This window comes from Thermobia domestica, chromosome 11 (assembly GCF_964235325.1).
Source record: "Thermobia domestica chromosome 11, izTheDome1.hap1.1, whole genome shotgun sequence".
In the NCBI taxonomy this organism is placed as follows: Eukaryota; Metazoa; Arthropoda; class Insecta; order Zygentoma; family Lepismatidae; genus Thermobia; species Thermobia domestica.
The window spans coordinates 209,410,755-209,482,843 of NC_137464.1; positions in this window are offsets into that span (position 1 = coordinate 209,410,755).

Here is a 72,089-nt window from a genome sequence, read left to right on the forward strand (position 1 = left end):
TTCACAATATTTGCAAGATACTTTCCTATCTTTGTAATTTTTTTAATGTAACATTGCCACACACGACCTTTCTTCCTGCCCATTTCTCGAAATTTCATGCTTAAATTCACATCTAAAAGAAGTCCGAGTGCCTCTTCAGAAATTCGATTCAGAGAGAGGATACAGACCGACGTCTATTACTAACAGTGTTTCAGGGTTTATTAATAGAGTTCATCTCTATTTCTACATAATTCTACATTACTTTACAAAATGGATACTTTTCATCATTTGTAAATTAGTACTTTGCTACTTTTGGCTATTGTTTAGCTTTGGGGGGCCAGATTTTGCACCTACTTTTTTTTGCGATATTCTATTCCGATGCGGTTGTTTTATGGTTTCATACGTTAAATTACGTTACCAACATTAAATTACGGAGCGAGCATGAGCGAGTGAAAGCGGGTTAAAGCCCCGTTGTTTTCTCTCTTCGTTACCAACAATTCACTTTCTTTTCCCACATAAATCACTTTCACTTACCTTTACGGTTTGTACAAATCCCCTACTGCCCTAAAAGAATGTCTTCGATACTTTTTTGACTACTTGGAACAATACTATCAACTCATTTCTTCCGTAAATCATCCTACCTTTTGCTAGTTTTGTCCGCCCAATACTAAACAATTACCGTACTTTTTAGTGCAAATGGAAAAGGAACTTAAAAAATATATTATTAGTTATATAAGTACTGTCAAAGAATTTTAACCTCCAAATTCTTTAAAACCTAGAAGTAAATCATAATATATTTAATATTAAAATAAAGTAATTAGTCATATGGTTCTTATAATTTGGAAGATAAAGTAAAGAAATGGAAATAAATTCCTTCCCGGGAATTTATAGGCCAGGGAAAACCCGGGAATAGTCCCATTTTTTAAATTCCTTCCCACCGGGAATATTCCCACTGCCCATCACTAGTTGGCATTAGCCAGACTAAAGCCTGGTTTAGTAGTAACCTCCGTTGGAACGTCGCAAAGCAGTCCGGCAAGGCCGACCTCATGCCTGTGGCTACAGAGAAACTGACCGTAGAGTTAGTTTGTGAAAGCGTTGTTTTGTGCTGTTTCGCGCTGGTTCTTGCTGTTTCTTTGCAAGTGTGTGTTTTAACGCTGTTGTAGTCGTATGGCAACGGCTGGGAAGAGAGTTTTGTGTTACATTACTAGCGTGTTTGGACATTGTGTGGACTCTGCATCCTGTGATTTTGGATCAAGAGTGATTGATTATAGTGGACTCTCCTTTAAGCGTAACATGTTTGACAGATAGACTTGTGCGGGACCCCGAATAAGCAACATGGCTACCCGAGTGACGAATAAAATCAATCCTGCGAACATTGTTTACCTCCTCCACACGGAAATTTGCGTAGACACGACCGAATCAACAAGAAATCGAACTGGCTAATATTATTTGGGACACGGTCTTGGCTGCAAACTGCAGTGATGTTTATGATGTCGAAGTCATGGAAACATTGGACATTGGATCAGTTGGGCCTGACAGTGATGAGAATTTCCAAATTGTGGTTGACGGTTCGCATACCGCAGCAACTTCTGTCGATTTTCCATACAAGTCAAGCCCTACAAAGCGGAGTAGAGCATCTAGTGAAGGTCCTACTGCCAAGCAAAAGTTAAAAGCCATTTCCTTGAGGACGAACAATTTTCACCAACACAAGAAGACGTGGAAAACTGTCAAGTATGTCATGTCAAAATGCTCGTTCCTTGGAATTAATGAAGACTCGGTTCGGAAATCACTAAACCGTTGACTCGAAGCATATCAAAGAGGAGGTAGTCGGGAGGAAAAGCTGCAAGATGTCTACGAGCATGTTTATGACAAGTTCATTAAGGCCAGAGACAATCGCGAAATTATCCATGACACTCGAATCAAGTACTGGGCAAATGCAAGAGCGAAACAACTCGGTGGTATTCCGAATTTCAAAGCAAGCGACTGCTGGATTCAAAGATTCCAAACGCACCTACGACTTGACATCACGCAAAATCACGAAAATCATCACACGTTCAAAATTGGTCAAAGAACCTAAACGAGCCGAGGAATTGGAAGCATTACGAATGCGGGCCAATAGCAAGATCGAAAGGTACGATGTCGATAGCGTTTTCAACATGGATCAGTCTGGTTTTCAACTGGAAATGCACAGAGGGCGTACTTTGGCAATCAAAGGTTCACGGCACATCGAAGTAGGTGTCCAAAACGTTGATTCTAAAAAGCACAGTTACACAATTCAACCGATTCTGTGTGCTAACGGCACTTTACATCCAATGTTATTCATCGTACTCTAGGAAACATCTGACAAAATTCCTGCCAATCCAAGACCATACCTTGCAACATTTGCAAATCTTTACGTTGTCGACTCAAAGTCCGGGAAAATGACCAAGGAGCTCCAGGAAAAGTAGTGCAAAGATGTTTACCCCAACGCAGCACCTCAAGATCGAGTGTCGTGTCTGACCATCGACTCGTGGAAGCCATACGCGGACATTGATAGCATGTTTCCGACTGGAGTGACTGTTCACATCCAACAAGTTCCCGAAGGATGTACGGACGAAGGACAGCCGCTTGATGCTCGCCACTTCAGTCTACGTAAAGTTTTCCAACGATACATCGAGGACCACATCTTGTGCAACGACCCTGAAATTGATTTGAAACAGCGGAATCAAATAATGAAACTACAATCTTTAATACATCATCAACTGTGCTCTCCCAGATTTCGTGAAATGAATCAAACGGCTTGGACAAAGGTTGGCTTCGACGTCGGCGATACTGGGGCATTCATCACTTCCAAAACATTCTGCTTCGATCAAATTACAGGTGAACGTTTCACTTGTGATTTAGCTACTTTTATTGTATGTGCTTGGTGTAAAAAGAACTTGTGTTTCAGACATTGTTATTATGATCATCATAACCATGACAATCTTGAAGATTATGTCGAGTAGAATTACTGGATGAAATCCTGTACTCATTTTCTTTGCAACCGAAAATAAATGGTTTATGTTAGGCCCAGAGTAACCAAAATGATCGTGTTGGTTAGCTATAGTGTACTACATCTTATGACACCTACATTGTTAACTTGAGCCTTCTAGGGGTCGAGAAGGAAGGGTTAGAACTTTTCCGCATTTATTCTTGCTCCACCGGAACCGGAAGACGGACGGGGTCAAATTGGGGGTTACATTACTGTACTCATAGAGTATTATTTGCGGATATGTAGAAATGAACCCTAACCACCCTGGGGAGGTCAGAATTGAACAGTTCTACAAAAGTTCCAACGATGTTTACTACTAAACCAGGCTTTAGTCTGGCGAGTGCCAACCCATTCCGCACATCGGGAGTCAAGGACTACAATGTCCATTAGGTTTGGTCCCAAAAGGGGCGGGGCAACTGTGTCGAGAACCTTGTTAAAAATAATTCCACAATGATGTTTCAGACTAATTTATGATTCATACTAGGCCTGAAGGATGACCCGTTTGTATGGATGAATTGTTTGCGAAACACGCGAAGTTTTTAGGCAGTGGGAATTGAGGTTGTAGACTGTGACGTCATGTTAGCTTTTCCCCTGTGAAAGAAGTCGTTTCAACTCTAACTTGTAAGAGCGAGAGAAATTCACTATTTTTCATGTTATTATACACCAGAAATGTCAACATTCCGAATTATAATATTTTTAATATCCTCGGAGGGAATCGAACGACGGACTCCTAACACACGAAGCGAATGCGCAAGCCACTACTCTAAGACTGCTCTTTTAATTAAGAGTTAAGAAACATCCATCTATGTAGCAAACTGCAAACGTTTACGATTCCAATATTTCATTAACGACGAAACACTGATTTCGATCATGATAAAATGCTATAGTCAAGAGAATTCAAGTTTAAATTTTAAAAAAAGACCGAAAGTATCTCCGTAACTTATCTATATTATATTCGGTTATCTCGTTGTACAGTTATTTATAGTAATCTTGAACGACAGAGACATGAACACAAATACATCTAGGACAATTAAAATTTCAAAGGCTCTCCCACCGGGAATCGAACCTGATATCTCGCCTACTGAACTATCTGATAGGTTGGTTGCCTGGTTCGTTCGCAACGCAAGTAAGCTTGAGATGGAAAACATCGTGCTCGTGGGTTTTTTCGGAACACTCCCACTTTCTCATTCGACCAAGTCGTCCATTATAACTTGCTTTCTTCAATCATAGTCTTCCTCAACCTAACAGGTATCATCGTTGGACATTAAACGTAAAGATTTCTTTTTCAAGCTGTTAACTCAAACCAATAAGAATCGAAAAACAGTTGTATTTTCTATTGCTCATTAACGTGTTTTAACAAAAAATATAGAGAGAAAAATACATGGGGAATCTTAATTCCATTCAAAAGTGAAACAGCAAACTCACAATACCTTAACCTAAAACGTAAAAATTATATATCGTTAATTATATTAATCTTCTACTAGATAATTATTATTTTATTACTATTATTATTCCTGAGGATTTGATAGTGCAAGTGTTGAAACATCCGAGTATTCAAATATCTGAATATAATAAAACGTGTGTAATCAATCACCATCAAAATTCCTTAAGTAAAAAAACGCCCGACGTGTATTCGATCCAAGAACTTCCAGATTACTGGTCAAGCGCCTTGACCACTGAACCAATATCACTACGCTAAAAATGATTCGTCTTTAGTCTGGTTACGTTAGGTTTCTTTGCCTCCGCTTGCAAAGTTGTATGTTATTTTTCTTCCTTTCAAAAAGTCTCTCGTACTTCTTTTATGATGATATAAGTTAATAATCTTTGTATTGATGAGTTTATATTGATAACATTAGTTGTTCTTAAACCTTTGTTTCACAAGTTTGTTTCTTTTCCACACGAAACTACAGATATGACAGATTTAATTCTCATATTCTCCATTTGTTTCAAACAGTCGCCATTACCTAGTCAAAAATTTATGTCCCCCACGATACATTTGCCTTTTTCACTACGAGGTACACTTGCAAACAAAATGAAAACAATATATGTTGTTAGGGACCCTCTCAAGACAAAACTGGCAAAAAATGGGTGTCCCATTTAGTCTTCCACTAAATTTATTGGAAAATTTTTAAAAAATGACTTCAATTTTCAACCCCAAAAAATATCAAACAAATATTTTCCGATTTTTCTCTTGTTGAGAACACTTAACATCTATTTTTCATGAAAATCGATTGAGCCGTTCAGGAGAAAAAACATTCAATTTTCCTCCTCCCCTGTTAACACCCTTCCAAAAGCGCTTGGGGGGCTGAAAATTTTGGAAACTGAGTTTCTCATAAATGTAATCGATACTGTGAATTTGGTGCAGATATGCTTGTGGGCAGTTTTCCTATGCTTATTCCGCTAGGCCCTTTACTACAATGACGGACTGATCAAATTATTTCAAATTATGTGGGTAATATTGTTTACAGCCAACTGTCCAGTAAGTTTTCCACAAAGAAAACACGTACAAATAAATGACGTGAAAGTTCTTTTGTCTCTGCTAATTTTATGTCATTTTCACTATCGTTGTTGAATGGAATATTTCTGAATCCTGCATTGTTATTTTCCTGCATAGAACTGACGGGATTCATTACGTTGCAGCTATTTTCAAGAGTGTTGTCTTTTTGATGAGGAAAAAATTCAAGCTACACTACAGTGGATACGAAACCGACTGCGCCGAACTGGAGTTACGTACTTTACCCACTTCACTACATACATGTTGTGTTATGTTGCGAGAAGCTTCGTTACTATTTTATGAACTTACGAAGCCTTTTTACCGTGATTTGTATATTGTGATTGATGATAATTCTGTTTCTTTACTACTGTTTCGTATTTTCCTCGCGAAGCGGAATTCAGTGATTTAACAGAACGCGTGTATAGTATGACAAAATAGTTAACAAGGTGATTGTATTACATATTATGAATGTAAGTGCGCAATAAACAAAATCATCCCTCGCTGATTGTTAGTGTAATAGATAATTGTGTGGTCGGAAATACTTTCTGGAAATAATTGAATAAGCACGCTACGAAGTAGTTGTTTCGTAGTCGTGTGGTTAGAGTGGCTGTCTTAAGTTCAGAGGGTGGTGCGCTCGATTCTGGGTGTGGGTCTTTCTATTTATTTTCTAATCATTTCTGATTTTGTTCATGTTCATGAGAAAAAAGTATTATACATTTCCACGTGAATTGCAATTTATAGGCAAAAAGTCATGTGATTATGTTTGTGGGAAAGTAGTACGCTATTTTTACAAAATTATAACGAATATAAATTAAATGTGTAGCAGTGTAGTAATGGCGTATTGGAAAACTCCTTGCTTTCCACGCAGCAGTCTCACGTTCGAGTTTCTATTATTTTATTTCATTTAATTAATTCATTACTTAATTAATTAATTTGCAATTGAGTGATGAAATTTCACTTGGTTTTACTGTGATGCACATTTCTCTCTCGTGAAACTTAATGGAGACATGAATTAGGAAGTACGGTCACTGAAAATGCATTTTTGAGAAACGTGACGTAGCCTGCGTTGCGAATACACAGACCTTGAATCACATAATACTTAATCTAAAATTAAATCTTGCAGGTTTACGTCCCACGATTATTCCGAGTAGGCTAAGGGAGACAGTGATGACGAAAATAATGAAATGATCTAATCAAAGGTGTTAGAAGAAACGGGAGAACCCCAAGAAAACCAGCACACCGTGTTTGTCTACTGCAGAGACCACTTGGCACGAGAGAGACCGAACTAAGGACCCCACTTACAAGAGATGATTGCTCTATCATTGTGCCATAGCGGCCCGCAATACTTAATGAAAACAACTATTATTTAAGCACATTGCCCATCTACATTGAATACGTTCAATACTATAGTATCTAAGTAAATCTAACATGTTTTGACACATATCTAGAAAGAACCGAAGTTATTTTGCAAATCCAGTTTTGCAAATCCAACTTTGACCCCGGCTGTGGAAACCCATGGTCCCACTTTTCCCCTTTCTTTATGCTAATTTCGTATGCAAGCCTAAGCTATTCAAGTGTTGTTGCTTCACACATTCTTATTATTAATTATAATATTAACTGCCATAATTTGGTGCCATAATTTTTCTACTGCATATTTTTGATTGAGTACTACATATTTTCTCTTACATAGGATACATATACAAAAGAAAAATAGGTTTTGATTGTATGTACCGGGGTACGCCCGATACAGCTTGTCCTATATATAGGACATTGGCCTTTTGGGGTGACAATTCTAAAAAATAAACACAATTATATTTAATTTTTACTAAGTTTTATTAAACAATGTTTGCAAGATTACATACCCGTACAATGTGTCTTAGCACCATTACACAGCACTGTTACACTAACGGTGGTAATTATCAAAGCACAGAACAGCACACAAGCCAACCTGGCATTCCTGACATGTTATCGGCTTTTTTGGACATCCTTTTTGCCTTCCTTTCACATTTCGTATTAGGGTATGTTTGCTAGTTTTCCATGCTTGTGAACACTTTCTGTACATTCCCGGTGGCCCCGTCGATGCAGACTGTGAGAGCAATGCCATTGTAACACTTGTGTGAAATTCTAGAAGATCCAAATTACCTAAGTCCAAGATCTGATAAAGTTTTCATCCAGCAAATAAAGCAGTTTCAACAACATTCGTAAATACGTTCTAATTCCACTTCTTACCCTTGATATTGATTGGGTACAAGCCCATCAATTTGTCAAATAAATCTACGCCATTCTTGAATTTGTTATATGAAGCAATACATGAAGGCACTTTGATGTTTTCTTTACGCCCTTTGTTATTTCGTGTTACTGTTTCCACACAATCAATGGATTTAAAGACTTACGATCAAACCTTGAGTCCACAATTCTCTTTCCTTTTTTGTTAGATCTTTTGACGACATCAAAGGACATTTTCCGGTTCTATTTTCCCTTACTGTTCTAGTCATGAAAATGTTTCTTTGTCTCAGATTGGAAGCAAGATTGTATGACGAAAAGAAGTTGTCCATATATACCGAATGGCATTCTGGGTTTTCCACAACGGACAACAAAGATTTCACAACATAATCGGATAATCTGGTATCCCCTTGAGATCCAGGTTGGTAGGGAATTATATGCAGTGGATAACCATTGTGTGTGACTAACATCCATAATTTTTACCCAAATTTCACCGATATATCTTTCATATACATTGAACTATTTCTACCATAATATCGCACCGTTCTCTCATCTATAGACAGTTCATGGACAAATACCCGAAATTGTTGAATAGCACCATTTATTAGATTATACAAGTGTCTGACTTTGAAGTAACGGTCAGATTTGTCAATAACTTCGTTATTGTTGAAGTGAATGAACTTTTTTAATTGTCTGAATTTGTTGCGTGACATAGTTTGCACAATTACTGGAAAATTGAAGTTAGCTGATATCTCCCAATACATCGACTGACTTGGAACAAAAACGTAACCACTACACAACAAAATTCCTAAAAATTGCCTGATGTCATTTTCACATACTGAAAAGTCTGTATTATGTTGAGCAGCATATCGGTTTGTCTCAGTGACGGTGTGTGCAATAATCTTTTCAATGAAAAGTTCGAATATCTGAATTGGCGTTCGGTTTGTTAATTCTGTTTTCAAATTTTCCGTAGATAAATGGCAAATCCATTTCAAAGTTATGTGTACATAGAGTTTCGTTTCTATATTACCCGGAAATTGAAATTCCATGAAACCAGTAGGCTAAATGGCCGATGTCCTATATATAGGACACTAAAGAAACAAGATATTTTTATCGCATTATTTTATTTTCTGAGTTTAAACAACTAATGTATCAAAAAGAATTATATTTTAAGAATATAAAACAAATGATTACTTTCGATTTCTCGGCCTTTTGCATTTTCTGTATCGAAGACAAGAGAAACGTTCATCAACAATCCAAATTCCAGATACTTAACGATACCAGATTTCTCTGCAAAATGTACCAATCATCCACACACGACGAACAAAGAAAGCATGTACTTGTCTGAGCATGCGCAGAACTGAACAACATTCGGTTGATTAATCAGTGTTGCAAACCGACGTATTTTGTCACTGTCCTATATATAGGACATTGGCGCCAAATGGGTATCAATTTGCCACATTGAGGTATTTGTTATAAACGTGCCTCCTCAAAATTTGTGGACTTTTGAAATCCATTTGTCTCGGAACTATTCTCAAGACCAGAGCCGTAGCTAAGGGGGGGCCAGCGGGGCGCCCGCCCCGGGCGCTGATAGCAAGGGGGCGCCGAACGAGCGAGGAGAAAGAAAAAGTGGTGTTGGACATGAGTAAAATACGAGTCGCCCCCAGAAAGTATTGGCGCCCTATTAGTTCAATATTGCTGTCGGTTATCAATGAAATACGCAGATTTCTTAAAAATTTTCTTGCTCGCTTCGCTCGCAATCCAAAAGTTTAAATAAATCATAAGTTTTTACTTATTACTTAAAGGGTTTATTATAGATGATTTCTTAATAACATGTGGTATACAAGGTCCCGAATAATGACTTATAGTGTATGCAGGACAGTGGCGTATTTACGATTTTGTTTCGGGGGCTTTGCTAACTTTCGGGTGGGGCTTTGCCTGAAAATGTGAAAATTTTGCAAGATATTTCATATACTTTACTATAATAAGTAAGATTTCGGGAGGGGGGTTAAGCCCGGAAGCCCCTTAAATACGCTACTGATGCAGGAGCATTTTTAAAATCAGAAAGAATCAAAGTCGTGTTCGGCATTTAACAGCGATGAGTTTGCTTAGTTCAAAACGTTTTTTTATCTACCCAATCGGATTAATCATGACGCGCAGTGGGGCCAAAGCACTGAATTTTGGCAAAAATAAGAATTCGCAATATGAAGCAGAAAATTGAAAGAAAACCAATTAGTTCGGTGTGTGCAGTGGCTACAATAATGTTATTTCGACATTATTTCATCAAAAGCATAGTATTTTACATCATAAAATGAAATAGGTCTATTCCTTATATTCGCGCCTAAATTATATAACAGATTATGTGATTGGCATAAAGAAACGCGTGGGCAATATGCTTTCATTTGGCAATTTATGATTGGCTTATATTCTTACGCATAAAAGGAAAAAGTGTACTTATTCATTTTACAACTGAAGAGTAATAAACTTGAAGAAAAGTTCTTGCTTCTCAAAATTATTTCAAAGTTGTGGAGGATTCGTTATGACAATGAAGATGCAAGGACGCTTCAATACATAAAAATTATCTCATCACAAGTTCTCGATATGAATATATTATCAGATATATTAAACATATTATGATTTACAAGCATCAGTAACCTGTCCAGGTTGTTTTATATATTGCATCGTGCATTACGTGAGCTCATTTCAGGGCTTGATTGCAACATTCTCAGCTGGAGCGAGCGGAGGCTCATTACAGTTGATTCCAATGTCACCACCATTAATCTATATATATAAAAGAGAACGCACAAATCCTTTGTTCCCTCATCACGCTAATACGGCTGAACCAATTTCTTTCATTTTTGGGGGGTTATTAGGATTTGGACCCTAGATGGTTTTTATCATATCACTTTAATTTTTAATTACCAGTGTCTTGAGATAATTGACCATTCAAGTGTCCATAACGTACAAATCCTTTGTTAGTTCATCATAGGTAAAAATAAACGTATTTATATGCAACCCGCATGACCGTGTCACTCGGCGGGTTAACATAAATGACAGGCGATATAATGTTAACATTTACTGCAATCTACTATGGTTTTTATCATATCACTTGAAAGCGAAAAAGTAAAAATTATCTAAGTAACAAAGTTTATTGCGTTCCGGGGTGACCGCAGCGAAGCGGGGCGGGTTAACATAAATGACAGGCGATATAATGTTAACATTTACTGCAATCTTCTATGGTTTTTATCATATCACTTGAAAGCGAAAAAGTAAAAATTATCTAAGTAACAACGTTTATTGCGTTCCGGGGTGACCGCAGCGAAGCGGGGTGAACGCTGCTAGTCAAATATATTTGACTAGAGTTTAGTTCTGTTGGTGAATGCCAGAGAAGTATGACTAGATGTTGGAAACAAGATGGGTCCTGGAGGCGAAACTCCCAACGAGGTCTGGGAGCAAAATTCTCAGAATCGACCTATATTCAACTTCGTCACTGCGTGCATGGGAATCACACTTACTCTAACACTTACTCTCACAGTCATCCCAGCTAAATTCAAAAGCAGCATTGCATCCAGAATGCGGTTTTCTTCAAACATTTTCATGTGCTATACTTCCCAAAAGTGCGAATATGTGCAGGTTTTCTCTTTGCATACAGTAAGAACAATGTTTCCGCTACGACATATTAAAAAATCACAGACTTATTATGCCATATTTTCTACTAAAACGCCATTCTATCGTTTGACCATAGTTTATATGCTTTCAGTATCACAGCATTTTCCAAATATGATATTAAGTAGGAGATTATCATAGGGATATGATAATGATATTAGCATCATTGCAAATATGACTATTGACTACACATCACATCAACATTCTAAATATGCAAAACGATACATACATGTCGGTCGTGTCACCATGTTCACCAGCCACTGAATATCTACACGCAATGTAGGAATAGTCCCATTCAAAGTCAATTTCCTATCTTCTGTCGCTAAGCAGCGCGTCTCCGGCTTCGGCGGATAACCACATATACACGTCCCATGAGTTCATTGTAAACTGCTATCACTTCTTTTCCTGCACACTATCTTATGTGTACACTATTAAGCTTTCATTATAACAAATCATATCGAGTCAATCTTTTACTTCATTTTTCGAGTTTTCGCTCAGAATTGCCGCGTTTGGACCCAATTTTGATGCGACGGTGAGAATGAAGGTATGAAAGTGAGAAGAGTGAAGGGACATTCAAGATGCTATTTGCGTAGAGTATTAAAAATAAAGGTAAACAAGGGGAACAATAACATTTTCGAACTTCAAGCAGTTGTAGAATAGGGGCTTCAGGGATCAGAACTTAGCCCAACGAAGTTCGACTTTTTCAGACACTAGTCACTACCTATGATTTATTTTAAAATTCCATTGACATATCAAATGCTTCCAATTTGGAGGAATTTATTGGGGTCATTTTTTCATCAACTTTTTGTATGGCCAGCATATTATTTTCTGCATACGTGTTTAGTTGTGTGATGTTTTTATCTATCTACATACATACACACATTCTTTATATATGTACGTGTTAGTGTATTTTAATATGTCAATTAATAATAAGTACCTTAAATTCGGAACTTTCATTCATTAAGAAATTAAGTACTAAATAATTACTTTAATTTCAGGTATATGTAGTAGTCAAATATATACAGGGTTTTCATAAAGTCTGGACGGATTTAATTTGCTTATAATTTTCTCATATGAATCAAATAAAGTGCTAACGGTAGCGGAAGGATTAAATTTTTACCTGTAATCTGCACCAGCTCAGTTCATTCATCGCCACACCTCCAACTGGGCGCCATTTACGTCCACATATTACAGTACATTTACGTCCGGTACATTTACGTTCATACACATTTACGTCCACACATTGATACGGTAAAAAAATAGTCATCTCAAGGAGTTTTTCATTTATTTATTTCTTTAAAGACACACACACCAATACAACTTACAACTTACTTTTAACAGTCAACATTGAAACAACAATGGATGGAATTTGGTAAGAAACTGACCCTTGCCCTCCCTCTCCCTCTCTCAACGTGTTCAGAGTTGCCGCTTATCTAACAGTGTTGCCAACTAAAAATTTAATCCTTCCGCTACCGTTTGGACTTTATTTGATTTCATTATGAGCATTTTTATGAAAATTATAAGCAAATTAAATCCGTCCAGACTTTATGAAAACCCTGTATTTTGGATTTTAAGTACAAACATTGAACATATTCTTCACCTATATCGATCAATATTTAGAAATTCACAAAGAAGGCTCCTTCTGAATTTCCATTACATTTCACAAAATTTTTTTTACCGTAAAAAGATCGAAATTAAAATGCTATTGATGTCACATACAGAATAAAATTAAATAGTTTACAATTATTACTGGCAATTAATACTGTCACTCATTTCGAACAATTAAAAGAACATAGTCTAAATGTATTGAAATTTCATTTCTTATCGTTAGTACGAAGCGTTGTAAATAGTAGTAACTTTCGATAACTGTTCTCCTAGTGAATTTGTATACAACCAAAGGTAGTTTTAACAAGATTAACAAAAAAGTCCAAAATAACACTTTTGAAAACACCTTTTATTTGAAAAAGGTACATAATGATCGCGTTTGGTTCTTGCAATGGTCTTTCCAAGAAGATTAATAAAAATTCAACATAGCATAACAACAAAAGCTGTTTTGCTTATATATATATATATATATATATTTGTAAGTTGAGTGTAGGGGCGCCGAATTCTGCTTCGCCCCGGGCGCCGAAATCTCTAGCTACGGCTCTGCTCAAGACAGAAAGTGGAACAAAACCTTACCTCAATTCTTATAAATTTTACAAAATTAAATATTTTTAATATTTACAAAGTTTGAGATCCACACACCCCGAACCCTTCCCCTGGTTATACCCTGCTCCCAGAGTTGCTTTTAGTGTCTTACCACTTCAGTAAATTTTTCCTTGGTATCCTAAATTTGTATGAAATTCCTCCAGGGGTCTGTAGTGTAAGATACGAGCTAACAAACTTTTTTCTTAGTTACGTTTCCGCACTATATTTAAACCTATCAGAGTAAGAATCAAATATTATAGTATCACCCGTCTGCCGTCACTGTTCAATATTTCATCATAATCTGACGTAGGACAGTAAGTGAAATTAACGTTGTAAGATTTTAAATCAAATTTGGAATATTGCAAGTAAAAGAAAAACATATAATAAGAAGTGTCATATTTGAAGATAAATTCGGCTCAAACTGTCTGAGACTACATATAAGTCTTACCAGAACTTGTGGAATGCTCAGAATAGAAGTTGCTAAAAAACAATGTGCTTTGCGGTGACCCGAACCCTTGACCCTATATTTAGAAGTTCAGTACGCTACCCACACCACACATCAATGAAACTCAACTTAAAGTGTTAATTTGTGTTAATACCAAGGGGCACTATTAGGTTCAGGTCTAATTCACTCACTTTCTCTCTCTCTCTCTCTCTCTCTCTCTCTCTCTATCTATCTATCTATCTATCTATCTGTCTGTCTATTTATCTATATACCTCTTATGTTTCATAAATATCACATGTTTGGGACATTTTTGAATAATAGCTATGTTTTATGTCTGATTATTTGGTAATAGTTTTTTGCCCACAGTTCTTCCAAATAAAACTTAACTAACGCAGTAGTAACCAACGTTTTGTTTACTGATATTCTGGAGGAGAAAGAACTTAGACTCTTGGCTAGCTAATGGGAACTTAAAAATTGTAGCTCCCCTCCTGGACCAGGAGTGACCATCTCTCTAGATACTTGGGCGAAATTTCTCCCACATTTATCATTCTCCTTTTCCCGATCAGAGAGAGAGGGCCTAAGTTCTTAGCGAGATTTCTCCCCTCCTCTAATGAATTCCACACTGATTTGCATGTCTTCAGGTTTCGGTTTGGAGACGGTATTAACTTTAGCAAATTAAGTTTAGTCACTGCAATTCCATTACCCGACATTTTCTCCCTATGGATATGTGCCTGTATTTACGGGTATTTCTTGACCTTATATCAGTAAGGAATTTAGAAGAAACCCTTTTTTTTTATTAATCTCCGAATTGGGGGAGAGGAGTGGAGTCTTTAAACATAGATATAATTAACAGTAGCATCTTTTTTCTTTAGAAATTCCACAATTTACGGAGTTCAGCCCTTCCTGTAACCGCCACTGGCTTGTATAATAATAAGCTACAGTATAATTCTCAAATAAATATGAATAACGTACCTGACATGCACATTTCAGTTGCTATTTTCTTTCATTCTCTATTTAAAATATATCTATTATTATGTTCTTTGTGTTTCTTATCCAATATTGCTGGAACATTGCTCGCTAGTTCTATTAATATGTCTTTCATTATCAAATTTAACAGTGCAGCAAAACCTCTCAAGTATAGACATACAGAACCCCGGGGACAACAAAAGAGAACATGACTCACAGCGATGCTTCCGCTGAACATCGATGTAAAAACATACTCTCGTGTTTATCATCGCGACCACTAATTCACCCTCACGGCCGACCTCTAGGTCACGATGTAGCGTACATCTTCGGCATGAGCATACTCATTTGAATCCATGTGTTTGTGCCAGCATCGAGGGTGCGACCGCGACTTAACCCTCTACCTCGATCTCGAGGTCTCTTCAGTATCTATGTTTCTACCCTTAGGCCTTATTTTAACAACTTATGCAAATATCGAAGGTTCCAGACCTCCTGGATACCCCACTGCTTGGTAGCATGCATTCTTCCTAAACATCGTGAGTTTCTGTTTACTTCCAAATTCAGCCATAAGTTTATTATTTCAAACGAAAGATAATGCATTCGTTCTCCTTCGCACTTGGCGTTCTTAAACGTAAAATTATGGTATAATTAAATGTGCGATTTTGACATTTTAAATGTAAATTTCTGTCCCCTCCTCATGGGCGCAACCTGCATGCATGCTCCCCACTGTTCCAAATAGAAAAATTGAATTTGGATATTTTCGGCAATATTATTGGCGAGATATAGAATTTCATATCCAGTATTTCTGTAGTATCCAGTGTTCCAGTACTTGGTACTGGAATTAATACAATTGGAAGTAATCGTTTTTTGTAAGTATAATTGTGCAGAACAGCCATGGATAAATGTTTTGTGCTGCTATATAAAATGTATGAAAATTGTTAGGAAAGTGTCTAGAGGGGTGTAAAATATTCTTCCCAGGCTGGGACAGCAATAATTAAGTTAGTGACAGGGAAAGAAAAACTAGAGACGGGGAATTTTTTTAGCTTTCCCCCTTACAAATAAACGTTTTGTAAGTAACAAATGTTCTGTGTCTGACATGTGACAGCCTATCGTTCTATGTGGCTCCTTCGATGAGTGAGAGATATGGATGACCCTCCAGGCAACAAAAGGAAAGAGCGTTCCATAATATGAGGGTCTGTCGTATGCGTTCTATAAACAATACTGGGCCTTTCTTTCAGATACCCTAGTCAAGTTGTTTAATGCATATTTAACGGGAGGCCCTATATGCTATAACGCCGGAATCACAATGTTCATCCCGAACTACCCCAATTGCCAGACTGTACAGGAGTTCAGACCCGTCATCCGTCACTTTACTGCCTACCGATTTGAAACTGTTCAAAAAAATTCTGACGGCTCGTTTAAAACCCATATTACAAAGTATATTAGTCCAAACCAGGCAGCCACCCACCCCGGATATAACATCTATTATGTATTACGTTCGTTACGGGATTTTATAGCCTACGTGCAAACTCGACGCATTAAAGCGGGGGTCCTTGTCATATATTCTTCTTCCGTATATGATTGCGTTTATCATGGGTTTCTTTTTCACACTTAAAATGCCTGGGAATTTCCTGCTGCATTTCAACAAGTCATAAGACAACTCTACCAATCGGGCCAATGTTGAGTTGAGATCAATGGTCATCTTTCCGAACCTTTTGCTCTCTAACGTGGATTAAGGCAAGGCGGTAGTATCTCCACGAGCCTAATTGTGGTAGTTCTAGATATATATCTCCGAGCCCTGGCTCAGATTTCCTCTTTACATGTCTCCGGATTTGCGGATACATTAAAATTAATTGGAACTAAGCCCGAAGATATGCTAACCGCCATCCGCATAACTAACGAGTTCACCCAGTGCTCCGGCTTGGCATACAATAAACACAAGACCAAACTCCTGTCATTTCACGAATTCTATCTACCCTACTTACCTGATTCACATACTCACATTCCAATGGTTGATGCTTTAACAGTACTCGGTATAACTTTTCATAGTGATGCAAGCAAACAAATGGATGCTGTCTGGCGTCCTATCGTTAATCAATTAACCGGACGCTATCCCATCATTTTGTCTCAAATTCTAAATTTGCGCATGTGACCGTATCTCTCTTACATCACATTTGCATCTCTCGTTCTTCAACGTCATCAGTTATGACGTAAGATGGCTTGGAAGCAAAACTTCAAATCATAAAAGTGCTTTACCAATGGGTTCACTTTCACTAAGCATTTGATTAAATGTATATGATTTCACACTGAAGGAGGGGGAATTCGCTCTTCCTAAACCTCCTAAAGCGGTAGAATATTTATTCAAGCTCTGCAAAATCATTTCAGATCAAACGACTGAAAAAGTGTTCACTCCAACAACAACATGATTTTACTTTAATTTTTTGTTTCACTTTGTCTTCACAAATAGGACAAATATCAAGTAATATGTTTGCCATAAGAACTACTCGTCTAAGATTCATTTCGTTTTGGAGAAATGATGCTGTAGAATTTTCTTGTAGTGGGAATTTCGCGGAGTGTACGGGAATTTTCAGTGCCTGCCGATTATGCCACCCGCCTTTCTTTACAGTTAATTTGGTTGCATACATCCCAACAAATGCTTCGGACTCAACTGATGAGCTGTTTAGCCGTAAATCTCCATACGGCTATATCATCCAGAAGTGTCCCTTACTGTACCACCGAATAGCATCTTCCTGAGAACTTCTAATACGTATAGCATGTGTTAAGTTCTGTTGCAACAGCTTTTTTTTTTATCCACAGTAGCGTAGTTACCATTACTCTTGTCTTTTCATCAAGTGTAATGAATTTATTATCCATAGTTTTTCATTTTCAGATGTATGTGCATAGTCCCGTTGAATTGCCTCTGTCTGATGCGAGATATTTGCTTCTTAATGATTTCAAAGAAGGAATTTTCGTCAGCGTCACACCTCACATTGTACAAACTAGTAAAGAAGTCGCTAAATACTCAGTAGGGAAAAGAGGTTGTTACTTTCAAAACGAAATAAATCTGACCTACTTCAGGACGTATACGGAATATAATTGCAAGATAGAAGCATTCTATGAGATTGTTCGCCTAATGTGTGAATGTGTTCCTCTTCGTTTGCCAGGCAAGTAAAATCGTAATACCTAAGTAATAATAGATAAGTTCTTAAGAAATCACTAAACCAGAACACTGTAATTTCGCAATGTTTTGAGAATTAAAAATCATGTTGAGTTTCCTCTGATATACGATTGGAAGAACTCCTACTGCATGAACTATTTGGGACTTACATACGATGGAGAGTCAAGAAGGAATTCAAATTCTTTCTCTTACCTAGAATACATTTAATGAAAGCTTGTGTTTGGCAGATAACTACTAATACTATAAACAAAGGAATAATACTATAAGGGGAAAAATCTTTGTTTTACGTCCCACGGATATGCCGGCTAGACTAAAGGAGACGGTGATGATGAGAAATGAATGAAATGGTGGAATGAATAAAGTGGGACGGAAAGCGGAGAAGCCTGAGAAAATTCACGCACACGGCGTTTGTTCACCACAAAGCTTACTTGTCGCGGCTGGGATCAAGTCGAGGATTCCATGCAACACAGATGAGCTCTCTACGATTGAGCTACCGCTGCATTTTCTTTGTTTTTGCGTGTTGAAAATTTCAAGAAATCGTAAAAAAAAATTGGGGCCACGTCGCTGATTTTTTGTTAAAAATGTTTTATTACCCTTAACAACAACGTATATCTCTTTTCGGGATCTAAAAGTGATTCTAACATTGTCAAAAAGTAGTAAAACTGAACACAAGTGCATTTTTCCACAAATTTAGTGTCCTCAAGGTCAAACTTCAAACATTTCTTTGCCACAGTGCACGATTTTCCTTTCTCTTGAAGTCCTTTTCGCTTCTGTCGTTCTTCGGCTGTTTTGATTGTCTCCATTTCAGTACAAAATTGCCAAATATATATCCGCTTCCGCTTCAGCCGACTCCTGAGCAACAAATATCTCGAGTCACCTACCAGCACTTGCTTCACTGGCTACAGGCAGTGGCACTTTTTGTTACCCGCATCGGAAAACGGCGGCTCACTACTGTAAAGTACAGTTTTTCCACAACTGGCGTTTCGAATACGCTTTACAGGCAGCGGAAAAGCAAGGTACAAGTTCTATTTCTATGTTCTACCAGGATCGAAGTAACTCGACGTACCTTGTTATTGTAGAGGGAAATACAATTATTTGGATAACTATCGGATAAGAAAAGACGTGTTTTGTTTCGTATATTCTGTGTACCTTATTTACCAATTTACTTACTTTTTCATTGGTGATGTAAGCTTTATTTCTTTGCTGTTTTGTCCCTCCATTTACAAGTATGTACACTTTATTCTAGATTAAGTTGAGCGCATTGATTTTGGCTGGTTTAAGGAAAACTTCTCTAAGTCCAACTTTGGGTATATTCAGAAAAAGGTTAACCAAAGATGCCAGGTTCAAGGCTCCCATCCAACCCTCGCAACAGGGAAAATTTGATGACATGCCGGACACCAATGTTTGTGATTGTGGGGATCCACAAACTTCAGACCACATAATTTTTAAATGTCCAAACATAATTTTACAGGAACAAGATTAGGAAACAAGATCGGATTTAATGGGGGGGGGGATATTTGAGGTCAAAATTTTCAATTTTTGAAAAGTATCATTATCAGAATCTAAGGTATTTGAAGTTTTAAAGCTGGAACGTTTCATGCTTGTACGAAACCAGGTTCACTTCGAGAAATGCAAATTATTGTATACCTCCGTTATATTTTCAGGTTTAAATATATCTATTTATTCATTCTATTTATTCATGTGACTTTCATTCCAGATTGTTTGATCATCGCACTCTTCTGGAATAATTAGAGTCCGGATTTTTATGTAATATCAACCCCAATACGTACATAAATATGTAACAAAAGTCGTTTAAAAATGTAAGAAATATGTTACATAATATTAATACGCGTATGAGTATACAATATTTAAACGAATTATGAAAATAAAAAGGAAAATCTACTACACTTTATCATGCTTAATGCAAGTCCCCCAATGAAGTGAAATGCTTGAACAGCTGAGACACCCATACGTCACTGACGTGCCTGATTGCAGGATAATAAAAATCAGACACGAATGAAGGAAGATGTGAATCGGCTAGAGAGAAACAGGAAAGCCCCGACAAAAGCAACGCATATGCCATTTGTATGTCAGAAATCTCATGTGGTGTAGTGTGATCCCGTTTCAAATCCAGAACCTTTTACACTAAATACGCATCCGTCACCACGGCCAAATCTTGAAATGAATTATACGCAATATACAAATTTAAATACTAAAAGTAACTTAAGACGAAATATATTGCTTTATATATATTTATTTCATGCAGGGAAAAGCAGTTCTATATCTTTTAAATAATACCAGCTGAACTAAGATTGAAGAATATTCCCACTAATGAACATTTTTAATTTGAAATAAAGTACTTACGAAAGATGTGCCTACAGTTAAACTGTGTGTTGTTACACAATGGGTTACAAGGTACATTTCCAAATAATCAGAAGTAAAATTTTGTCGGCGATCGAATAAAATATTCTTGTATGCAGAGAATGATCTCTCCACATCACATGAGGTAACAGGAGCGTATTTCAACAGGGAGATGTAGTTGGGGGAAATATATTCAGGGGAGTTTCTTGTTTCACCACTGAGAATCTCACACACTGCCAATAGGCTATAGTAACCCGGGTTTCTTTCCAACACTGCATTTAGTTTCTTTTGAACTTTTTCTCCTACATCTCCACACACACCTTGCAGCAATCTCTTTGCATCCTCTATGATTTCCATGGATTACGGAAGAGGCTGCCCAACAGTCTCTACCTTTTTAATGCTTGTAGGTAGCCAACCAAAATTGCTGTCTACGTATGCGATATCACACACTACTTTTGAGTCATTAAACAGTTTCTGAGCAATGCCAACTGACACAGCAGACTCCGATGGAAATGAATGAAGAACAGCCTTAATTTTTTGAAAATGTTCATTGTAGAAATGTACTGCTTGTATCCAAGTGATCCATCGTGTTATCACAGGCTCCGGGGGAAGTGGCACGTCTGGCAGTTGATCTCTGTAAACTTGAACACGTTGTGATGCCTTAACAAACATTTTTTTCGTGGAAGAAACTAGTTGATTTACTTCGCAAAAGTTGTCTCTCACTTCTTCAGCAACACGCTGAAGAGCATGAGCCATACAGGTGAAATGAATTAAGTGAGGGTAAAAAACTGTAAGTGCACTGGCCGCTTTTAACATGTACGCTGCACTGTCTGTATAGAGAACAAGGACTTTTTCTTCCTGAACCCCTTCCGGCCACAACACTTTAAGACCATCGTTTACAAAGTGAACAATCGTGGAATGATTCGTGCGTTCCAGCAATTTACTTGCAATAAGATAGGATTTAGATGGGGCATCTTCACTTAACTTTACAACTTTTGCTACATAACGTCCCAAAACGTCTGTTGTTTCGTCCATAGAAATCAAAATATATGAACTACATATTTCTGCTATAATGGTATCTATAGCTTCCCTATAACAAACTTCGAGATAACACTTTCGAAGAGTGGACTCGTCAGGAATTCGACGCCCGCAGTACTTCTACAGAAAAGCACGGTATTTTGGCACTTGAGCTTTGTTCCAAGGAATGTTATAATAAAACAAAATTTGGAAAACAGTAAAGCATAATTAAACAAAAAATAAAGCATAATGTGGGCTGCTCTAATAATAAGTATACTAAACTAACTCTATGGCCTATGGAATCTGTAGGTTCAATGCCGCGTTTACAAAAGTTCTCCACTGACTTCTATCCCTAGCCAACTGGATCCAGTTTTTGCTTTGCATTCCTATTTCTGCGAGATCCATCTTAATATTGTCCTCCTATCTGCTCCAATGTTTTCCTAATGGTCGTATTCCGGTTAGTCTTCCAGTTAAGACTTTGAAAGGGCTTCTGCTTTCTTCCATCCTGGCTACATGATCTGCCTACCTGAGTCTTGTAGACTTGATGGCCCTAAAAATGTTTGGTAAACCGTATAAATTACCTAGTTCCTCGTTATGAAGTTTCCGCCATTTCCCATTCTTGTTCCTCATGAGTCCGAATATTCGTCTTAGGATCTTGTTCTTAAATACTTTCATTATACGTTCTTTCCTCAAAGAAAGCGACCATGTTTCGAAACCATACAGAACAACAGGCATCGATATCGATTTATTTATTTTTAGCTTCAAATTTCTCGACAGAATTCGCGACGACAAGAGATTTTGAACTGAATAATAACACGAATTCCCTGCTTTTAGTCGACATTTAATTTCTTCCTGAATATGGTTTTCGTCCGTTAATATTGATCCTAGATATTTGAGAGTATCCACTTTAACAAAAGTGTTATTTGATATTTTAGCGGATCCGTAATTTGCCGTGTTACTATCCCTACGAACTTCCATGTACTTAGTTTTCTCTGCGTTTACTTCTTAGTGTATGATAGAAAAAAATAAAGAAACCAAAGCCTGAGTTAAGTTTTCAGGTCTAAGGCTACTAATAGGCTCATCCTCACCTTACTTGGTTATAACAACGAAAAAGGGAGATGAGATAGAAAAGAAACAAAGGGAGAAATTACATGAGTTAGGGGAAGTTGCGTCTACCATTAAGTCCTGAACCAAGACAAAGGCAGGGATAGGGGAGGACCAAAAAGAAAGAAAAATCCAACACAAGAAGTCTATCGCTGTACAATTTAGGAGAGTAAATTTATGAAAATAAAAAAAAACAATAACCCTCAACCACCGGATCGATCTCGAACCAACTTTCAATATAGATAAGATTCGAACCTGGGATGTTTTCATCAGTTTACTTTGACAGCACAATGTAGAGGAGGGGAAGAGGGACATATATGTAAAAAAAAAAAAAAAAAAAAAGTGGCTGTCTGTGACTTCAGGGGCTACATGCACCAGAATATTGGTTATTAGAACTATTTACTAGCCATAAATGTTTTTAATTTTGTATCGTATTCAATCATTCAGACAACAATAGTATCCTGCGCTTGCGCAGAACGTTTGCGTTGGTTTGCTAGTAACTCTTTACTGCACTTACCTTGATATCACTGGCCCAAGAGAAGGCGTTACCATCTATAGTCCGCCCATCTATTGATGGGAATGAAACTGCACTTTGAAAAAAAAATAGATTACAAGATGTTAAATAAAAGATAGACAGCATATAATGAGTACAAGTATTTTTTCTTAAAAAAAAAACAAATTCTTATAAATGTGGAGTAAAATGAAGAAATGGGATGAAGGCCAAAACCATTGCACATAATTTAATGCTTGAGAAGGTATCTATTACCAACCATCAAACCTTACAATCATAAAAAAAAAAAAAACTCTATAGAAAGAGCGCGTAATGCATTATTATTTTTATTTCTTCATTATACTCACAAAATGCAATTAAAAAACAATTTACTGCATTTTATGAAACCAATGTTTCTAAAAGTGTTTTGACAATTGTTTTGATCAGAAGTTTAAAAAGAAAGCAATATCATGTTTAATTATTTGGATATAAATTACTTATTTGTTTCATTATTATCTTCAGATATGACAAGTAAAAGATGTAATGAAGCTGATAAGGTATGTGAGGACGATGCTTTAACAGGTAGGTTAAATGCAATAATGTTATATATAAAAACGAATAGTTGTATATTTGATTGTTAAACAAATCAACACCCATAGCTTGGCATGCTTTTAAGTAAGTGTATCTAAGATCACACTTCTAAGTAAGTGTATCTAAGATCACATTTCTAAGTAAGTGTATCTAAGATCACATTTCTAAATAAGTGTATCTAAGATCACATTTCTAAATAAGTGTATCTAAGATCACATTTCTAAGTAAGTGTATCTAAGATCACATTTCTAAGTAAGTGTATCTAAATCACATTTCTAAGTAAGTATATCTAAGAAATCGAAGTCTAGAAAACACCATAGGCTATTTTGATATATTAAAATGCACATCTTAAAGTTTGAGAAGGAAAGTTTCAAGGGGAAGTGGTGTTAAAAAGCATTTATGCTCAAAAAATACTGTATCTCACGAGCTCCTCATATTAGGAAGATGAAACTCGATATGCAAACTCATTCTGAGAAATAAATTGACCTACACATATAACTTACAATCTAGAGAAAACACTATAGGTTTAAAACAAAAATTAAAATAGAACTTCGAAAGTGACTGAGATTAGTATCGAATTAATAGTTTTCGAAGTCGCGAAGCTTATTGGTGAGAGTTCAAGATGACATTCAAGCCTAAGTTTTTTCAAGAAACGTACATGCCAGCTGGTCTGGGAACCGATTGAAGCAATGCTTTATTTATTATACTAAGTTCTTTATTATTGACTGGAGCAACAGCTCTTCGTTATTTATTCTACTCAGGTCTTTATTTGCAAATACTGTGCATAAATACATATTATTTTTTCCGTCCAATACCAGGCACTTCTGCTGGTATTGGTATAAAACGGTGTAAAATATAATGAAAAAGTTTCACTAGTTATTATACCAACTTTAATAGTTGATCTACCTTCTAGAGCAGCGTTTCCCAACCTTTTTCAACTTGCGGCACACCACGGGTGTAACTTGAATTCTCGCGGCACACTCATAGATATTATAATTATTATTTGCAAGTATAAAATACCATGGTAATTTTTTTCTGTGATTACTGATCTCCTTCTCACAGAGATGAAAACTCGATCACTGGTTTTCCCCTATGCTAATTCATTATGCTTATTTTTTATTCTAATTTTAAAATAGAAAACAATTGCAATGAAATACAGGACTCAGATTTTTAAAAATAAGCTTTCTTTTTCGAAAACTGTATCAACCTTCCACTAAGAACGAAGATCACTAAATAACGAACGAACAAACAAATGTCTTGTACTTTTAACTTTGCTGTTTTAACCAAAACAGGTGCATATTATTGCAATCACACAGCTTGCGATGCATCGAAGTCAAAACACACCTGTTAAACAAAGTGTTGTTCTGTCGTTCACGTGCGAATGGGTGTTCTACGAACAGGTTCACTTGACGCGTACCGTACAAGTGCTTCCATTTCTCGGTGTTAGTATGACTCTCAATTGAAGCGTAACATAGCAACTAACAGTGGAAATGTGTACGAGCCGAAATACTGTCTGCTACAAAGTAATAGATGTAGAATAATATATTACAATTACAGTATTTTTTTTTCATGATACAAATTCATAGTAATATGAAATACAAAAATATACATTTTTTCCCTATGTCTTGCAATTTGGTTGCTATAGAATTAATAATTTTGTTTTGATTTCCTCGAGGCACACCTGCGGTCCATTCGCTTCACACCGGTTAGGAAACGCTGTTCTAGAGATACTTCACAACATGGATATAAAGGAATTCCAGATAATTAATTAATGGTCAATTTTAGATTTCACTTATTCCAAAAAAGAAAGCACTCCTGTATATATTTACTGAGTCTCTCCCTAAGTCTGTCCGGGAGACAGAATATCTCAAGTATTACTTGTTAGGATCACTGATTATAGCCAGACTGAACAGGGTCAAAAGTTTTAAATGGAGTTTTTGACTAGAAGTCATCCATTCACCAGAAGTAGAAGACATAAACTGTTTCTGGTTTTAACGTTGATCACTACAGAGCAGACACGATAATAATTAGTGAGAAGTGTTTTTATCCAATCGATTAAGTTTCCCAAGAATACATTTCAACTTCATATTTTAACTCTTTATTTATATTAAATCCCCTAAAATTTTAACGCATTACGGTGGTTTCGATCTGCCTTAAACTTTTTAGATTCACGTCTCGTATAGCCTAGGTGCTAAAAACGGGACACTAAACATCAACAGTCATCAACAAAAAATGTTAATTTGATCAGTAGAGAATTACACGCACATACATACATTAAACTTAAGCGTTCCCAACAATTTCAAAGGAAATAGAAAGAACAGTTACATTTTTGCCAACGATAGTTCCAATTTAAATCATGGGAAGGATATCATTTCATGAGTATAGTAAAGAATAAAATAATAAACTGAAGATAACGAGTTATCTTGTCAAATTCAATTTCTGTCCATTCATTACGTTCTTTCCCTTATGATTGGTTTTATTTCTATAATTGTCAACCTTCTATAATACCAACAATACAGAAAAGACCAACAATACAGAATGATTGATATGTAACACTATAGTTCACTTTCTCTACATATTAGTTATGGATATATGCATAATCATATACAGGGTTTTTCAAAACAACACCGACAACGTTTGGGGGTGATTCCTGACATCAAGATAATACAAAAAGTTTAGACCAACCTGGGTGCATAAATGCTTCCTTTCGGAGTTATAGATTGCCGTATATACGAAAAAATGGATTTTAAAGGTCCGTAACTCCAAAACTATGGGGCCTATAGTAGTCGGGTCAAGACTTCACTTAGAAACTAGTATGTGCCCTACCCAAATATCCAAGTTTCAGAATCCTGCGGTACGTCTGCAACAATATTTATAGAAGTGGTTGGTTAGTACTTCAAATTATATGCCCGTAGCCAAACTCCCTTTATAAAAATTGTTGCGTGAGTACCTTAGGATTCTGAAACAAGGATTTTTGGATAGCGCACATATTAGTTGCTTAGTGAAGTCTTGATCCAACTACGGTATTGATATTAGAATTAATATTAGATTACAGTTATTAGAATATTTTCGACGATATTTAGTCGCATCCAGATAGTAGTAGGGGCCCCCGTATATTGCGCCGAGTTTGCAAAAATTTTTGTGACGTCATAGGTCAAAGGTCAATGCCCTAGGCCGGGGTTAATGATCTAAGGGTACCTAGGAAAACCCCCTCTAAATTTTGGCAGAGGTGCCTTGGCCCACCCCTAAATTTTGGCAGGGGTACTTAGAGCCACCCCCCTTAAATTTTGGAAATTGCCAAATTTAAAAATTTCGTATGATAGCCTAGCAACATAGTATGTACCTCTATTAGTATTGGGGTTCCACCTCGTTCCCTTTCATGGGTAAAAAATTGCCAATAAGTCAAATTTCGGGGGTTTGTGACCTAGTTTATCCCCTTTGATAAGGTTTAATTACCCTATATGGTTACATGGACGTATACAGGGCAGCATTCCCTTTCATAAGACATGGGTATATTGATGCACCCTCTTAAAAATTCGGGAAGGGTACCTTAGCCCACCCCCTAAATTTTGCAAATTGCCCAACTTAACCATTTGGTATCATAGTACTGGACCCTAATATGTATTATGATAAATTTGGGTGGTCCACCTCATTCCCTTTTATGAGTAAAAAATTGCCAAAATATAAACGTAAGCAATACATTGTACCACGTGTTTGGATTTAGGACCAATTTATCCCCTTGGATGAGGTCCTATTAACTTATATTGTTATATGATCATGTATAAGGGTCCATTCCCCATTACAAGACATAGGTACATTGGTGCACACCTTTAAAAATTTTAGGAGGGGTACCTTGGCCCACCCATTTAATTTTGGAAATTGCTCATTCTAAACATTTGGTATTATAGTATAGAGGACCCTAATATAAGATCACTATAAATTTTGGTGATCCACCTCGTTCCCTTTTAGGGGTACAAAATTGCCAAAATATAAGCGTAAGCAATACGTTGTACCATGTGTTTTGATTTGGCCCAATTCATACCATTTGATGAGGTCCTATTACCTTATATGGTTATATGGTCATGTATAAGGGTCCATTCCCTATCATAAAACATAGGTACATTGATGCAACCCTTTAAATTTTTGGGAGGGTACCTTGGCCCACCCCATAAACTTTGGAAATTTTCCAATTTAACATTCGGTATCATAGTACAGGATCTCAACATGTATCATGATAAATTTGGGTGGTTCACCTCGTTCCCTTTCACAGGTAAAAGAATGTCAAAATATAAATACAAATACGTTGTACAATACAATAACAAATACGTTGTACCACGTGTTTGATTTTTGGCCCATTTCATCCCCTTTGATGAGCTCCTATTACCTTATGTGGTTATATGGTCATGTATAGGGGTCAATTTTCTCTTACAAGACATACGTACATTAGTGCACCCTTTAAATTTTTAGAAGTTGTACATTGACCCACCCCTTAAATTTTGGAAATTTTCCAATTTAAGCATTTGGTATCATAGTACAGGGCCTCAACATGTATCATGATAAATTTGGGTGGTTCACCTCGTTCCCTTCCATGGGTAGAAAATTGCCAAAATATAAACACAAGCAATATGTTGTACTACGTGTTTGGTTTTTGGCCCAATTTATCCTCTTTGATAAGGTCCTATTACCTTACATAGTTATATAGTCATGTATAGCGGGTTAATTTCCTATCATCAGACATGGGTACATTGATGCACCTCTTTAAAAATTTTGTTGAAGGTGTATCTTGGCACATCCACTCAGTTTTAGAAATTGTTTAATATAAGAATTTGGTATCATAGTACAAGACCTCAACATGTATCTGGATAAATTTGGATGCTCCACCTCGTTCCCTTTCATTGGTAAAGAACTACCAAAAATCAAATTTCGGAGGTTATTGAGACCCTTTGATAAGGGTTTAGCACGTTATATGGGTACGTACAGAGGTTTATTACCTTTAAATGTTTATGTTCCCTTTTAAATTAGGGAATTGTCAAATAACAAAATTTGGTAAACGTTTTCTAGGACCCATTCTAAATGTTGGTGTCCCTCTTATGGCCAAATATTCAAATTTTAAAGGTTATTAACCTATTTTATCTTTTTTGATATGGTTTTATTATTGAATGAGAACATGATTTATTATTTTTTCATAAGACACAGGTGTATTCGTGTACCAATCTTAAATTTTGGCAGGGGTACATTTCTTATTGTTCAACAAATAATTGGTAATTGTTCTTAGAATTGGGTGGTATCTTATTTTTGGGTAAATCATTGTCGAATATGAGTATGGTAACGTGATCTGTTATTGACCTATGATGGAATTAGCAGTCCACAACATTTGTACATTTAAACTTTGTAGGATAATTTGAGAATTGTCAAAAATGAAATTACCTCATTGGTTTTGATTATTCCAGCCTATGGGCTAAATATAAACGTAAGCAACACGATGTACCATGTGATTGACCTTGATGAGGTAGTGTACAGGGATTCATTTCCTTTCCAAAATTCGTGGAAGTTATCAAATAACACATTTCTAGACAACAGTTAGTTCTGCTAAGATAAACAATTGACCTAATTGAGACCTAACTACAACATGTAATTCCATGATTAATTCTAGGACTTAGGTATATCGAGAGAGTTACGTAGGACCATTCTTTAAATTTGGGAGTTGTGATAAACAAAATTTTGGCATGAGGCATGAAAATTGAAACAATACTTTGAACTTTAGTCATAGCTCATAGTCTAAGATCATTGGTGGTGGTGGATTTTACCTTGAGTTTTCAGAAATCTGATAGCTAACCTTATTGAATCTTATGACTCATAGTCTAAAGACAACATGCTACAACACTGAAATTTAGTCACAAGGCGATGTAATCTGACACTGGCAAAGTTATTGTTGATACAATTTGATTGGTTGATTACTATCTTTCATGCAATCTGATTGGTTGATCACTATCTTTTGTGCTATCTGATTGGCTGATGATTTTCAAATTTTTGCTACATTCAATTTTGTTTTATTTAACATTTATTGATTACTGTTTAAAAATCTTGGTTTGAACATTTTCGTTCAACATTTTGCACTCACTGATAAATATGATCAAAATCGTTTATTTGTTAATTGAATAGTTAAAAACCGGAAAAAATTTGACGGTTAAACGTGAAACGTGAAATTTTTTTATTTGAAATTTCTTGGTTTGAAAACTTCTTCGTTTGAAACTGTTTTTGAAAATTTTTGTTTCAAATTTTTGTTTGAAAATTTTTTGTTTCAAATTTTTTTTTTAAAGTTTTTGTTTCAAAATTTTTTAAGTTTGCGCACACATTAGTAAAAAAACCGTTTCGTAACTTCTTAGAACAAACACATCTCCCAATTTTGTTTATCATGATGCAATAGTACACATCAGAACATGGGATTGTATTTCAAATGAAAAAACACAAATCATTGAAATGGATCATTTTATTACACTGCACTGATTAATACATACCAGATATAGGATATGGATATTGTCGATACAATGTATTTTGAACTTCTCACACTAGTTTGTCTTTAACGTATAATTTTAATGAAACGTCATCAGTTTTACAACATGTTCAAGAATACATTGATTTATTTGCCCCATTCCGATTGCGTTAGATACACCATGTTGCCCGCTTCATGCAATATACTCTTTTTACGTAACAGCACCATCTTCTTGTCGAGGACTGTACGTAGCACAACTTCATGATTTCAGCCTAATGATTTGACTATGGTCACATTTAGCTCATCATGAAATTAATCATTCAATTGGTCGATACGTGTACATAATATTTGCCATTCTTCAAAGTTCAGTTGTACAGCAAATTGTTCTGCTTTGCCCAATCGAATCAGAGGTTCAAACGTTGCAGCACATATACCAACCATGGCATGTTTTGTTTGAGATATATTTATTGGATAATAGCTTGCGAAGAGGAATTCTTTATCGTTAGAAGTACACATCTTTCCTGCTAAAACGCACTTGCTCGAATGATTTTATGGGCTGATACGGTATTTGCTAAAGTTTACATTGATGATTTCATACAGCTACTGCTGACGTCGAATATGCTGACGTTTGAATTCATGATTTTATTACAATTGCTGACGAAACCAAATTCACAAATCCGGCTGTGTACTAAATTCAAATTTGTGACTCCGTCCAACGAGTCTTTTATAGCATAAAGGTACTGATCCAGTGTTTAAAAACGTAATAGTTCTGCTTGTTCAGATGCTTCCATGGGTAAATATCTTGCTGGTAAAATAATATCCTTATCGTTTCAAGCTTCTCTAGGATTCGTAATCCCAACTTTGTAGGGATCATTTGGCTAGCTAGGATTCTAAAGGTATATTCTGTTCTAAATCGGTAAATGATTTCATCACATCACGTGAGTTTAGAAACTGCAGACAAGTAGCCATGATGACGTTATGAAAAATACTAACTTGAACGATGTTGTAAAACTGATGATGACGTTCCATTAAAATTATACGCTAAAGACTAACTAGTGCGGATTCAAAATACATTGTATCGACAATATCCAGATCCTATATCTGGTATGGATGTGTGTTATTAATCAGTGCAGTGTAATATTAAAATGATCCATTTCAATGATTTGTGTTTTTTCATTTCAAGTACAACCCCATGTTCTAACGTGCACTATTGCATCATGATAAACAATGTTGCCAGATGTGTTTGTTCAAAGCAGCTACGAAACGGTTCTATACTAATGAGTGCACAAACTTTGAAAAATTTAAAACAAAAACTTTAACAAAAAAATTTTCAAACAAAAGTTTTGAAAAAAAATTTCAAACAAAAATTTTGAAACAAAAGTTTTCCAAAAAAATATCAAAAAGATTTCAAAGAAAAATTTCAAAAAAATTTTCAAGTTGTTTTGAAACGAAAAAAATTTGAAAAAATATTTTCAATCAAAAATTTTAAAAGAAAAATTTACTTAAAAAATTAAATGAAAAATTTGGAAGAAAATTTTTTTAAAAATTCTGAAAAAAAATTTTAAAAAATTCAAAAAATATTTCAAAAAATTTGAAAAAAATTAAATAACGTTTCAAACGAAGATGTTTTCTAACCAAGAAATTTCAAATAAAATAATTTCATGTTTCACGTTTAACCGTCAAATTTTATCCGGTTTTTAAATATTCGATTAACAAATAAACGATTTTGATCATATTTATCAGTGAGGCAAAATGCTTAACGAAGATATTAAATCCAAGATTTTTAAACGGTAATCAGTAAATGTTAACAGAACAAAATTGAATGCAGCAAAAATTTGAAAACCATCAGCCAATCAGATAGCACGAAAGATAGTGATCAACCAATCAGATTGCATGAAAGATAGTGATCAACCAATCAAATTGTATCAACAATAACTTTGCCAGTGTCAGATTACATCACATTGTAACTAAATTTAAGTGTTGTAGCATGTTGTCTTTAGACTATGAGTCATAAGATTCAATAAGGTTAGCTATCAGATTTCTGAAAACTCAAGGTAAAATCCACCACCACCAATGATCTTAGACTATGAGCTATGACTAAAGTTCAAAGTATTGTTTCAATTTTCACGCCTCATACTAAAATTGTGTTTGTCACAATTCCCAAATTAAAAGAATGGTCCTACGTAACTCTCTCGATATACCTAAGTCCTAGAATTAATCATGGAATTACATGTTGTAGTTAGGTCTCAATTAGGTCAATTGTTTATCTTAGCAGAACTAACTGTTGTCTAGAAATGTGTTATTTGATAACTTCCACGAATTTTGGAAAGGAAATGAATCCCTGTACACTACCTCATCAAGGTCAATCACATGGTACATCGTGTTGCTTACGTTTATATTTAGCCCATAGGCTGGAATAATCAAAACCAATGAGGTAATTTCATTTTTGACAATTCTCAAATTATCCTACAAAGTTTAAATGTACAAATGTTGTGGACTGCTAATTCCATCATAGGTCAATAACAGATCACGTTACCATACTCATATTCGACAATGATTTATCCAAGAATAAGATACCACCCAATTCTAAGAACAATTACCAATTATTTGTTGAACAATAAGAAATGTACCCCTGCCAAAATTTAAGATTGGTATACGAATACACCTATGTTATGAAAAGTAATAAATCCTGTTCTTATTCAATAATAAAACCATATCAAAAAAGATAAAATAGGTTAATAACCTTTAAAATTTGAATATTTGGCCATAAGAGGGACACCAACATTTAGAATGGGTCCTAAAAAACGTTTACCGAATTTTGTTATTTGACAATTCCCTAATTTAATAGGGAACATAGACATATAAAAGTAATAAACCTCTGTACATACCATATAACGTGCTAAATCCTTATCAATGGTACCCCCCGTAATTTAAAATGGTGCATCAATGTACCTATGTCTTACGATAGGGAATGAACACCTGTATAAGCCCATACAACTATATAAGGCAATGGGACCTCATCCAAGGGAATAAAATAGGCCAAAATCCAAACACGTGGTTGTACTAAAAATTGGCAATTTTTTACCCTTAAAGGGAACGATTGACCACCCAAATTTATAGTGATATTTATTAGGGTCCAATGCTATGATACCAAATGTTTAAATTTGGCAATTTCCAAAACTGAAGGGGTTGGCCAACTTCCCCCTCCCAAAAATTTCAAGGGTATCACAAATGTACTTATGTTTTATGAAAGAGAATGAATCCCTGTATACGCCCATATAACCATATAAGCTAATAGTAACTTATCAAAGGGGATAACTTATTTCAAAACCAAACACGTGGTTGTACTAAAATTTGGCAATTTTTTACCCATGAAAGGGAAAGAGGTGGACCCCCAATAGTAATAGAAGTATATACTACGGTCCTAAGCTACGACGCCCAATTTTTTAGATTTGGCAATTTCCAAAATTTAGTAGGTGGGCCAAGGTACCCCTCCCAAAATTTTAAACGGGTGCATTAATGTACCCATGTCTTGTGAAAGGTAATGGATCCCTGTATACGTCCATATAACTATATAGGGTAATAAGATCTTATCTAAGGGGATAAATTAGGTCAAAACCTCCGAAATTTGAATTTTTGGTAATTTTTTACCCATGAAAGGGAACGAGGTGGACCCCCAATACTAGTAGAGGTACATGCTGTAGTCCTAGGCTACCATACCAAATTTTTAGATTTGGCAATTTCCAAAATTTAAGGGGGTGGTCCTATGTACTCCTGCCAAATTTTAGGGGTGGGCCAAGGTTTCCCTGCCAAAATCTAGAGGGGTGGTCCTAAGTACCCCTAGGTCATTAACCCCGGGCCAAGGGCATTGACCTTTGACTATCACGTCACAAAAATTTTTGCTGACTCGGCGCAATATACGGGGGCCCCTAATACTCAGATTTGTGCTGTTATGGAATACAAACGTATATACATAAAATAGCCTGTCTAGATATTGAATATCCGATATAACGATCCCAAAAAAGCTAAATCATTATGTATATCTTTATTTTAATAAATATAACACCCTTTTTATGGAAAACTGTTATTTGCTATCTATTGCAGTTTTTCCTTTATGCTGATCAACATTAACGCCAGACACCGTTGAGTTCTGCCACTTCCAGCATTGAACTCTATTCCTAATTTTATCTCTCTAAATCCTAGCTAAAAGTGACGGTGATCCGTCAAGTAGTTCTTGTTAGTTTTGTCTCCCGGAAGAACGGACAGATACAGAGACGGACAGAGCAAGAGTTTTGGTAAATATTTAGTAAAATTACTTTTTAAAAATGTGGCAACATCATTATGGTTTTTTAGTACACACTATCCTACTTTCTTTCTTAACCTCTTCACGGTTATGGCATCAAATGATGCCACATATTTATCGGGAAAATAATTCCTTTTTTTTTTCACGAAGAAGAGTGTGAACTGAAGGTAAGTAAAAATAATATTTTGAAGCACTTGTTTTTACTTACCTTCAGTTCGCTCTCTTCTTCGTGAAAAAAAATTGGATTATTTTCCCGATAAATATGTGGCATCATTTGATGCCATAACCGAGAAGAGGTTAATTGGTGTCCAATGATGCTGATTCAATGTATGTTCGATTCTATATAAGTTGGTGAATATCAATTAGAATTTTAATAAATATTTAATATTTCCATAGTCTTTTGCACTTTAATACTTTCTTTGGAAATTCGTTAAATTAATAAAACCCAACATTCTTGTGATCGTAATTTCAAAACGTACATTTTTTTTCAGTTTTAAAATATGATTGTATACTGACTGGAAATTATTCAAAAGAATTACTGAACAAAGTATACAAAATAAGAGACCGGTACACAAGATGCCTCCCTGCCTGTACAGAAATTACGTACACGGTCTCGAAGGAAAATGAAGGCAGGTAGGTATTGTCTGTTCACTCTAGGATGGAAGATTGTTTACAAACAACAATTGTAGTGCGAGCGTCAAAACCTTGCTTCTCACCCATACATGGTTAATTCATGGTTGCCAGTCATATGAATCTCCGAACCGAATGTACCTACTTCTGCACAGTCATGGACCAAGTGCTATTACTACATAAATTGCTGCTTTTGAGATGACTGAGATATTAACGTTATGAAAAATTGAGTTAGTTATTATGTAATACAATCTTACATATAATGCACACTCAATTTTGTACAAGTGTTCTTGTTCGAAAGTGTGCGAAAACCTTGTACGCCTGGCAATATTGGAAGATGGCAGTTTGTGTTGTAAACAATAACAGAGGTAGCGAAGACCGTTAGGTTCGCTGGACAGCATTGTTTTCATGATAAGGCGACAGAAACATATTGTACTGATTGTAAACAAGGGCTGGGAATTTCGATGCGAGTATAGGTGGAAATATTCTCCCCACATATTGCCTGTTGGTGAAGGTTTGCAATGTTGCAAACTGCTAAGTGTAGAATTTCATACTAATTGAACGAGCTTTGAGAAGGATTAGTATGATGCAATAATTATAAATACTAACAATCATAGACTTAAAGTATTAGGAAATAAACCATGCTGCTGTAAGAAGAATATAATACACATTGAATTAAGTGTTCAAAGTACAGTATAAAGCGAATTTTAACATTTAAACATATTAAAGCTGTACACATTTGCCCTGTTTGGGTGCCCTTACCAGACACTGTGCAACACGAAAAAAGGCATTAAAATAGGTAGATCGAGCGTGGGCATGAACGCGGCTCTGGCCGGTATTCCTTATTAAGGTTTTCCTCAGTCCCACGAGGTGAATGACTAGATAGTAGTTTCTGTAAGGCAGGGGCGGATCCAGGACGGACTTCTTGAGGGCGGTGGGTTTTAATACTGCTACTTAGAGCTATTTTTAAGAGCTCCAAACTCTGGGATTGGGTTTTATTTAAATATATAAAATGAGAAAGGTTCCTTTCCTGGGGGGCAATCGCCATGATCGCCCCCCTGGATCCGCCACTGCTGCAAGGCCAGAATTGGGCCAAACACCGAGGCCCCAGAATTGGCGGGAAATATATTCCTTCAGAATATTATGTTGTCAACACTTCCACAAATATTATAGTGGTGGGTTCCGACATCCCTTTTTCGTTTATGTGTGTTTAAATTCATTATGAAGTAAATGTAGAAGTGTTTCTTTCATTCTCTTTCTTTCTTTCTTCTCATCTTTCTCAACCTTTCTCTCCTTTCCCCACCTTCTTAAAATATGAATACTATCCTCCTGTAATATTGTTTCTCTCCACGGCCCAAGGTTTAAAGAGACCAACCTGATATAGTTAACTATTAGCAGAAGTGTACCAATAAATTCACATTAGAGACAGCGCCGTAACTTATATTTTTTTTTCTGGGGGGCAAGCATTAATATGTGTATTTGGGCTTCCTAGAAAAAGTTGTTTTTCTCATTCTTGGCCCCCCCTCTTTGTACATTTTTCTTACTATTTATGCCCCCCGGAGCCTGTCGGCCCTCCCTCACGGCAAGGTCTGCGGGGCCGTTACTTACGCCCTTGGGCCCTTTCCACACATGACAAATTAATTAAGGGGACAACATTGACAAATCTCAAAGCCATACGAATAAATGTTATTTCTAGGGCCCCTAATAATAGACGTTTCTTACTGAAGTGGGCACAAGGCTCACTTTGTTTTATTTACCTTTTGTGCGCTGCTTTATGTAATGTAGTGAAACTGTTTAATGCTTCATTTATAATTTCATGTTCGTATTGTATATGGATTAAGAAAATTTCGTCTCCAAATGGGCCCCTTCGAACGGCGGGGAACCTCCCTGGGGGAAAGTTGCCCCTCCCCTGTCCCACACAAGTTACGGTCCTGATTAGAGAAGAAGTAAACTCTTTCGAAATTTACGCAACTTGCAAATACCAAACCCTACTAGTGCTAAACTTGATGAGTTAGTTCCACTGTTACAACTGCTATAAGGGGAAAGTAGGGGAAGGACTGCTAAGATTCGCTGGCCAGGTTTTGTGTCAAAACACAGCGCCAAGCTACAGTGAACGGACAATAATTCCCGAATTTTGTTTATATTTATGATCAAACAAATATTTTTTCTTTTTTCTTCAAAATGAATGGTAGTGTGAATTTAAAATAAAAGTGGCAACAACATTACACTTTGTACATACTCTCATTATCAAATTTTAAATTCTATTTATAAAGCAAATTATATCAGTCTGTAAGTAAATTGTTCTTAGCATAAGACAATTTGCAGACGAGGGTAGGTTTTGGGGAGGGGCAAATAAATTTTAGTAGTTTCAATTGTTACATGGTATATTGCACAGTACGTAGTGAAGAATTAATTTTGCAAATATTATTGCTACATAATCATACCTTGGCTTCGAACCTAGTTTAACTTGTTAAGCATATGCTGCTGCGCCTTCAAAAACCGCTATGTAAAAAAATCAAAATTTTATAAGAGAGGTCGAAAATGAATCCATTGTTTTTGTAATTTATTAGGTAGCAGACAATAAAACTACATATATGCAGCTACTGCGCGAACATTCTTGTTACCATTTGAATGTAAAATCAAATATTTGTCTTTGAGAACACTTAACGTAAAATGATAAGAGCTATTTAACCGCAACACCACATAGCGAGTTTTATGTTATGACGTAATTACCCCCTAAATGAACGATTTCATATAAGGGTCTTTGTGGAAACGTAATCAATACCAGATTGCTCTTATATCAGTAAAAGGTTACATAGCTGTTTTAAAAGGCGCAGTGACGATATGGAAAAATTTATAAGTACATGAAGTATATAAAATGTTACATGAATGAAAAATCTGCTAAAGTAAAACGAATATCCAATGTGTAACAAAATGTAGAATACAAAATATATTAAATATTAGTAAGTGTGTTTTTATGATTACTTAATAAACAACCCACCCTGATTCCCTGATAATGCCGATATAAAATAGAACTCTGAACATGTGCTCTTTTAAAGAAAGATTTCAAATGCGTAATCTTACCATGCACTAATGAATAACACTGGTATACAAATTATTATTATTATTATTATTATTAATAATAATAATAATAATAATAATAATACTATTACTGTTAATAATAATAATAATAATAATAATAATAATAATAATAATAATAATAATAATAATAATAATAATAATAATAATAATAATAATAAAGCTTCTGTCACAAGAACAAAACCATTTCTGGAAGATAATTTTACCCTGAGTCCAGATCAAATTGCAGAATTTCTACATCGGAGTCAGTTTTCATGTGAAAGTGTTTTTTATGCATGCCTATGGCAGCTAACGTATTATACGTATTTGTCAGAGAGACATGGTCTCGCAACAATAATTTCTTACATAAAGTTTTTAAAAATCGGTATTAGTACGCAAAGGAATGTGCAGTATAGTAGTAAGTAAAACTTAACAAATTTACCTAAAAATGTTTTCTAGCTGATTTCCTGTGAAACTTTGCCTCAGGAAAGTCCCGCCGTACGGTCAGGCAAGAATCAGACAACATTGCTGGACTCCACTTTTCTTGATAACGCTTTTTCATTTGAGAAATATCCTGGTTAAAGCGCTCACAATATTCGTCACTAATGGCACCAAGTTTATCCGGGAACAGGTCCAAATGGTCGCTCAGGAAATGTATTTTAAGTGGCATATTACTTCCCATACGGTGATATATGATCTCACTAATTCGTGTACAATATTGTCATAATTCTCTGCCGTATGGTTGCCTAAAAAGTTCTTGTATACACTTACAAAGGACAGCCATGCTCTTTTCTCAACATCACTCAACAATTCAACAGAATTCTCATCATTCATTTTAATTCCGTAATTTGCGGTCCGACAAATATTCCTTCCTTTATTTGAGCATTGCTGATCTTTGGGAACTTCTGTCGCAAGTATGTATGAATGCACGTGATGTTTGGTCCACACCTTTTACAAAGTATTTGATAAGTCCCAATTTAGTGTGCAGTGCAAATAATCACACATTTTTATTGTCAGCAACAGGAGTGTTCGGCACACTTTTATTTCCAGACAGCAGTTCATTGCAAGCAGGCAATATTTTCACCTATAGTGATTTTCTCTGTCCTGCTGTTCCAATCGTATAGAAAGCAGCAGTACTTTGTGTGTCCCGGCTACATACCAAGCAGAATAACAATTACTTTTAGATCTCCGCAGATATTCCATTTCTATCTGTCATATTAGGTAAGAGTGAGAAGCAGTTTAAAAGCCTCTTAAGTCTCGTTAAGGGTAACTGCGCGACCAATCGGAACAGAAGGAAATCTGTTCCCATTGTGGACAAGAACTGATTTGAGACCCAATTTACTAGAACCTATGAACACTCATTTACACTGTATGCACGGCCAAGAGTCTCCGTAATGGATTTGATATAGTTACAGAAAAACCACGTCACCTTCCTTAAAGAAATATTCAGAAAATACAGTATGGCGGTCACAAAAAAACAAACAAAAAAAAAACTGACTTACGCATTGGAAGAAAGAAGATTTCATTCTTTTAATCGCCAAGCTAAAAGCTCAGATTGCCGCTTAGACAAATTTAAACGCGAACAAGATCGTTGAGATCACCTTGTGTCAAAATGTGTGGGTATTTGATTCACAGGACAATTCAAATATTGGGTTAGCATAAGTGGATTCCCCATTTTCTGAATCTTCTTCATACTCGTTACCAGACTCATAGTCACTCACTATCACATTTTCTGGAGACACTGGTATCTGTAATTCCTGACTTTAGAATACAGGTCTCATAGTAGGTGGTAAATTCTGCCTTCCTTCTTTTCACACCCTTCTTTTGTTTTCGACGTGATCCCAGCTATTTTTGTCAGACAAAAGTAACACTCTGTTGTGTGATCCGTTGATTCCCACCAAATCATGGGAACAGTGAACGGCATATGTCGTGGGCCTTTTGCCTCTTACGAGTGTAATACATGTCAAGTAGCGTACGTGGGGGTTCAATTTCTTGTCTTGGTCGCCAACCTTACACCAGAAATAAAGTTCGCTGCACTTCTTTACGAGAGGAGTCAATTGTTGTTCTGCGACTTGAGAGTCTTCTCTCCACAGATATGAGAAAACGCATTTCACTATTGATGCATGTACGAGGCATTTTCTTCTTCTGAATGACCATAACACTCAATAATTTCACTGACCTAGAACAGCATGCAACCACTACGCACGCTATCAGAACTCACAATGCTGCGACATAGGTGGCAAGGATCACAACACAATTCTGTGATTGAATATGACTCACCAGCAATGTTGGCAAACGTCACTCATTTCCTGGAGTGTGTTCCCTGATTTCAGAGGCATGCATTGGAATTCGATGCATTTTTCTCGATTTTATCAAACTTTCTCTCAACTTTATTTCAATCAATAAATATGTAAGTTACTTAAATTCCGCCATGGCAGAATGAACAATATGCAACATTTTTACCGATTTTCAATGTTTTCAATAAGGAGGGGTAGCATCTCGCAAGAAAACTGAGCCTGATACATAAAAACTGATTTCATTTTTGAATTTAACACCCTCGAGTTAGCTTGGAATACTATTCAGATTCCTTTATGGCAAAGGAATGTGTTGACCAGGGTAATAGGAGAAATCTACAAGAATAGTTGAATTGTGCGACACAGGTAACGCGCAATAAACCAATACGTAGTAAATGATGGAAGTCAAGTAACTAATGGAAGAATCATTCTATTAAGATAACAAATTATATTCATATTGTGAATCGGAGCCCGGTCATGAAATGAAAACCGATATATTTATGATAAGGGCCACATCTAACGTAACATATCAGGATGAGAAATTGAAATGCAAATAGAGATATTCATATATTGCATAAGCACAAGGAAACGTTCAAAGTCTAACTGAAATTAATCTTGCCTAAAAGTCTTTTTACACACAACGTCATCTGGGGTAGAGATTATTATCATATGCAAGAGAGACACTTTCTTTTTACACATGATGATACAAAATACGAAATATCTCTTGCATCAGGTCAATAGAGACTGACATCTTTAGAAGACTATGCGAATTATTTCAGAAAATTCGCCTATCTTTTCAACGAACAAAGAAGCGCCACAATGTTTGTGTGTGCCGTATCATTCGTAAAAAGGACAATTTCTGTCTCTCGCTAATTTGTGTTTTCGCCTTAGTAAAATAAAGAACTTGAAATGGAAGAGAACGATTGTGGAGACCTTACGTTTATTATGTCCGTGGGAATGATTTCATTGTGTATATATATGTATGTTCTAAAAAGAAAAGAAATAAAAATATGTGATAATTATAAGGACTCACAAAATCATAAGTTGAAAGACAAGTGTCATTTTATTGCTGGGATATTTGATCCACTTTCTGGTATTTGTATCGACAAAATATATCAAAATTAAAAAACATAAAATATACGTTCTTGCCGCAAGTATTTTAACAGATAAAAAAAAACTATTGTTAGGTCATAACGAACAGTCTAATCTAACCTAATCTAATAAAAGGGTCATTATTAGGGCAACCCAAAAGCATAAAAGGCATAATAGCAAATTAAACATATTGAACATGGTTGTGGTTATCTAAGGGTCCACAAGAAACTAATTTTAAAAAGCATAATAAAGCATAATTTTAGAAAATAAAGCATAAAGCATAATTTAAAATATATAGCACAATTCTTGGAAAATTCTGTGTAACTGCAAGTTTAATATACTGTACTAATATTTTGTAAAACCAATATTTACAATGCTAAATCATTGAGAACATAACAATGCAACAATAAAAAGCTTATTTTTATTTCTGTAAACTTTTCGGTGTAATCCTTTGATGTCCAGAAAAGGAAAAAGGGAAAGAAGAAGAAAACTTCCACCAACAATGAATAGTACACAAGAGCTCCACACAGTGTTGTTATGTGTACCTCTTGAACTTGAGCACTTTCTATACTTTTTGGTGGCATCTTGTACTTTCCCTTTCTGTATATACGCACCTCTAAGGCGCACACAAAAGATAAAAAACTGACTCGAGTAAAGCTTTACAGTGCGTTAAGTAGAAAGTCCATTAAATATGAAAGATACTGGTTGTATAAAATATTAATAAATAGTTCAAGATATTTAGAATATTTAATGTATAGTAAATATTATACATTATACACGATTAATGTAAAACAATGATTGAAATTAACAATAAAGCAGAATTTGGAGAAAATAAAGCATAATTAAACAAAAAAAGCATAATGCAGGTTGTTGTAGTCATTATGTTTGTATGAAATTTTATATTATTATTGTTAGGTAACGTATCGAGAAACATCTTTCTTCGGAAACACTACACAAATCTTCATAATTATAAAGTAAAATTTTGCCGAAAGTTAAATAAGGCAAATATACAAGGTACCAGCGTATATAACTAGCCAACCTAGTTATTGTTCGTGATATATAAATTATGCTTTCTGATAATAATTGTGTATATGCTACTACATCTTATATATGTACACGTATAGATGTCTGAGGTTTTATATTATTACTGGATATTGTTATTATATTATATGTAAATATTGATATACCTGTTTAAAGAATTATTGATGTAAAGTAGGCTGTTAATGGTAAATTAATGCATTGTTCGAAATAAAACTTTATTATCCTTTCATCTTTGATTAATCTAAATGATAAAGACATGCCTTGCTAGCATTGGAAATAATCTATTTTCCCCCTTCGTTAATTGTTTATTTATCTAGAGTAGTTATTTCCTTACTTTCTTCTCCTATGGTTGTTAAATAAAAATACTGTCTTCTGGACCAACTTAATTTGCTTAGTACAGGGTTATATGAGAAAGATAGAATAAAATAATATGTATATTTAACTCCTATCTGAATATCTGGAATCTCATCTTTAAAAAGGAAGAAAAGTGAAAAATAGAAATTATTGTTTTTAATTTAGATGATCATTTGTATAGCTGCTACAAAATTTACAGAAATTGGTAAATTCTTATTAAATTCAAACCATTGTTATTTAAAGGTACAGATTAATATTTTGTTTTTGGAACAACATCAAAAATAGGAATCTTTCAGATTCTGTAGTCAAAGTGTTTAATGCTTCCACTATTTAAATTCAGTGACATTTGTCTCATTATTTATTTCATCTTAAAGTGATTAGGTCATTTCAATTTTCTTTTACTGTTATTCAGTTTAAATTTTATTGCAAGTTTGGATAATTAAAAATTTATTACTGTTACCTAAACTTTGTGTTAACTTGTCATTATGAAAATGATTCAGATTTCTCAACCCATTCTAAGCCAATTAGAGAATTTTCTTATAATATTGTTTCTTAATAATTTGGAATTTAATTGAGTCGACCCTCAGAGGCACAGTTACTATTATTAATAGTTGGCTTTTATTTTACATCGATTTAAGTTCTATTGCTCTGGTAATCAAATTAATTTATGCAACAATTTAATTTGCCTACCGGGGTGGCGGTCAACAAAACTATTCTCCATCGAAAATACAATAGTGCTTTATCTCAGGTTTGCAGCGTACGAATATCTCTTCGAATTCCTGCATATTTTGTGTGAATACATCCTAATTATGCACCTATTTTCCTAGCGACTTACAGTACCCTGTGGGGAAATTAGAATTCCAAAAATCTGTACTATGATTACCATTTCTGTCAACAACTGCTTACTGGGCTTGGAGACATGAAATTCGAGCTTCACGTAGTCTGTTTTCCAAGTACCAGCACATGTAAATTCAGATCACAACTCATTAAGTAGGTTGTGAGTTGTGAGAACGTAGAGCTAATATGCAAAGTCAATTTGGCTATTCATAAATGGAATTTGGTGTGCCTGATCTTAATGTCATAGTAATTACTCAAGCAACTCTCCGAAACCAGAAGTCTTGCCATAAATTTGAGTCCTCCAGCCATTACAAACAAATAGCATAACCGAACACAAAAGACCACGATATGCAATTAATTAGAGTAGTCATATTGCAAGTTACAACATAGGTAAATAGATTTGTATATATAGATGTCATATAAATACTGATATCTATTTGAAACAAAACATTTTACTTGCTTTTTCGTTTTCAAAGTTTACAGTTTTCGAATATTAGGTTCTAACTTTTAACTGAAAAAGAGATCTTTTCAAAAATGAACTGTGTAAAGTTCTGTAAAAAGCTGTGAAATAAAGCTCTGAAATAACTACCAACAATGTTTTATACAGCCTTATCGATTAGGGGGGAGGTACTCTAAAGCTCTAGGGGAGAACCATACTCATGACTTCTTACTTTTGCTGCAGTTATCTTCAAACATTTTGGGAGGAATTCTTCAACTTTGGGTGAAGGACGTTCTTCCCATGTAAGACGTCTGGATAAAACACTGTACCAATTATATATTTGCAAATTAGGTAGGCTATTACTAGTGACAACAGACTTTTATTCACATGTTCTTTTATACTAGATGGAAACTTACATCTACCAACACTGATCAATTAAAATTATCAGTATTATGTGGGGAATTCAAAGTATTGTATAAAATAATCATAACCATTATTTATAACCGTTGTCAATCCACTGCTGGATAAAAATCTTTCCAACGTTTCTCCAGAATATTTTATTTTAGGTAACCCTTTTCCAAAGCACTCTGCACTGCTTCTTAATTTTATCGTACAATATGGTATGAGGGAGTCTCCTGTGCCTCTTCTTATATCATTCAAGAATTATTTTTGTCTATCGATCATTGTATAAAATATAGGAGAGAAAGTAATGATTGTATTTATATCAGTTGCATGAGTTGCGCAGAAAATGGCAAAAGACCATATTGACTGAGGTCAACATCGTAGGAAATATTTCAGTCTTACCTAATGGAGAAAGACGAAGTGGCCAGTGGATATCTAGGCAGAGGACGAAATGGCAGAACACAATCTAGGATTTATAATTACGAGTATATTATTACCTTATTTAATTGAATTTGACATGACCATATCATTTCTAAAATACCGTACGTGTATATTTAATCATTCTGCAAGTATTTCTAATTTCATTGCTGTATAATTGTGGGAACATATACCTTTCATTTATTCAAAAATGTTAATTTGTTATAAAAAACTAGCAATCTATTCATCAAATAGGTATGCTTGATTGATGCAAACAGTGTGACAGACCACCGCAAGCTACCTCTCACGCTTTCCGGTAGGCTAGTAGACCACTGTTGAGGCGTTGGCCATTTCTGGCTTGCAATAAATTTACTTGCAAGAATTGTTACAAACATTTAATTTGGTTTATAATATATTGTTTCGGGAACATGGAAAAGGATTGGAATCAAGTACATGTCGCTTCTGATGTATGTGGTCTAGATTTCTATTCCCGAAACTTCATAAATCAAGCAAACTAAATCGAGACGGTTAATTTATTGTTTGTATTTTGGAAGAATACACGTACTTCATGAACAGAAAAGGAGAAGACAATATTTCTTTTCGTTTTGTCAACAGAACAGATCAGTGGACTACAGGAATCAGCAAATTCTTATCAAAACCTGTTTTCAACCAGATATTTTCCGCTTTTCTTGTGAGTAACTGACAGCCAAAGAATGTTGAATGCGGTGGCCTGTTCATTTTTTTGTTTCTTTCTGGGGGCTGTTATACTTTGTTTGCATGCGATAGATTGAACAATTTCAACTTATCTCACCGTATTCTATGCAAGAGACAGATATGATGAGAAAAAGTAATTTAGACTTGATGATTTTTGAAGATTGTCTTTACCTTGATGATATATCATCAAGTGTAAATTCCGTTTAAGTGAAACTAACATAACCGTACTTGGGTTCATTTTCTGAAATAACAAAATGATAAATGCTTCCTGAAAAAATATGTACAAACTGTTAAAGACTTCACGAAAGGTCAAAACGTAATAAAGGCGCTAAAAACATACAATAATATCAATAAAGTTCTTAAAAGCAGTAAATAAATTTATCATCTATAAAAAATACTTGAGTCCTAGCCAAGTCAAACAAATTAGCGCCTAATAAACTGCACACTTTTTGTGAATTTGAGGTTAGCTCCAAATGAAAATAACTCCTAGATGTTTTAGTTTACTATTCAGGCTGAAGTAAGCTCAATGAATCTTACGTTTCGATCTTAAGTTTCTAACCACTAACCAGAGAAGAAAGCAAGTCGATTGAATCCTCTTTATGGCAACGTTTTAGCCTAAAGTTTGTAGCTGTAGTGGAATGGGAGATAAAATATGACGTATCTAGACATTAGTGATATTTGTTGCTTAAAGACGCGAAATATTCTAACAAGGGATTTTTCGAATTAGATGGATAGAGCTCGTTAGAATTATCTTATTTCAGTGATTAGCGTTTGACACCACTTTTAATCACCAAGGATTTCTGAGACGGACTTAACTGCTTAAAATGGGTTCCGACCTTTCATCCAGTTAGTGCTTCGTATGGAATTGATCCCGGACAACGCGTGCAGAACTACTTGGATATATTAGTGCTTTCTTAGACAATTAAATAAGTATGGTCATTTAGAAGTTCATATTTAACAATATTATTGTAAAGGTACCGTATTTGGTGATACTATATTCAAATGATCTTCCAACAATATTCAATCAACATAACGTTATTATCTCGCATTAATATGCCCGCCACGAAACACATTAACTGTAAAAGCCGAATCCACCACTCGTTAAAGTAACAATAGATTCTGCAAATGATTATTGTCGGAGTATGATTATGTTGCAATTATGTAATTGTCTTTTCTAATGAAATGGTATGTTCTACTTTACAGGAAGCCATATATGATAAGGGTCGTGTCATCAGGGAAATTCGTATTTAATAAAAGATCTGTGACGTATACATTGGTGGATTTTCTAGGTAATGTACATATTTGTATGTGTCTAGCTAATTTCTAGTTCCTTCCTATTGCTATTGTATTTTTTTAGTCTTTATGCTATCTGCCAGGTGGTTTTTTTTATCGCAAATGTTTGCTATAAAAATTGAGGTTATTAACTATGTGCAAATTCTCATTGCATATAATTAATTAACTTAAAAGACGCCTGTTGCAGTAATTTTATGACAACAGTGTTGCCAGGGGTCGCATTTCTGTAAAAAAACACCCATTTTGCGCATTTGCACTAAATAGTCTTTTTACATGGCAACACTGCATGAACTTGCATGAACTGCTCTGCACTGCAACACTGCACCAATGGATAAATGTTGATATATACTGCACATATATACAGTAATTCACCCATAGGAAATCAGTTTTCTGCAACTGAATGTTGATTTTCTTCATTTTTTTTATTTTACGCTTTTGGTACCTTCTTTCGCCACAACATAAAAACGTTAGAAATTCCAACATTGGCGATGATCTCAAAAATATTTGCATAGAACGCACTTTTATTTGTTTGAAGTCTCATATCTTTATCGTTCTTGGTTCAAAAGTTATACGTAATCAATCTTTGGGATATGCAACTTTACGGACACATTGTATTTTCTGATAGGGCAGGAACAGTTTTAAATGACGCTTAGTTTGATGGTTGCACTGATCAATTGACTATTTGACCCCAGAGGCAACGATCATTGCAGACTATAATTTTCCGAACTATGATGAGTAGTGTTGCTCTTGTGTAGCTGCCTTATACCTCTGGAAGATGTCACTCATGCAGTCGATGCTAGGCGGCAGAGACCATCGCTAAGCCGTGGTTGTATCTGCTTTCATGATTAAACACAATGACATTCATGCCTCCAACTGCTTGGTTTGCAGTAACATAGGAGATATGCTGTACAGTGGAAAACTCTGATGGAAGTGTTGCGAATAGCGTTCGTGATCGTAGTCCTGGTTACAACAAATGGTAACAAATAGTCCTACATGACACCTTGTGTGAACCATTGGTTCTAACTAACTAACTGATATGCTCACTGTGCTGTTCATAATCGCAACTCACTTGATACCAAGGTTCAGGCGTGCATCCACATGCTGCTGCTTCCGGAACACAGTTGACGAGTGTTTTCAACTATTCTCGGAACGATTACTCCAACACTGATGAACAGCGTCGGCGACATGCTGAATGTGTTGCGCGATTTGACGGGTTCACAACCCGTCGTACGTAACTCTATTACACACCCACTTAAAGTCCCCCCTAACTCTGTGAACTGAGTACGCCAGGGATATCTCCATTATTTGTATTCAAATTGACACACAGTACAGACCGAGAATCACTTGATTCGCCCGTCAACACAACACCAAATCGTACTACGCCCTGAGTTTTAACAATCAGTATTCGTTTGCTATTTAATCCACATAGTGGTGTAAAGTATCTGGGCATTCATTTCAGCTGGTAAATACCCTGAGTAAATACTCAGGTATTTACCTAAAAGTGAATATTTTAGTAGGTATTTTGATTGGAGGTATGAATATTTGAATTTTCCCTTTCCTTATTTATATCACCTCTAACAGAAACAGTAATTATCAACAAGAGATATATTTTAAATAGTAATTCCAGGTAGAATTATATATATATATATATATATATATATATATATATATATATATATATATATATATATATATATATATATATTAAGTAAAGTAGTATTGATTGCCTAGTTAACAATATTTACCATTACCTTTTTTTAGTATTACTGCTGCACATTCCCTCTGTTACTCCTAGCGGGAAGGAACTAGCTAATCTACTCCCTTAATTCTTGACTAAGTGTGCTTTTTACTGCATCCAACTAACTATTCGCTAGGATTCTAAAAGCGATCCAAACCAACATTCGCGCTGTTTAGAATCTTTTACGGGCACAGGAGTCAAGGTTTACCCTGAGGTTTCTAAATACATATATTTTAATCAATTGTATGACCATATATAATTAAAATATGTAATACTCTTGTATGGGAGAGAACACCTTGATCCTCCCACATGCAAGATTTGAAATGATGCTGTTGTTTGATATACATATTAGTATGAAGAATTTTTACAATAAATTTTAAGTAGCACAGCTTATTTCGGTGAACAAATGTGATTTCCATCTACTAACGTAAAAAAAATAAAATAAAATTATTAATACACTAACTGAAATGTTAGTTTTTCACACGAGGAGAATTGGTATAGAAATTTGAATTCCTTTGCCTACCCATTAGGATACGCATTTCAATGAGAAGGTAACTATAAAAGCTCATAACACATTCTGTTTTTTGAACAAATTTTGCACTCTCCTATTTCCTTCAAGATACATCCTATAACCAAAGTCATAAAGTAGAAACCCAGCTTCTGGCAGGTACTAACTATGTTTCAAATTTCATTTTAAACGGAAAAGTCGTCTTTCGTGATGCGATCACAAAAAGACAATTCAGGTAATACTATATTGTGGGTAAAGAAATAGAACCTCCTTCACCTGTCTTAGCACACATATTTAAAAATACTAAAAATTCTCATTGATTCACGAATTTCCTTCAATTTAAGCAGACCCCTTACATTAAGCATTAAAAGTTAATATACCGAATTTCGTATCTGCAACTTCAGAGAATCTTCACATTCGGCATTTTCTTAATAAATAAAGGGAAATTTGTATATTATATAATAAAAATACTCCATACTCTCTCTTAGGAGCGGAGTTTTCGGAAACGTTGAAACACGTTTTTCCCTTATTTCTTATTTAAGAGTTTATATGCTAATTTTCATATCGCCAACTTAATTTAATCCCCAATTTTGCCAATTTCTGAATAAATAAAGGGAAATTAGAGTAAACGATCACATTTTCTACCTTAGGTGCAGAATTTTCAACAACGTTGTAACACACACTTCCTTATTTTAAATTAAGTCTATATACAGAATTTATCATCTCGAACTTAAGTTAATCCCCCTGATTCGTCACTTTCTGATTGAAGAAATGAATAATATAGAAATGGCCCCCACATTTTATTTCCATAAGGGTAATTTAGGAACGCTGAAATAGGTATTTCTTTTTTTAAACTAAAGTTTATGTACCTAGTTTAACATCTCTAGCTTAGGCCAATGTCCACATTTCATACTTTCTAAATAAATTAAGGGAAAGAATTGAATTTCATCTGGCGTCGTGATTTTATAAGTTTTCTCGAGCTAGCAGCCAGGTGAGGATATTGACATCCTAAACGTCGGATTTCAATACCTTCAGTTGGCTGATAGCTCGAGAAGACTTGCTAAAATTAAGGGAAATTTGAATATTTTAGAAATGTCTCCCGTTTTCTCTTTACGGACGGAATTTTCCAGAACACTGAAATATAGAACATTGAGACATTTGAGAACGCTGAAGATTTAATGAGTTTAATGATTATTATCTTTAATGAAGATTTTATATGCTTAGTTTCATCTCTTTAATTTCAGGGAGTCTTGAAATACTCAATTCTTGTCAGTGAATTTGAGCCTCCCCCTGTCTTAGAAATACGTGTTGCAAAACACCTATTTTTTACCCTTTGCTTTCGTGACAAGCAATAGGCCAACTTGATTGAACAGAAATATTTTTACACCTTGGTAATTTAGAGAATCACTTCCAAGTGAGCAACTATTTTTTTGCTCACTAATAGAAACAGAACACACAAGTATGATTTTCACATTGTAAGCTACTTTGTTCAAGTTGTCAGACGGCAAACTTTCGAATATTTGACTACACATTTGCAATATACCTGTAACATATTTTATTTAAATCAATATGAAGAGTAGATGCGTAATCAATAAATTTGAAGGAATGAAATAATAAGTCTTTCTGATACTTCCTCGCATTCCAATAATCAAACCACCATCGGTGAAAATTTAGAACTAAAACGTAGTGCGTAAATTCCTAAAAGACTAGTGTTGACGATACCTTACATTTCAGTGTAAAGTATTTAACTATTTTGTCAATAAATGAAATAAAGAAAAAACAGTGGTATAACTAACAATCCAAGTAACTTCATCAATATCACATTTCTTCAAAATATCCAGTTTTTGAATGGGTAAATAGAAAATAGATAATACGCATTTTTCATTTACCTAGCAACCGCATACTTATCTGACTTATATTACTAGGTCTACAGTGCAGTGTTGTTGACTATCTAACGTACAGTACCCACGAAAATACAGCGTTTTCCATCACTTTCATTTGAGTGGCCATATATTACATTTTACCAGAATTAGGGTCGAGTTTTGAGTAGTAAAGTGGCATATACTAATGGAATAGTCCGCAATCATAAGTATTTGATTTTAATGTGATGTGAAAGTAAAAATACTTGTACACCGTCCAACAATTAAGCAATGAGACTGATTTTATTGTGCAAAACAGTGAATGTAATCCGTAAACCAATATGTGCGTTTGAAAGAGTAATCCAACTTCTACGATCTGGCAACAGCTCATTGTCGCACGCGAAGCATAATGGGAAATACGATGCCCTTACCAGGAGTCACTGAGAGCGCACGTCATGCCAGCAGCATGGAGCAGAGAGCGATAATCATATCGCATCGTGGTTTGTGCCAGACGCATCGTCTGAGGAACAAACACAAGAGAATGTTGCTTACGCCTGCGATATTCTGGCAACGTCTCGTAGGAGTAAAGATTTCCCATTTTTATTGTTGCGGAGGGCGAATGTTGGTGTTATCCTTACGATCCAGCTACTAAACCTCAGAGTTACGAATATAAGTCCCCAGGATCTCCAAAAGGCAAGTAACGTCGACTTCAGAAGTCAAAAATGAAGACAATGCTACTGTGTTTCTACTACACTAAGGATATCATTCATCAAGAATTTGTACCATAAGGTCACACAGTGAATGCTCAGTTTTAATTAAGTGTTTTGAAGCGTCTCATGAAGGGAATACGTCGGGTTTGGCCTGAATACTCACCCTCAGGTAACTGATTCCTTATCCATGACAATGAACCCGCTTATTGGACGGCACGTGTTCAGGAATATTTGGGCAAATAACAATTATGTTTGCTACACCAGCGCATATTCTCCAAATATCCCCCTGCGACTATTTTCTGTTCCATAAACTGAATTTACTATTAAAAGAACAACTTTTTGACAATGCTGAAGACATCCAAGCAGCTGTGACAACGGCATTAACTGATTTACAGAGTTCGTTCTACTTTTTGCGTGAACGTGCCACTCGCTGTATTGACACAGGCACAGTGCCGGACACATTGACACAGTACCTGTACTTTGAATAATAAACAGGTGTTATTGCATTATCTTTGTTTGTTTGGTGACGATAAAATCCGTCTCATTACTTAATTGTCGGACGGCGCATATTGTGTATGTCCCGAGATTTACTGAATCACCAAGTTCTCGGGTAATGCTTGTGCTCACTTTAGGCAGGTAAATCTTAGAAACATGCATATTTGTACCAATATGTACACCATGTTTTCTCGTGATTAAGGAAATTTTACTAAAATTAACTTAACTTTTATTTATGAAAGCGTGGATTAAACACTGTAAAGCACAGGGTACCTAAGTGTGGAAACAAAATATTCTTTGGAAACATGCGTATTCGATATGTTGATATTTATCTCAAAACGAAATAGCTAAAACAGTAATAAGGGTTGTAGAAAGTGATACATATCAGACTCATTACGAATATATCAAAATAAGCCAAATACGTATGACCAAATGTTCCATATAGTACTATTTGAGTACACACTTCACATATATAATATTGCATGTGAAATTCTGGGATCTTATTAGACAATATGGTGGTACATTCTTTCTCAATGGCAAGCTAAAATTTTCCATATGCATAATTATCGAATATGTCTCTATTAGATTAAATTAGGTTAAGTTTAGTGAACTAACAGGTTGATTAGTGAACTTATTAACTATCTTCCATTATACATGATTATTGCATATATGGTGCAGATTTACAATTGGGAACCATACATTCATTAATGATATTTTTATTTCTTTCTTCACAAGATCGACTCTTAGTACAATTAAAAATATTTTATGGGGCAGTTGGATTCTTGGGTGAAAATTCATTTTAGAAGAATAATTTATCTATTTTTCACAACTGCATCCAAAATCAGTTTTAGCTGTACTATACTTCCGCCCACCATATTACTACCGACCTGACTCAATCCACTTGTTTAACCTTGCTGACCTGGAAACACGTGGAGTTAATGTTGTGCTGCAGTTTAGCGCAGATTCCTGAACTTCAGCGATCTGATACGGTTGTACGGTTTTTGCCTATTGGCATGACATGACAATAACGTACCAGAGGCGGATCCATGGGGCATCGCCCCCCACCAGAAGAGGAAACTCTTACTTTATATAAAATAAAACCCACCCCAGAGTTTGGAGCTCTTAAAAGTAGCTCTAGGTGGCAGTATTACAACCCACCGCCCCATCCCCAGAAGTTTGTACTGGATCCATTCCTGTAGCCTACTGCTTTTAATTACACGAAGTCACCAGCAGTCAACCACAAGCGCACTATCCGATATTGTCTTCTGCTTTTGACAGTAATGCTACGTGATTGGAGGACTATTTATAGAGCGACACGACTTTAGGTATCCTCACAAAGGGGATTCGTATCTCTAATCACGGATTACAAGTCACGCGGAGCGCAGGTAGGGATACCGCGTCCAGAAGGCACCGGCTGGAGTCAGGTGGCAATAGCAGCAAGCGCGATGGCGTTGCTCGTTGTCATTCTACATATCTTTTACACGTTCTCTTATTTGGAGATCTCTTAGGCGTGGGACACATTTGAGACACTTCTATGGTTGCACATCATGAGTTAACACACTGTCTTCACACAATGCACTTCACTCCCTTACGTATAGGTTACTTTTCGGACAGATGTATGATTATGCATCAGAGATATTCTTCATTTCACTACACTTTAAACCGGATTCCTTAAGGACAATCCCCCACTTAAAACCTTCTACATTGGACCACGTATTTCTGCTTTATTAAGCACCTCAGACGTAAGATCCTCCTAAATTTTTATTATTTACATAATGTATTTTTCAAATAATACCACATATTTCTTCCGTAAATTTTACAATTATATGGTCCCACGGTGCAGATTTACAGAATAAAATTGTAATAATATTTTAAGTTGTGCCCTTATCTGTGCGATGTGTATTTACGTAGAAACACTTAACATGAAAGTCTAACATGTTAAGCACTTATTCGCTCATTAGGTAACCATTAATTACAGTTCACAAACTAAAATGAAGAGAAGTATCTGCAGTCAGTGTGCTAACTCGTGACGCTCAACCATAGACGTGTTTGAGACTTAACGGATCCACATATTTGTGAAATTTAAGTTAGTAATGTGTTATGTTACTTTGGAATGCAAAAGTACGAGCAGTAGAAACATATCGGGATATTATCTATAATGTCTTTAGTAGTTACAAATACATAACACAAATACATAATCCAACACGTAATGTAAGTATTTTTATGCCCTACAGTGTTTTGCACTATCCTCGTTTATGTATACTTACCATCGCTGACGCTTCTGCACCTTACTAGCGCACCCCCTCGCTACTGTTCGGGCTTCTTTGCCGCGCTCCTGCCCTGACTAGGTTAGATAGTAGTCATGCTTTTTAGTAGCCATCCAGTAAAATTTGGTTAGTGTTCTTCGTATATACAATAGATCTTATTTTGCATGTACACGGAAGTCCTTCTGTAGTGAATCTGCACAATGGAATGCAAGTCCACACCCAAAATATGATTGTTTATACTACATAAATTCGATTAAAAAAGAAGTATATATGAAATGAGTTTAGGCGTGGGTCCATACAATAAATTTGCACCAATTCCAGAGTGTAAACCATTACTGCATATATCTTTCTGCAGAAAATTGTATAGTGTGTGTTGTATAATGGAGATCAATTTTGATTACTGTTTTCAATAAATTCATTTTAAATCCCTTTTTACTTTCAGCAAACTGTGGCGGATTCCTTGGACTATTCTTAGGATTCAGTGTTCTAAGTATAATTGAAGTAATCTACTTCTTCTCAATTCGTGTGGTATCAAAGATGAAACAAAATGGGTACACTCCAGAACATTCCAAATGTTGTCTATGGAAAAATGTGAAGAGAAATATTTCATCAGCTTTCAGAAAGTTGAAAAAGAAGAATATAAATCAACCTATTGCCCAAAAGGCACAATTATCAATACATTGTCCTACATAGAAGATGGAAGAGTATGTAATATTTTGTAATGCACACAATAAACTTGTACATTTTCAGTTTATAATAGGTATGATTAGGCGTAGTATTTGTACCTGACATATAACCAGATGAAAGATTAAGTAATACATCATATTTAATGTATATGTACTCAGTTTATAATAGATGTTGTTTCTGAGCTAGTTAGTACTTGGCATGTATTTGTGGCTATTGTTATTGTTATACAATGCATCAGGAGATAACGAACTCCCATTGGACCTACTTAAATATGGACAAACCTAATGTTGCTAATTACTTAAGGCTTTGAATCACATTAGTATGTACAACATACGAGAATTATTAAATGCTAATAAAAAGTATTCTGTTCAGCAAACAATTTACTTCTGTGTTATTGAGATTCTTTTCAGTACTAACGATCGTGTTAAAAACTCTAATTCGAGTTAACCATTGGAGTTGATCAGCCTTTTCAATCTGGTCGATGTATGACGCAAGATCGAAGAAACAACAGAAATATCTAGAGTAAGGAAGGACAAGGACGGAAGAGGAAAATAGAACAGACAAGCATCGACAGCGTACAAGTAGTAGTGGATCTACTATTAATGTATCAGCAAAACCATCGTCTACATTATCATTATTCAGTCTATTCAATATTCAATTGGCTAGTCGACGGGGCAGTTTCCCTCATTGGAAGAAAACGTATGCAATATAACCAATCAGGACTTGCTAACCAACTCAGTCAAACAGCCAATCACAATTGAGGCCAAAAACTGACGCTGATTGGACTTCGCCATTCACAAACCAAACTCTGCTTCTTTTCTGCCAGAACCTATATAATAAAGGCTTCTCTCACAACGGATTTGTCCTTCAAGAAGAGAAGATAAATCATCAATGAAGTATTGTAGGAAGCAATAAGATTTCTGTTACGGGAAGATCTTGCGGTGTTAACTAGGAATTGCCGTGAAGAACAGGAGAACATTTCTTCTCGCAAAGTGATACTGACATACTAAATAAAGATTTCTGTTACAACACGCTACACACACCGCTTCCTGAAGAAATATACATTGTTTTCCGTCGGTTGGACCACCTATTGTGAGTCAAGATTCGCTCTGGCTATATAACAGCCTTTGGCGACAATCGGCTGACGATAATGCAATTCTATCTCCTCAGGACAGCATTAGAGCAGCAACAAACACTAACATTAGAGAAATCTAACCTGCCAAACTTTTTACGTCTCACCATAAGCAAGAAGAAGGTCCTTTCCAGAGCCAACTCCGGAGACGAGATGACTAAGAAGAAAAGCGCCAAGAAGAAACCCTCACAGCGAGAAGCGACCCCCTCACCCGACCCTCTCATAGACCCACCCCAACAAACTACAAATACAGAGAAGAATTCTAAGGAATGCGCTGTCACACCCACACGCCATTACGTCTTAACCAATCTAGCTACCAAGGGCGCCCATTAGAGGGGCAAGAGGGCGCTGGCCTCCTCTAGAGGAAATTGTACTTCTGATGATCGAAAATCCAATAGAATTTTTAAAATAGTTACCACAATATTTGAAACTATATTTGAAATGTCGCCTATACTTCCCCCTGGAAACCACAACATTGGCGCCCTTGCTAGCTACCCATTTCTATGAACCCCAAGCTCTCTTTAACAACATCTTTCATGGTCTACCCGAATATGTTCATGCTTTCGTGGCCGCCCAACATCCAATGGAGAAGGCTTCCATTTCATCATCGAAACACAAGTGGCCATAGATGCATTTCAAAACAAGTTCCATTCTACCGATTTTGGACCCAAAACCAGAGTAATAAGTATTCGGCCCAAGGAAGACATCGAGACCGCAGATGGAAAGATAGCACCACCTGGACAACCACCAACCAAGAGCTCCATAAGACAAACTTACACATGTGTCATCAAAGGTGTAGGCGTTAAAATGGAACTCGAAGACCGAAGAACTTGAACACAGCAATGTAGACTTCTCCAACATAACCAGAATTCGAAACCCGGCATGTTCCCTTCCCCTGCTCATGATCTTCTCCACCAACCCTGACACCATCAGTAGTCTTATAGCTAATGGCATCTGCATACGCAACAAGAAGCACAAAGTAGAAGCCTCCAGATCCATTGCCAGACCTACTCCCGTGCTACAATTGCTACATCTATTATCACCACACACCAGTCTGTAATCGGCCCAAAGTCTGCTTCCGCTGCGGAGAGAGTCACGACTCGCCATAACAAAGCTATCAACCGATAGTTTTGCGCCACTTGCAGGAAGATCAGACACAGAACGGGAAGTGGAGACTGTCCACAGAGGCACCATCAAACCCAATCCAGACAGACCATTCCAAATATACTGAATCCAACCGACTTTCCAGCTCTACCAGAACCGGCCTTTGCAAGAACCAAGACAGGACCCAGAAGTAGAAGAAGAAGAAGAAAAAGAAGCAGATTCTGAACCAGAAACCCAGCTCTCCAACCACTGTTTGAACATAGACGCCAAAATTGCAGCATCCATATAAATAGCCACTGACTCTAGAAGAAAAAGAAGCAGATTCTGAACCAGAAACCCAGCTCTCCAACCACTGTTTGAACATAGACGCCAAAATTGCAGCATCCATATAAATAGCCACTGACTCTATCATGAAATGGGTAGCATCCATTCTTACAATAGTCACAGACCTAACCTGACAGAAAACTCTCCACCAAGCCATCACCAAAACCACCCTCCCTATCTTCTGTAAAAAAATAAATGTCCTCACCACAACTCAAGGCAACCTCTCATATCACTCACTCAAAACTACCTCAACCCACAAAGAAGAACTCAAACCACAAAGAAGAACACAGATGAACCGACCACCTTCCCCCCCTCCCACAACAAGCAATGTAAAATGAAAACTCACTCACAACACTTCATACAAAACACGCAACAATGTTTTTGAGCTAAACACTGTATGCTTTATGTTTTGGCTGTTTTCTGCAATCAGAAGATGTAATTCCAACCTAGCAGCCTTGATCATAGCTGACTGAAGACTTCGCAACCATAACCAGGCACAAGACCACGTACAGGACCATTTTCCAGGAATAGGGCCAAATATACGAAGTATGACAATTAAATAACGAGACTGGTGTCATAAATGTGATGTATTGCAAACAAAGTTACAATTGACTATTATTCCCTTCAATATACTCCCCTCCCCTATCTATACACCGCTGCATACATGCCTTCCATTGTTCAAAGCTATGCTGTAGGTCATCAGATATCACACTGTTCAACAACTCTGCCGTTTTTCGTTTCACCTCTTCCACAGACTGAACATGTGTTCCCTTCAATGCACTTTTCAACTTTGGGAATATATAAAGTCACAGGGAGCCAGGTCTGGGGAATGCGGAGGATAGTAGAGCAAAGGAATGCACTTATATGCTAAAAACTGCTTCACAGAAAGGGCATTATGGGCAGGCGCATTTTCTTGGTGGAAGATCCATGCATCGTTCTTCCACAAATCCGTTCTCTTCTTCCTTATTCTTTCCCTCAGCTTGATTAGGACTTCTTAATAGTAGGTCTGATTCACCGTTTGATCCTGAGGCACCCATTCAGTCATAATGATACCTCTGATATCGAAAAAACGATGATCATTGCCTTCACTTTTGACTTGCTCATTCGTGCTTTTTTCATTCTTGACGATGTGGGAGTCTTCCAGTACATTTATTGACACTTAATCTCGGGGGCATAGTGGAAAATCCATGTTTCATCATATTTGATGACATGTGTTAGCAAGTCTGCTTTGAGTCGTTCCATGACATCACAGCAAATTGTCTTTCGAATGTCTTTTTGTTCCTGAGAGAGGTTTTTTGGGACAATTTTTGCACAAACTTTTGTCATGTTTAAGTTGTCATGTAAAATTTGTCTTACTATCTCTTTGTTAATGTTCGTCATGTTTGCGATCATTCAAATGCTCAGACGTCTGTCTTTCCGCACAAGTTCATTAATTTTATGAACATTTTCGTCCGTTCTTGAACTCAAAGGACAGCCGGGTCTTTATCTTCAACCTCCTCCCTACCTTCTGAAACTCGTTTGTGCCATTCGAAAACTGGCGCACGTGACATAGCATTATCACCATACACCTTTTTTAACATTGCACAACATTCCGTGGGTGTTTTGTTTAATTTCACCAGAAATTTGATGTTAATGCGCTGCTCAACTTTACTGTTCACCATGGTTCCGGCACTACTACAGAACACAGTCCTCTTCATGCAAGCCTGCAAAGAAAAGAAAAGCTTTCAGAATCATGAAACAAACAGTGGCTGCTCATGAATGTTCAAGATCAACAACACATCATTAGCTACCTCCCCCCCCCCACGATCCTGCGCGACAGGAAGTGGGAAGTCTCGTTATTTAATTGCCACACCTCGTACATCGGCAACACACCACCTCGCTAACGCACTCAGAAACTACAAGCAAGCCTGACGTGTGACTTCTTTCACCATGTTATCAGCTACTTCAAAGATAAATTCCACTGGACAAAATACCAATACACGGTAGAGGTCCTTCTCTGCTTAGTACAGAGTAAATTAATGTTTTTATTGTTGTTGTTGTTGGTCTCTCATACTGTACTTCACCCTCAAGACGAGAACAATGTTTCAGTTTCGAAACGCTGAACAACGTGGAATTCACGTGACTGATCGCCCGAGAACAACTATATTCAGGAACATAATGCTGTCCACCACAAACTCGCGAGGCACTCTGGAGAAGGATGGTAGTATTGAGGAACAAGAGAGATCAAAAAGGTTAATTACCGGTGATGCATAGCCATGTTACTATCTTAATTTCACTTTAAAAGATTGAGTTAATTGGGAACATTTTTTCTATTTTCTTTGGGATAAATTGAAAGTTTTGTGGATTGATTTATTTCTCTCAAAATGAAGTTGTATTATAGGTATACATTTATTGTCATTAAATTAAATTATTAATTATGGAAAACTAAAAAAATACAAAAATTAATTTCGACAAAGTAAGTGATACATATAAATATATTTGAAGAAGAAAAGCAATAAAATCATACCGTTTAACTTCCAGTTCATTCCAAAGAAAACACTCATCAGTAAAAATCATACCGTTTAACTTACAGTTCATTCCAAACAAAACACCCATCTGTAAAATTATACTGTTTAACTTCCGGTTCATTCCAAAAAAACACGCACTGGTAAAATTATACGGTTTACCTTCCCTTTCATTCCAAAGAAAACACGCACTGGTAAAATCATACCTTTAACATCCAGTTCATTTTAAATAAAACACTCATCGGTAAAATCAATCCGTTTAACTTCCAGTTCATTCCAAAAAAAACACTCACCGGTAAAATCATACCATTTAACTTACAGTTCATTCCAAAGAAAACATTTATCTGTAAAATTATACCGTTTAACTCCCCTTTCATTCCAAAGAAAACATGCACAGTTAAAATTATACCGTTTAACTTCCCTTTCATTCTAAAGAAAACATTCACCGGTAAAATTATACTGTTTAACTTCTGGTTTATTCTAAAGAAAACACGCACCGTTAAAATCACACCGGTCAACTTGCAATTCATTCCATAGAAAAAACGCACCGGTAAAGTCATATCGTTTAACTATCACATCAAAGAAAACACTCCTACACACATTTATCAAATATAAATCGATACGCTTAAAAAGCAAAGAGAACGCAGGTATTCAACTTTGTTAAAATTATGTCATTCTCTTGCTCAAATTTGACTTTTTATTCCAATGAAAAACATTCAAGTATACTATTGTCATAAACGCAGATTAAAACATTTCAAACGAAGGAAAAGTTTAACTAAAGAATTTTTGTGTCATTGTTGGGAAATTTAGGTCTTTCAGAGCACAAGGGAATGAAGTCCAGTTACAAAAGCTGTGAAAAGAGAGATAAAGTTTGTATGTTTGCGTAAATACCTGAAAAAGTAGACTTGATTCCCTTGTGCACTGACCATGCCATTTGTCTCAGAAAATCTATAAGCACTGACATGAAAAATTCGAACACCTGCAAGAGATATGACGATGTACAAATGACGCAGTCTTGTGATGTGCAATTAAAATTTGGGATGCTCGTAGTCAGACGTGAGACCCTGCGTATTGCATACAATACGTTTTTCGAACGCCCGTCATGGCTACGAATATTTAAGAACATGCCAGAATCTCGGTTATTGTATTCAGGAACTGTCGAAATTATTGCGGAAAAGGCAGCTGGTTTTTGTTTTTACCTACAGGTGACTATATTGTGTGCTGAAAGCGGGACGAAGACAATTGGGGTTATGGACGCATCTGATCCAGGTACATTGATGAATAATTTCTCAGAAAATAAAACATGGCAAAGTAAATTTCAAGTTTAATGATTTACATATTTTATGCTTATATTACGAAGGGAAATATACAATTTTCCTTGTGTATTGTTTGCAATACATAGCAATTTGAGACCCAAAGTACTGCATACAATTCGACCCATTACCGATCAATAGGAAAGCAGTATAACAAAATGTTTTTTAAATATGTACTATTGGGTCTATTATTACCTAATATACAAAATTTCATCAAAAGTTCTTGACAAACAAATGTTCGGGTCTCAGGAGGATATTGCCCCTAAATTGAGTGAACTTACCACAAGACTGAGCTACACTTTACAATTTTATTTCAATAAAAGTGCAAAAGTTGGGTAGATTCGTGAAGAAATTTGTGTTAGTTATGGACAAGATAAGTTATCAAAAATCAACAGCCGAAAGATTGGAAATTTCGATGTGCAAGATGTTCCTCACAATCGGCGACCAACGACAGTAAAACGTCAATGATACTCGAGACATGACATCACAATTACCTAATCATCACCACCAACTAATTATAAAGTATTTGGAAAAAGCTGGCTACAGAAATAAGCTCGACGTTTGGGTTCGACACGATCTAACGCAAAAACATTTACTAAATCAAATCTCTACTGAAACGTAACGAACTCGAATCATTCCTGAGATGGTTAATCACGAGTCATCAAAAATGAATAACCTACGACAACAATGTGCGAGAAAGATCGTTGTCGAAGTGAGGAGAAGCTCTACAGTCTATTGTAAAGCCTACACTGACGCGAAGAAGAGTTATGCTGTGCATATGGTGGGATCGTTAGGTCATCGTCCATCATGACCTGCTACCCCGCTGGGCTAAACGATAGAGTTGGATTTGTACTGTCGTCAATTAGCACGAGTGCACATGGTAGTCCAAAAGAAACGACCGGAAGTGGTCATTCAACAGGGTGTCGTATATCATTCTAACATGACTGCATACACATTTAACGACCCATCAAAATTTGAGACAGCCTAACTGGGAAGTTTTATTGCATCCAACGTATACACCGGACCTGTCACCGTTAGACTATCATTTATTTCAGTTTCTGCGAAGGTCTTTGAATAGTGTTAGGTTATTTTCAAAAGAGGACTCTGAAGAACATGTGTCTCAAGTTTTTGATCAGAAATTATAGTAAGTTCTATAGTGACGGGATTATGGTATGGCACGAAAATTGGCAGATCATCTAAAAAAAATTGTACATATCGTGGCATGGAAACAAGAGGAACATAACTCCATTTTCGTAGCATTACAGGCGAGAGGACAAAAATATTATTTTCTTAGAAAGATGTGTTTTTAATAAGATGATAATTGAGCTACATTACAACAGATGATCGACAAGTAGAACAGATGGCATATCGTTTCATTTACACCAATTGAAGCTTCAAAAATAATGTCGAAACATGAAGAAAACGAAATCCGCATATTTGGAGTAACGTTCATTTGGTTCTCATGTGACGATATGTGGTTTCATAATGTTATTTGTAAACAATAATAAATGTGCTCTGACTTTTGATCTCCAAAGGCTGAATATTATTCAGGCAATCTGTTACAAGCAGTTCTTTCCTTTAACAATTCAAAACGAGTTTTACCTGATCGTCATCTCTCTTGCAGGTGTTCGAATTCTTCATGTCAGTGCTTATAGACTTTCTGAAACAAATGGCGTGGTCAGTGCATAAGGGAATCAAGTCTATTTTTTTCATGTACTTAAGCAAATCTACAAACTTTACCTCTCTTTTCACAGCTTTTGTAACTAGACTTGATTTTCTTGTGCTCTAAACGACCCAAATTTCCCAGCAATGACGCAAAAATTCTTTAGTTAAACTTTTCCTTCGTTTGAAATGTTTTAATCTGCGTTTATGACAATAGTATACTTGATTGTTTTTCATTGGAATAAAAAGTCGAATTTGAGCAAGAGAGTGACATAATTTTAAGAAGGTTGAATACCTGCGTTCTCTTTGCTTTTTAAGCATATCGATTTATATTTGATATTTGTGTGTAGGAGTGTTTTCTTTGATATGATAGTTAAACGATATGACTTTACCGGTGCGTGTTTTCTATGCAATGAATTGGAAGTTGACCGATGTGATTTTAACGGTGCATGTTTTCTTTGGAATGAAGGGGAAGTTAAACAGTATAATTATGCAGATGAATGTTTTCTTTGGAATGAACTGTAAGTTAAATGGTATGATTTTACTGGTGAGTGTTTTCTTTGGAATGAACTGGAAGTTAAACAGTATGATTTTACCGATGAGTGTTTTATTTAAAATGAACTGGATGCTAAACGGTATGATTTTACCGGTGCATGTGTTCTTTGGAATGAACTGGAAGTTAAACAGTATAAATTCACAGATGTGTGTTTTCTTTGAAATGAACTATAAGTTAAATGGTATGATTTTACCGGTGAGTGTTTTCTTTGGAATGAACTGGAAGTTGACTGGTGTGATTTTAAAGGTGCATGTTTTCTTTGAAATGAAAGGGAAGTTAAACGGTATAATTTTACCAGTGCGTGTTTTCTTTGGAATGAATCGGAAGTTAAATAGTATAATTTTACCGATGAGTGTTGTATTTAAAATGAACTGGATGTTAAACGGTATGATTTTACCGGTGAGTGTTTTCTTTGGAATGAGCCGGAAGTTAAACGGTATGATTTTATTGCTTTTCTTCTCCAAATATATTTATATGTATCACTTACTTTGTCGAAATTAAATTTTAGTTATTTTTTTTAGTTTTCCATAATTAATAATTTAATTTAATGACAATAAAGGTATACATATAATGCAACTTCTGGACAATTTTTGATTTTTTCACTCCACCCTACTGCACACAAAACTAAGATTATGAATACAAACACATCTACTGTAGACAACGGCGCCGATTTTCCAAAATTTATGTGGGTGCATATCAACGGCGGGACGAGTTAGGCTATATGTTTTCAGAAAAGTCTCGATATTTGATTGTTTTATTTTTAGTTAAAATCTTTTATGAGCAGTGTCATAAAGGACTGTGCCGTGATAAAGTAAAGTATACTGGTACTATAAGGATAAGTTAGGGCTGCCCTACCTTAGTCGGAAAGGGTAAACGAAAGAGAAACGGGTTCAAACCCCGCTCCAAATTAAAAGTCTTGTGGGTACGGCGCACTCACAAAATTATTTGTGTGGATGCCGGAGCCCCAGAGCACCCACGTAGTCGGCGCGCATGATTGTAGATCAAAGAGGGAAAAACAGTAATGGTCGTCGGAGGAAAGAGGGTGAATCAGATTTTTGCAAGGGAACACATAATTTTTTTCCGAACAGTCTAATCCCACACTACCGAGCTGATACCAATAGATTGTACCTAGGAAGTCATTTGAACATTGCAAAATGAATGATCTCTACATTGAAAAGTGTCAGAATGAAAACAAAACACCAATTAAGAAATCAATGAACTACCGAATATTTGGAACGGAGTTCAACTTAGATTTTAATTTGCCAAAAGGTGACAGATGCGATGTGTGCGATGCGTATAAGGTGGTGAAAGAGATTGAAACCTTAAGTGGTGAGCAAAATCACATATTTTGCACAAGGTCCAAATGAGACAACACCGAAAAAGTGAAAAACAAAATGAAGATCTTCCAGTTCTTGCCTTGGATTTGCAAAACATTATAACATGTTCCCAGGTAGGTATATTTTATAAGAGAAAGTTAAATGTTCATAACTTGACCGCATACTTTACTCTAACAAAAAAAAAAAAAAAAAAAAGAAAATCATGCTATCTGGAACGAAACACTGGCGAGATGTGCAGGGAATGGCATTGCGAGTGCTTTTAGGAGAATATTGGATGCCGTGCTCGAAGAAAATGAGATCACGAAACTGATTACTCGGTCCATTCCTGTGTACAACAAAACAGTAATTCCCATATACAGTTTTGGACCTTTTGAGAGAAAATCTGAACATCGATTCTGTTTCAATGAAATACTCTCTTCAAGGACATTCCGTGTTCGGGAAGTAGATCTCGTACAAAGTGAAATTATTGAAAAATTAATGAACAAGACGGACTTCAACTCTCCTTTGAGTATCGTAAGAATATTGAAGAGTGTAGACCGTCACAACTCATATCGTGTTATTCAGATGAGGCCGAATCACTTGAAAGACTTTGGGACGACAGCAAAACTTCTAAATTACAAAACCATTTCATTCACTCAAGAAACTAACCTGATGTTTACTCAAGAATTCTGTACAGTATTGTTCAAATCAAGCCATGATAGCTACGAGCCTATTAATGCAGCAAATATCAAAGTTCTAGGAACTCCAAGACGACAGGCTAAAGTGTCATATTTCAGCAGTAGTTTGAGTGTTTTTGATTTCAAAACAAAACAACAAAAACATGGTTTGAGGTTTACAGAATTAATGAAAAAAATACATTAAAGAGTCCCTTCTATTCATGACCCTGGAAGACAGGGACTATTATACTGCACTGTTAAACTTGTGACTAGTGTTCGACACACATTTCATGTAATTATTGTAGAATATGAATAGTTAATCTACTCAATTTCAGTTACACCCTTATCGTCCTCAGTCATGTTCATTTTTTTCGTCATTTTTGTTTGACAAGGTTCTAAGTGCAGTTAGAATGTTGTGCCTCTGAAAATGATCGTTTCAGTAACACAAAGTTCTAACTACCTTTTACTAATTGTCCAAAACATAAAAAGTAAATCCCAATTTCCAACGTCAATTATTTAAATGTAAACCTTGTAGACAGTTAATCATTGTGTAAAAACATCATGATGATTAGTGATCAAGGCCACGAAATGCAAATACATTTCTTTCACACGTAGTAGAAATAGATTCGATTACTCCTACGCGTTAGATAGCACTCCATTCATTAAAGAAGAGATGGTTAGAAGTCATTCGGCGTTTTCAAGACACATTTCTTTCATAGTAAATGAAGCTTTCCCAAACTTGAGTTGAATTATAAAAGTTGGTAAGGATTTAAGAAAAATTGAATCCCTCAAAGTACTTTATTTTGAGTATCTCAGATCGAAACTGAAATATACTTTTCAAATATGGTATACGAAGTGCATCAAATATACTAGCAAAATCGAAAACGTACAATCCAAATTTTTTGCATCAAAAGATCCAATATATTTCAGACAAAAATGTTTTTGTAGGCCTTATATCTGGAGAACTACATATAGTGTAGCCAAACCCAAAGTATCATTTAACTTAGTATGACGTGCTTATTCTGAAAAAAAAAAAAAAAAAAATGAAAACAATTTACAGCCGTTCAAAAGTTTGTAACTTCTGATTCAAAAATGCATCAAATGATTCAATAAAAAATTATTTGTACTCCTTATATCTGGAGAACTTCATAGTGTAGCCAAACCCAAACTATCACTTAACAGTATGATGTGTTTATTCCGTAAAAGAATACGAAAACTCGATTTGGAGGCCGTTCAAAAATTTTGTAGCCCCTGATTCAAAAACTAATTTTTGGCTAAGATCGCAATCTTTTGATGATTTTTTTATCATTAATAAAATTAGTGGCTAAGATCGCAATCGTTTGATCCATTTTGTTTTTGATCATTCCTAAAATTCTTGTTAAGATTTCTCACTTTCAATCAGTCTCAGAAGTATCCCAAATATGATTTAGTTTCCCAAATAAAAACTAATTTTATTTTACTATTTTTTTTAAAGGGAAAGATTTACTCATGATCTTGTTTTTTTTTTTTTTTTAACATAAAATGCTACACAATAGAATTGACTGTATTGACTTGTAGAAAACGTCAACTTTAGAGTGCCTCATCCAAACACATGAGATCAAGCTTGAGGTTGATTTCAGTTTATCGTCCCTTTTAGCAACGAGGCTAAATGAGGCGTGGACCTACAGATTAACGTGAGATCTGAACCACGTAAGCTCCTGCCGGCGATTGAACCTGAGCATAATCCGCCAAGGGCGCGTACGCTAACAGCTTAGCCACGAGGAAGTTCACGCAAGATTGTAAGAACGTCCTGTTCTTTGGAATAAAATCTCCAATAAACATATTAAAGACGTGTTCTGCACTGCGGATGTGTACTTACTATAACAGATTTACTACTTTTGATCTATAATAGATATTGTTAGTGGCAATGAGAAAAAATTAAAAATACAACTTGGTAAATTATGTTTAGGTACGTTATAATAAGTATCTTGGGCATATTTTACATTCCAATGACGTATTTGAATAGTCTTAGTAACATTGTGTTACTTTGTTATATAATAATAGATAATATCATGAATATAATAACTGAACCTAGAATACTGAAATTGGAAAGTAGCTGTAAATAAAAAAAATAGATCCCATTCTTCATTACAGAAAATGTTACTTAATGACGTAGATTGAAGAACAATAATTTGAAAATATTTGTCTGTTGTTTATGCTTCTGCGTAAAATTACTTATAGTTTATCTTTCTTTCTTTAAGAGTAATAAAAGGAAGTGAAGAAAAAGGCATAAACAAGAGAAGCGGTATAGTTCTTTCCCTTTCCTGTGACAGTTTCTTTCTTTTAGGAGGTAGATAACATTCAACCACTTGCGGTTGGATTTTCAAGGAAACCCATACGCCAGGATCTTGTAAACACAAATGACGTAAGAAGAAAACTGTAATCTTCAGAATACACCGAAGTTTTACTTCCTCTTAAAAGCAACTGTTAGCAAATGGTAGCTATCTGGAGTTTTTACTGGTTAAAAGTATTCTCTCGATTTTACTTTTATTTTGGTTGCAAGTGATGGAGTATACCAAGTATGAGTTTCGTTCTCGGAGTTAGTAATATTTATTCCTTCTAAAGGTAAGAGAACAGTGAAAACAGTTATTTTTAAAATTAGTTCTATTGCAATGTTCGTTTGAGAATGTTTCCGTGTTAACCTTTTCTGAAGTTTATTATCCCACATTGAACTGTTCGTCTACATCTCAATATAAGCTTTGCTTCTACCCAAAAAATGGATTAAAAGATTGCAATCTTCTGCAAGTGTTTTAGGAATGATAAAAAATGCATCAAAAGATTGCGATCTTCTGCAAGAGTTTTAGGAATGACAAAAAAATGGATCAAAAGATTGCGATCTTCTGCAAGAGTTTTAGGGATGATAAAAAATGCATCAAAAGATTGCGATCTATGCAAGAGTTTTAGGAATGATAAAAAATGCATCAAAAGATTGAGATCTTCTGCAAGAGTTTTAGGGATGATAAAAAATGCATCAAAAGATTGGGATCGTGGCCAATAATTAGCTTTTTTATCAGGGGCCACAAAATTTTTGAACGGCTTCTACAGCGAGTTTTCGTATATTTTACGAAATAAGCACATTATACTGAGTTAAGTGAGTTTGGGTTTGGCTACACTATATATATATATATAATGTGTACAAGAACATTTTTGACTGAAATATATTGGAGATTTTGATTTAAAAACTATTGGATCACTGATGGTATTTATGTATGTTCTGAAGAGAGAAAAAGAAGGAAGAAATAGTAGTATAGAAACTTAGTAGTAAAGAGTTTAGCAGCAATCTTTGAAACAATCAGAACTGGAAGGGGTAATTCACTCTTTTATTCTTTGATAGATTATAATCCCAAATAGTGCAGATGATTGAGAGGCCGCAAAATAAATATGGACACGTTACATAAAAATCCAATAATTTTGGTGAAGTTACTGCTGAAAATTATTCTTATATCTTGGTTGATTTTTACGTCCGTTTCAGCAGCGAGGCTATATGAGACGTGGACCTACTTATTAACGTGGAATCCGAACCACATGAGCTCCCGCCGGGAATCGAACCCGGGTCTCCCGCGCCAAAGGCGCGTTCGCTAACCGCTTAGCCACGGAGGAGCTCATTCTTATATCACATCATTCAAATAAGGAAACAGTACACTAAAAGCGAGTAAAGTCGTGGGTACTCGGCTTCGTGGGTAATTCCCGTCCTGACGATTCACTGCACGTTAAATTCATGGCTTTCCCCACCGGAAGACCATCGTCGTAGCTGTTCCCCGAAAAGAACTAGTCTTTCTCAAAGGGCAAAAAATACGTCACGTTGAATGAGATAGATACACTTTCTACTGCATTTAGATCTTGTGCTGTTATAGGGACCCCAGTGTTATAATTTAAATCAAACTACTGCAATAACCAATACACAAGTAAAGATTAGAATCAGGAATTCGATTTCTCGGTTTTCGGCATATATGGTTATGTTAGCCCGTCATGTATAAAAGCTAACGTCTCTCGGCGATCACACTATCCGAGGAAAGTGAAAGAAGGAAGTGCTTTAGGATGTTAGGTATCATCCTGGCATTTGCCTGGGGTGAATGAGGGAAACCTGACTCAGGATGGCTAGCCTGAAAAAGCTTTTACAGTTTTTCCACCGAGTATCCCCACCGTGAATCGAACCCGGGACCGCCCGCACAAATACACAAGCAAATTGTGAATATGTTGCATTGCATCCTTCCATTGGAGAATATAACTAAAGCCTTTCTGTGATCATGAAATTATTCTTGATTTCCCTACTGTACTCAATAATCATTAAGACACATGGTAAAGGACAAAGCTCAAAGATCTCAACAACTAATTCTTTGTTGGTTAAAACTGGCACATTCTGGCAGTAATGATATGGTTAATTTATTACTATCCTTGGTCATATCAGCCAATGTGATTTATCAATACAATAATAAGTACTTTTTTGAAAAAAAAAAAAAAAAAAAAGATAAAAGTAATTACTTACCTACAGTTGACAACCCAAGCTGGCCAGCTAACTTTAACTTTTGAGAAACTTATTTGATTTTTAACAAACATGACATATATTTTATTTCATTAGTCTATGTAACTTGGGGCCTAAGAAAATCAAGAGGACAATTAAAGGTAGAACCTAACTGAACTTAAAAGTCACGATGTGTTTTCTTGAACTGTGCTTGCAAACATTGTGTTCAGTGATTTTATATTTTCAGGTTTTCATAATGAACGAAACTACCAGACGCCAGCATACCCTTGTTCGTTTACCTTCATACGACGAAGCAATTCGTGCAAAACTTAAAAACAATTTTAGCACTGAGGACAAGACAGTTGCAAATGCTAGAGGTGCTAGTTTGAAGACTAAGGCTACTCTTAGGAAAAATCGCAGTTTAAAAAAACCATCGTTGAAAGTAGTTTTTCGAGAATTTTGCGACTACAGCACATTACATGGAATACGATATATTGGAGAAGAAGGGAGGCCATTCATTGAAAGGTAAGATTTTTTAAAAATAGTGCTATTTGTACGGCTGCTGCTTCAAAGTGAAGGTTTAATTTTTAACCTAAAGAAATAAAAACGAAAATTCTATTTCTTTAAGGTGAAATCCGAACCATCGTAATGCTTGAAATTTCAAGGTTTTTGTCCCGGAAATCGACCAGATAAGCCAAGGACTTGTGCAGTAGCTACGAGAGCAGCGAATAGTGCTATTACTTAGGGTAATGTTTGCGAAATATAAAATCCAGTTTTCAACGCAGGATAATATTGATACATCTCTCAAAAAATCCACATAAAAATAAAAACTGAAAGAAAAAGAGCAGTTTTTGTTTGTAGTTGCATAAATGCTGCAACTTCATCCAGTCACACTGAGCAGATGACATTGCATTTCCATTTCTTAACATGGAACAACAGATTTTAAATTGTTTTGATGTCACTCTTACATGCACCTGGAAACACTGCTATTCATTTCTATGGAGCTACTTAAAGCAAAATATATACAAGGACAATTCTCGAACTATACAAGACCTGGAAACGAACATCAGCAGTGTCATTGAGAATATTAACACATCTACTCTTCGTAAAGTTGCTGTCAACATGGTGAAACGTGTGAACCAGTGTTTGAATCAAAACAGGGGATATTTCTAGAATATGCCGTATAACTGACAATTCAGTTCGTGATGAATAGCAGGTTCTGTGGTCCTGCACATAAGTGCCAACAATTTTCCATTTCATGCAAGTTTGTGAAATATCAGAGGAAACTAATAATAATAAAAAAAAGTTACTCACAGTTACATTTCTTTTGTAACTTTTGAACTACCATCTATTTAAAAGAAATATATATTATAACATTATTGTTTTTCATTCGGAACAATCTTTGCTAGTGATCTTCTCGATTTAGCCATCTTTACAAATAAATCTGCTAGCTAGGCTATGTCACATTTTAAACGAATCTTCCTGTCTCTTGAGCGAGAACACATCATCCTTGTTTTGATACAACAGGAACGACTTTAATGGAGTTTCGTTCTTCTTCCTCGAACTCCACTGCTCCCAAAACTTTCAGTATGTCTTTCAATAAATATGTAGTAATATTAGCGTTGTCTATTATTCTCC